General features: G+C 37.6%; 2 long non-coding RNA genes across 2 annotated transcripts; both read right to left on the bottom strand.

Annotated features, from left to right (window-relative positions):
- Positions 1-30,433: 30,433 nt before the first annotated feature.
- LOC114259298 (uncharacterized) lies at positions 30,434-31,550 on the bottom strand. The gene is made up of 2 exons (XR_014341841.1): positions 31,052-31,550; positions 30,434-30,919 (listed from the first exon to the last, which is right to left on the bottom strand). It is a non-coding gene; the product is annotated as an uncharacterized LOC114259298 (long non-coding RNA).
- A 137-nt stretch (positions 31,551-31,687) lies between these two features.
- LOC145801030 (uncharacterized) lies at positions 31,688-57,396 on the bottom strand. Its single transcript, XR_014341848.1, has 3 exons — positions 56,990-57,396; positions 35,011-35,108; positions 31,688-32,410 (listed from the first exon to the last, which is right to left on the bottom strand). It is a non-coding gene; the product is annotated as an uncharacterized LOC145801030 (long non-coding RNA).
- Between the last annotated feature and the right edge of the window lie 14,693 nt (positions 57,397-72,089).

Genomic DNA, 72,089 nt, shown 5'->3' with positions numbered 1-72,089 from the left:
CCCTGGCTCGAGCAAAGGATCTAAAACACAGAGCTCGCTCGAGCGACAAAAGGCTCGCTCGAGCGAAGGACCAAAATTTTGGGCAGCAACCATTTGCTCCCAATCACAACCAACCTGTAACAATCCTGCCCAAAACATCCTATAACTCAAATACAAAGTATTGAAGGATGGAAACAAGATATAAACCACAACCGACATCCACGGAACCAAGTCCGGATACAACAACCAAAGGAAGAAGAACCGGGATCGCTATAACCTCCCCCCCTTAAGGAATTTCGTCCCCGAAATTAAACACAAGTTTTCAAAAACATGTTTTCTTCAATTCTCAACAACATTACAATTCAAAATTCAGCAACTTGACCCATTACCGGTCATTCCATCTCTATTCAAGAGGCATTTCACAATATAACTTTCAACATGTATTACCAACATGTATTCCTTTCAAGTCCAACAATTTCCAATATACAAGGTTCTCAATTCCATATCATAGTCAATGTTCATGATATATTTCCTTTTTTTACAATACATTCAACATATGCAACGTTAATGACATACTTGCATTTCTGCAGCATATTTAACATACACAATGTTAAAATTAACTTCCATTTCAAGGCAAGTTCCGTAATACTTCCATAAACCGAAACATATACAATGTTTTACAACTTAAGACATATTCAATACTCTTAAGGTTTATCAATACAACAAAATATACAACATATGCTCAATACATGTTTTAAACATTAATAAACAAGTCCGGATATTTCTCACGGACTTCCAATTCACGTTCTCAAGTGGCTTCTTCCACTCTGTGATGTTTCCACAAAACTTTCACCAATGGGATGGTCTTGCCTCGCAAGACTTGATCCCGCCTATCCAAGACCCGTACCGGTCTCTCCTCATACGAGGCATCCTCGTTAACCTCTAAGTCGGTCCAATCCAATACATGCGATGGATCTGGCTCATACTTCCGAAGCATGCTAACATGAAACACATCATGAACTCCGGACAACTGTGGCGGCAAAGCTAAACGGTAGGCAACCTCACCAATCCTCTCAAGGATCTCGAAAGGGCCAATAAATCGAGGGGATAACTTCCTTCTCTTACCAAATCTCATCAAACCCCGCCTAGGTGATATTTTTAGGAAAAACATGATCACCCACCTCAAATACCAAAGGCCTCCTCCTACGGTCGGCATAACATTTTTGACGACTCTAGGCTGTAACAAGCCTCCTACGAATAAGCTCAACTTTCTCCGTCGTCTCCCGAACCAATTTCAGGCCCAACAAAGGTGCATCACCCACCTCGGCCTAACAAACTGGAGACCTACAAGGTCGGCCATACAAGGCCTCAAACGATGCCATACCGATACTTGACTGAAAACTGTTGTTGTAGGCAAACTCTACTAAGGGAAAGTGCCTCTCTCACGACCCACTAAAGTCAAGAACACAACCTTGAAGCACATCCTCAAGGATCTGAATAGTACGCTCGGACTGCCTGTCAGTCTGAGGATGATAAGCCGCGCTAAAGGTCAACCCAGTACACAAGGCACTCTGCAAACTCTGCCACAACCTCGCAATAAAACGTGGATCTTTATCTGAGACGATTGACATTGGGACCCCGTGCAACCTCACTATGTCCCGAATATACAAGTCGACAAGATGATCTACCGAATCTCTCACGCGCATAGGAATGAAGTGCGCCGACGTAGTCAACCGGTCTACAACCACCTAAATAGCATCACTACCCCGCTGAGTCCTCGGAAGACCTACAACAAAGTCCATAGTGACATGCTCCCACTTCCACTCGGCAATAGGCAAGGGTTGTAACAAACATGCTGGCCTCTGATGTTCGGCATTCACTTGCTGACAAGTAAGGCACTTGGACACGAAAACTGCCACATTCTTCTTCATACCTCGCCACCAAAACTGGCGACCCAAATCACGATACATTTTAGTGCCTCATAGATGCACCGCAAGGTGTGAGTGGTGAAACTCTCGGAGTACCTCCTCTCGGCAAGACTCCGGTACAAATAGACGGTCTCGGTATCTCACACTCAGGTCAGGATACACAGTCAAACCCTTCTCAACCTTCCCACTGGAGATCTTCTCTCGGAGGGATTCTACCTCAAAGTCACCCCTCTGTGCCTCTAATACTCGAGTCACAAGTGTGGGCTACGCAACTACAGAAAACAAGGCTGCGGCCTCAACAGATTCGCCTAGAAGCAAATCAAACTCGCCAAGTGCACCCAACATCTCCCACTCCCGGATGGCTATACAAGCTACATCATTAATGGATTTCCTGCGAAGGGCATCGACCACAACATTGGCCTTCCCCGGATGATAATGCAACTCGAAGTCGTAATCCTCAATAAATTCCATCCACCTCCTCTGCCTCAAATTCAAGTCCTTCTGCGTAAACAGATATTTCAGACTCTTGTGATCCGAGAACACCTCGAACCTCTCACCATAAAGGTAATGCCTCCAAATCTTCAAGGCAAAAATCACGGCTGCTAACTCTAGGTCATGAGTAAGGTAATTCCTCTCGTGTATTTTCAACTGACGTGAGCCATAGGCCACCACTTTCCCCTCTTGCATCAACACACTACCCAAACCCTCTCGTGAGGCATCACAATAAACAGCATAACCCAAACCTCTCTCCAGAATAATCAACACAGGAGCGGTAGTAAGTCTAACTTTCAGCTCTTGGAACGACTTTTCACAAGTCTCACTCCATACAAACTTGACCCCTTTCTGCGTCAATCTAGTCAATGGTGAAGCTAGCCTAGAGAAATCCTTCACAAACCGGCGATAATACCCAGCTAATCCCAGAAAACTGCGGATCTCAAAAACACTCTTAGGCTGTGCCCAATCTTGCACTGCCTCAATCTTGGATGTATCAAACGACACCCCTTCTCTGGAGACTACATGGCCTAAGAACTTGACTTCTCCTAGCCAGAACTCACACTTCCCAAATTTAGCATACAGCCTATGGGCTATAAGCAACTCAAGCACCACTCTCAAGTGTTCCTCGTGCTCCTCCTCTGAAGGTGAACAAATCAGGATGTCGTCTACGAAAACGACCACAAAATGATCTAAGAATTCCCGGAATATCCGGTTAATCAAATCCATAAATACTACCGGTGCATTGGTGAGCCCAAAAGGCATCACCAGAAACTCATAGTGGCCATACCGCTTACGGAATGCTGTCTTAGGAATATCCTCCTCCCTGACCCTCAACTGATGGTAACTCGATCTCAAGTCTATCTTAGAGAAACAACGGGACCATTTCAACTGGTCAAACAAATCATCAATACAAGGCATAGGGTACTTATTCTTAACCATAGCCCGATTCAATTTCCGGTAATCAATACAAAGTCTCAAGGCACCATCTTTCTTTTTAGCAAAGAGGGCCGGTGCTCCCCACGGCGAAGTACTAGGATGAATAAAGCCCTTATCTAGCAACTCCTGGAGCTAAATCTTCAACTCACTCAACTCGGCTGGGGCAAAACGGTAGGGTGCCATAGAAATCGGCGCTGTGCCGGGCACTAAATCAATAAACAATCTCTCGATGAGGTGGTAAGCTAACAAGGTCCTCGGGAAAAACATCTGAATACTCACAAACCACTCTCGGCAATACAGTATGGGTCTCATCACACTCACTACTCATAAAGCTAGCAAGAAGATCACCAAGCTCACTCCGCCCTCGCGGATCATACACCGGTGGCAAAACACTACCAACCCGATCCCCCAAGAAATGGAAACAATCCCCGCTCAAGGTACATACAGTGACCCTCTGGCGGTAGCAATCAATAACAGCTCAGTATGACAATAACCAGTCCATATCCAAAGTCACATCAAAACCCGACATAGCCATAACCACAAAAGAAAATGGAAGCCGACGATCAGCGACCTCTATATCACAACCTCTACACACCTGCTTTAAAATCAACTCACCCCCAACAGGTGATACAACACAGATAGGAGATGCTAACTGCACCAATCCCAACCCCAAAATATATGCAAATACAGTAGATATAAAAGAATGGGATGCACCCATATTAATCAACACATTAGCAACCGAGTTGCAAAACAAAAAGGTACCTCTCACAACAGATGGAGCCGGTACTAGATCCTGCGCTGTAACAGCATACACACGCCCTGAAGGTCTCTGATCTACCTGCTCACCTCTCGGAGCATAAGACTGTTGCACAGACTGGGACGATGAGGCCCCCTGATTGGCCCTCGAGGCCTGAACTGACTGAGCTGGCCGAAGGCTCTGAGTCTGTCTCAAACCAGATGCACCAGATGTGCCACTCAACTGCGGGCAGAACCTCTTCAAGTGCCCCGCCTGACCACACTGGTAACAAGAGAGCGGCTGGCCTCTACCCTGACTCTGGCTCTGAGGACAAGCCGAAGATGAAGCTGCTTTCTACCCTCCGTCCTTCTGCGGGCAAGCTGGAGACTGGTGGCCCAGCTGACCACATTTGTAACAAGTAATGTCTCCCTGACTGCCTCTCCTAGAACCTGAACTCGGCACTAGAAAGGTAGATCTCACAAAAGCACCCTAAGGCTGCTGAGGATTAGAACCCCTCTGCCTCCTACCCCATCCCCCTGGCCATCCTAACTCCTCCTAGAGCCCATCATCTCCTCCTCCTCCTCCTCCTCCTCCTGCATCATAATCTCCATATGGGCTGCAGCATCCATAAGGCGCCCATAGTCCCGGGTCATGGATCCCCCAACTCTGGTCGTGAGTCCATGTCTCAACTTCTCTTAAATTCCAGACAACGGCGTTCCTCAGATGCCACAAGCTCAGGTGCAAACCTAGATAAACTGGTAAATGCAGCCTCAAACTCGGCCACTGGCATACTCAGCTGCTTGAGTTGACAGAACTAATCTCTCAACTTCTCGCTGACAGTGGGAGACAGAAACTTCTCCTGGAAGACAGCAACGAAAGCCTCCCAAGTACCACCAACACGACCCCTCATGAACTTCCACCACTAACCCGCATCTCCCTTCAACTGGAAAGACGCCAAGGTCACCTTTAATGCCCCGTCTTCAATGCCAAGCATCTCAAATGTCTTAGTCATCTGCTCAAGCCACTCGTCAGCCTTCAGTGGCTCTTTCGGATCACCCACAAACTCGTCCAGATTAGACCGAAAAAACTCCCTCTTCAGAAAAGAAGGCCCTGCATCAACAACTTGGGCCTGGACTTGATTCTCAGCTCTGAGAATGCCCAAGGATTCCCTCAATGCTCTTGCCATCTCGCGGGCTAAGGCGCCCATGGCATGCAGGCCTACTGGCTCAACCAACACCCTCCTGCTGCGCCGGAATGTCATCCGGTATAGGCATCTCCTGCCTCCCACGCCTACCACGTCTACCACCACGTCCTCGTCCTGACATCCTAATAAAGGTAACGAAGACATTAGCACTTTCACAAATGTGCCAAAGCTAACCACTCGCATCCTAATACAATGGACAACAGTAATTCATTCCACGTAAGCACATAATCACATAAGCACCTACGAATTTCATTTCTGGATAATGATAGTCCTGAGGCGTTGCTAGAGTTCCAGTTAGAAACAGCATTGATCAAGTGCTTTTCCAACAGGACTTCCAGAAACCCAAGGATCCAATCAACATCCTAGAAATTAAATCCCATATCCATATAGTCACATAAGCATGTTATCGAATAAACACATACTATCATAAATAAGTCTCTAACAAACGAGACAAACCCACTGTGATACTAATCACTTCCCACGTACGCAAAGTATTCAAACCCGGTACGCTCTGATACCAAGTTGTAACGCCTTCAAAATAATACATAGAAACCCACATTATTGACATGCATTGATATAAGAAAATAAAACATCATTCCATTCATCAGAGTAGTTAAGTACAAAAATATTACATGTTGATAACAAAAGTAAATACCCTATGGGCTTACAACTTTCCAAGCCAACACTTGGTCACAAAAGAGAGTATTAACTCAAATACACTTTAAGCCCTTGGCTTGAATTTACATGTAATATCCAAATAACAAAATAACCAAAAAAAAGAGTCTTCAACTCCAAAACCTTCCAAGCTATGTCCTTGGAGGTAGCATATCACCTGAACCTAAAAATGATGTCCCATATAGGGTGAGCCACAGCCCAGTAGAGATATACTAAACCAAATATAAACAATGACTAAAATAATAGCATTTGATAGATGGTTAACACTTATAGACCAATTATATCACAATACAATTCCATGACAATTATGTCTATGTTACGTTCCACTTTCCTTTACTTATCCAAATCATTTCATATACATAGCTCGGAACCTGGCCAAACAATTCAATGAGACTATAACTCAAATACCAACACTTCCATATTTCATGATAGATACACATATTTGATGCATCATTATCATATTAAGACACTTCCATACTTCACAAATGATACACCGATTTGCTGTATCAATACTTCAATTTAATACACATATTTGCCGTATTAATGGAGTCTATCCCCTATCTCTTCTCACACAATATACATATTCCAAGTATATAAACAATTATCATATACAAGAATAATTCAATACACATATTTGATGTATTATTCCCACCGTCATATTCAACGACATATTTAATGTGATTAGTTTCAGTTTTCCCTAATCAACATACAGTGTCTACAACAATCAAGACTATCCTCCACTGATAGCCCAAAACAGTTATTTCTAAACAGAAAATAAATGCATTAAACAAATCTAATATCAACATTCACGTAGGTGAGTGATAAATTAATCCAACTACACCATTCAATCCCATAACTTCCCGATTTCACAATTTCCAATTCAATTTCATATTTCCCCCAAATTAATTATACCAATTAATTTATCACAAAACTAGGGCATTTTTCCCTAATCCACAATATCAACCCTAAGGTTCATTTTCATCAATAACACAACAATAATTCCATTTCTCAATGTCTTACCTACATATGGGTTTTATTATTTGAAAACCCCTCTTTTATAAATTACACAACCCTAACTTTTCCCAAAATTACCCAACATCACCAATTAATTAAAATGGCCGAAATTTAAGACAAAACTCATATGATGGAATAGGGTATCCCTACCTCGAAATGAAGAGACCAAAGGAGAAGATCGTGAAAATCCAAAGTGCTCCAAATCCACAAATTTTTAGATTAAAGTGTAGCCTATACAACCCTCTATCTTTCTTACAAAGAACTTAGGATAGAAAAACACTAAAAATAAATGAAATCCTAGAGAGAAGGTGTATAGAGAGAGAGAGAGGACGGATCTAGGGTTTTGAAAGGAAAAGAGGATAAAAAGTTAAGTGTTTCCCCGTTGCTGTCTACTAATATAACATAGGCTCGCTCGAGCGAAGGATTGGTCGCTCGAGCGACCAGACACAAGAAACCCTCGCTCGAGCGTAGAAACCCTCGCTCGAGCCAACAATTCGAAGCTTCAGGTCTGCAACCCAAAAGCACGCTCGAGCGAAGAAAAGCTCGCTTGAGCGAAGAACTCCAAAACATAGTTCTCGCTCGCTCGAGCGAAAGAAAGCTCGCTCGAGCGAAAGAAAGCTCGCTCGAGCCAAGAATCAAAACCATCAGGTCAAAAAGAGACATAGACGCAAGCTCGAGCGCAAGACTTCTCGCTTGAGCCACCAGATACAAAACTTAACTCTCACTCGAGCGAAGGAACCTTGGCTCGAGCGAAGGATCTAAAACACAGAGCTCGCTCGAGCGACAAAAGGCTCGCTCGAGCGAAGGACCAAAATTTTGGGCAGCAACCATTTGCTCCCAATCACAACCAACCTATAACAATCCTGCCCAAAACATCCTATAACTCAAATACAAAGTATTGAAGGACGGAAACAAGATATAAACCACAACCAACATCCATGGAACCAAGTCCGGATACAACAACCAAAGGATGAAGAACCGGGATCGCTATAGCCGCTTTGTTTGTTTACTGCATTTCCTGTGCATTTATTGCACAATCTCATCACATATCATGTGCATCTATCGCACAAACTCATCATACTCTGTGCATCTATCGGATCATTTCAGGACCTCTTCTCTTGATTTTAGTGTGGTTTGAGTGTTCATTTCCTCACACGATTTCAGCGTGTTTGGAATTTTTCTCAGGACCTCTTCTCATGATTTTAGCGTGGTTTGAGTGTTCCTTTCATCACACAATTTCAGCATGTTTGGAATTTATCTCAGGACGCGTGGAACGCGACCCTGAGTGGTTTTCTTAGGACCTCTTCTCACGATTTCAGTGTGGTTTGAGTGTTCATTTCCTCACACGATTTCAACATGTTTGGAATTTTTCTTAGGACCTCTTCTCACAATTTCAACGTGGTTTGAGTATTCCTTTCCTTACACTATTTTAGCTGTTTGGAATTTCTCTTAGGACACGTGGAAGGCGACCCTGAACGGTTTTCTCAGGACCTCTTCTTACGATTTCAGCGTGGTTTGAGTGTTCCTTTCTTCACACGATTTCAGCGTGTTTGGAATTTATCTTAGGACGCGTAGAACGTGACCTTGAGTGGTTTTCTCAGGACCTCTTCTCACAATTTTAGCATGGTTTGAGTGTTCTCTCCCTCATACGATTTTAGCATGTTTGGAATTTGTTCTTCCTCCTTTCACGATTCCAGCGTGGTTGGAGTATGTTACCCTATCCATTTTATCCATTGCATCTATTCATCATACCATTTTATCGCTTGCATCCTTTCCATGTTAAGTTTAGTTTGGCATGTTGTGACAACCCTCACCACTGTTTACAGATTAACCACTGATTACTGCTAAACTGAGACTAAACATGTTAATGACTGATTGACTGAAATCTGGAACTGATTGATTGTCTGTATCTGTTTAAGTGCATCTCTATCTGTTCGACTGTTAAACTATATGTTCACATTTTATGTTTAAACTGCAAATTGAAGGCCTTATCGGTTGCTAAATCTGAAATTGATTAGTGATATGTGTTAATCATAATTTATGTGATTTTATGGCATATTTATTTGAAATGTGATTTGGTATGATTAAATAGATTAAAATAAGTTAAATTACACAAGTTGCATTATTTACAACTTTGCCACTTAGTGGCCCACTTCATACCATATGTTGAGCCTTATTACATGCAAGCACAACATTTCTTCAGCCCATTCTTGTGATCACAGTCAACTAGAGAGAAAGAGATAGGAGAGAGCCTGTTTCCATCTCAAATTGGCTTAGAGACTTGGAGAATTGGTAGAAGATTTGCAAAATTGAGCTTCTAGGCTTGGAATTGGGGACCTAAGGTAGAGAATTCAACCTCTCTTTGATGTATTTGTGTGTAGTCTTGCATGATCCACGAGAAATCAGAGATTCTAGCTAAGAGTTGGTTCATAATGTTGAATTGTAGCATATATATCATGCATGCATGTCTACATTGTTGCATTTTGAGGTTGATTACATGGAATTTGGTACATGCATGTTCATATTATTGTTATAGTCCATGTTTTCATCTTGTTTTTGGAAGTTGAGGCTTATTTGAGCAAGTAATTGAAGCTTTGAATTGGTTTAAACTCATGCATGTCATGTTTGAGTTATGTTCTTGAAATTTGGTTCAAAATTGTGTTTAATTGAATTGTCCTTGGGCTTTGATTTCTCAAATTGACCTTTGAAACATGTTATATTATGAGTTTTGAAGAGTTTTCCAGAAAATTGGCCCAAGAGGATCGAATTTGGTGTTTTAAAACTTGGTTTTGAGCTTGAGGTTCGAATCTGGAATTTCCAGATTTTGGACTCACGCTCGATCGGAGTGACTGGCGCTCGAGCGTGAAATTCGTGCATCCAGCACTTTACACTGTTTTACAGTCCGCTCGAGCGGCGTATTGGACGCTTAAGCGAGGACTTGTGTTACACGCTCGAGCGGGTATCGAGCGCCCATCGAGCGTGATTTTCACACATCCAGTGCTTTTGGGCATGTTTTACAGTCCGCTCGAGCGGGGTAACTCGAGCTCAAGCGGAGTATTTTGTTTGCCTGTACGCTCGAGCGGGTAAACCCACGCTCGAGCGGGACCTCTGGTTTCTGAAAATCTTGAAAATGTTTTTAAAGTGCATCATTGCATCCTCATTTCATCCTAGGCATTCTTAGGCCTAGTTTAAGACATCTTAATGAGGATATTGATGTAGGACCACACCGAGTCGAGTTAGGGATTAAGTTACTATTTTCCCAACTGTGTAGCTTAGTGTGTGTTTATTCTGTAACTGTGTAGGGCTGGTTTTCGGAGACGCACTCTAGCTGCTTATAGCCCAGAACTCTGTGAGTAACAATGTTGTAAAGATATGTTCGAAAATGAATATTTTCTGAATGATCAACTGAACTGTTTTCTGAACTGTTTACTGTTAACTGAATGAATGTTTGTCCTTTATTCTGAACTGTATTGTGGCATCCTTAGCAACTACTGTTACTGTTACTGTTACAGAGATCTCTGTCGATTCCTATCTTGGAACTTCCGTTTACGGTTACGATGGCCATCATTGACTGTTCGGTCTTTTAAGACCTGCTGTTTACTGTACTGTTCTGCTAATGGATGTACCACATATGACTGTTATGACTGAATGACTGATATACTGATTCAGTGAACTGTTTTCGTTACTATAAGGACATTCATTCTTCACCTCTTTACACATTATGTTATTCACTGGGTTTTAGCTCACTGTTTATATATAGATATATATATGTAGGTGTTCAGGCACCAGACCGGAGCTAGGAGCGTGGGTTAGACTCCCTTTTGTCAGAGCCAACCACTGTGCCTCACTGCGAGGTTCCGAGCCTGTCAAGCCAGGGCTTTTGGGGTGTTTTAGTTTCCCCCTTCCTGTATTTGTTATGTAATTACTGTATAGACTGGTACGGTACTGTTCTGATAGGGATTAGGTCCCTGTCCTGGATGATTGTACATGTATGTATAGACTGTTCTGTTATGAATGTGCATATGAATGAAAAGTATTTTTGCATATAGACTGTCACAGCTCATTGGACATATTTTATTTACTATTTTGGCTTCCGCCATGCCCCTGTACTCTGTATTATTGTTTGACTATTAAGCAGGCCATCGGTAATCACGGATTACTGGCCGGTTACGGTGCTAAACCCGTAGGGGGGGTTTGGGTTGTGACACATGTGCCCATACCTTTCCCTCATTGAAACATGGTTCTATCATGTGTAAGTACCCATGCTGTGCTGAGGCTAGTATTAAGGGAGTCAACACCTTTTCTGTGTTAGACGTGGTCTATTTTGTGTCCATGCCTTGTTTAGGTAAAATGTGGTTCAGCTTGCGCCCCTTATTCACTGCATCTATTGCATTCATTGCATCGTACCACCCCAATTACTTGTACTCTTTCTCTTTTTGTGAAAAACATAGTTCTGCATGTGCTCACACCCCTTTCACATTGAAACATGGTTTTATTATGTGTAAGCATCCATGTTGCGCTGAGACCAATATTGAGGATGTAGGAACTTAACCTGTGTTAGGCGTCGTTTGGCTGTGCCCACTTCTTTTCTATATAAAACGTAGTTTGATTTGCATTTCCATTCCTTTATGGTATTTGTTTGTTTTGCACTGCTTGTGGTTTGATTATTTCGTTACATTGTATATCATTTACATGATTTCTTTACATTGTATATCATTTTCATGATTTCATTACAATTGTGTATCATTTGCATCATGCGCCTGAATTATGCTAGATTGATTCCTTACAAAGGGATACGTAGGCAACCCTCGGGTTCAACCAATTGTATCTGCATTTTGTTTGTTTTCCCAAGTTTTACGGCCTTGTCAAAATGGGTCATCTTTGGGCTTTAACATTCACCCATGTCATTTCATGACTTCGAACTCTGTCAAAGAGGGGCAACTGTAGACACCCCATTTTTGACCGCCCTTAAGACTTGGGCGCCTTAGGTTGATCACTCGATGATGAAAGTTATGTTGTGTAAACGTTCGATTTCTTTAGCAACAAGAGCTTCTAAATCCCAACCTTACACCCCTATTTTTGCCCAAAACCATTTCCGACCAAAATTATTTTAGACCTTAAAAACCCTCTTTTTCAAAATATTGTTTCAAATGTTTCTACGATGTTCCAAGGCTCGTATTTTATTAAAAATTACACTTTTCAGTAAACCGAGTAAGGAGAAAGTGGAAATAAATAGAAGAGAGGTGAACTCTTTCAAAAATCTTTAAAAACTTTTTATTTAGAGGTTTGGATTTTAAGAAAATAGGAGGGGATGGAAGAAAACTAGTTGAGAAGGAAGTTGGGCATTAATCCGTTATGATAGAAATGAGTACTTTTCACTAAAATAGGCGTGTCTCTTTGCACACTTAGAATTTATATATGAGGCTGCCACCATTGGAAAGTAGACTTCTGGGGCTTCAATTTAGACTCAAGAATGACCTAAAACTGAGTCTAGATAAGGGAGATATGCCCATTTGAAGTCGGGCCAAAAAGCAAATTTTTGCCTGCTGGCCACTAGTGGCCTGCCGGCCAATTTTAGTGGGTTGCCGACCACTAATGGTGGCCTACTGGCCACTTGTTCTTGGGAGCAGATATTTGCAGATATTTGTGCCAGTTGTCCCCCATAAGTGCATACACGCCACCAGCTGTCTCTATATTGATATTTATGAGATAGTAACATGTTTTTCTATATATACTTGACCTTCCCTCTTGGAATTAGGTTATAAAAAATTCCAAAGGCTCAAATTCTTGAAATTCTCTCTCTATCTCTATCCTGCAACACACACACCTTACCCAAACACTTCCTAAACCAAATATTTAGCTCATCTTACTGAGGTTCTTGAGCTAAAATTTCAACCATTGAAAGTGAGAACTTTTGGGTTTGTGAAACAAAGAGTAACCTTGCTTCAAGAGGTATAATTTTGAGCATCCTTACACTACTTCTCTCCTATCTTTTCTTGCTGTTTTTGAATTATTTTTCTACTATTTTTATGGGCTAAAACTTGTGGTTTAAAGCTACCAAAGGTGTGGAGGGAGGGGGGGCAACCACCCTTCTTTAAACCTTGTATCCTAAGCTTTTACCCTTGTGTTTCCCATCTCTTCCTCAAATTGTTTTGGGATTTTTACCACTGAATTTTAGAGTTTTTCAGAGGCTAAAAATATTGTTTTGAGGTTCCAAAAATGGAGGGGTTAGCCACCCCTCCTTTGGCTTGTTTGCTAGCTTAATTTCTTCATTGTTTTGGCTTACTCTTTTAGCTATTTTCACATCAATTCCAGCACTGGTTTAGCTTCATTTAGGACTATTTTGAGGTGTTTATTTCATTTGAGTTTTGTATTGCATGCTTGTAGTGTAATGATCCTCATAGGTTTGGTGATTTAAGCTTTAGCCACCAACCTATTTGAGTTTATAGCACTTATTTATGGCTTTCCATACTTGTGATCACATTTAATCACTTCTGTAATCTCCCTCCTTTCTTGGGTTTTGCTTTGTTTTGAAAGTTGGTTCAAACTAGTTACTTGTTTAAAGCATGAGATCGAGGTCTTGTGCTTAATGGATTAATATCTTTAGGGGTTCATTACCAATGGTATGACACTTCTTTCATGCCTAAAACAACTCTTGGTTTGGTACTCCTTTCCATTAGAGGACTTAAAGCTCACTTTTGGACTTAATTGACTAAGGAATGATTGGCAATTAAAATGGAGTAATAAAATGAGAACTAAAAATGATGCAAGATAATAACTTGGTTAGGGTTCAAATGGACGTTAATTGAACCCTTAAGTCTTGAGTCGTTTCATACTTGTTAGTAATGTAAACGGTTCAAGAGTCAATGTCAACCACTTTCCTTGATTAATCCATGATAGGGAGGAGGTTTGGGAGTCTTTTATTGTTGCATTTATTGAACTTGTACACTTTGGTTCATAGGCCATCGTGCAATGAAATTGCATCGATTGATGGTTTGTGAATCAAATTTACTACTCCTTTGAGCTGTTTGATGATAAGGAGGGGTAAGTTGTACAAACAACCCTTGAGAATACCTTGGTTTTGCTTTGTTTGCTCTCTATTGCAGCAGGAAGAACTAGGACTTTGTGGCCGGCAGGCCACCACTTCTGGACTGCCGGCCACTTTTGTCAAATGGAGCAATTGACTTTTGAAACAGAACAAAGCTGATTTTGAGGTGAAAAACAGTGCAAGTGTTCCAACTGTGCAACAAAGGCTTCCTGGAAATATAACAGTGGCTTTTTCGAGTGGAAATCCGCGCACATGTATGAGTATCCCTCGCTTCCTGGGGCTAATTAGTTAATTTAGTTACTTTATTTTATGTTGTATTCATTAGTTAGCTAAATTAGAATTTTGTAATTAATTAATTAGTGTGATTAATTAGTTCGTTCCAATTTGGAATAATTAGTAGACTAATTAATTAGTTGTGATGTTGTAATAATTAAGCTAGCATAGTTTAAATTCGCTTTGTAATAGTTAGTTAATTTGTAGTAATTAGTTAGCTAGTTAATTTATTCGGACCCTTCTGTGCGAGGGAAAATGTTGTAATAATGTGTATGTCTTCCAACTCCATGTCTTTCTCCCTTTCATTTACTTGCTTGTGATGGTTAGTTTAGGGTATCACGTTTCATTTAGCATCTCTCATGCTTGCATCCATTGTCTTGCAAGCACCGAGGCTTAGCACATCATGTTAACTTGCATTGTTACACTACAAGAATTTACAAAATTGGCGACCACTTTTGCCGACCAAAAAAATTTTTGTCGCAAAAAAATGACATTTGGCGACCAAATATGAATTAGTCGCGAATGATCATTATTTTTGGCGACCAAATATTATTGGTCGCAGAAGGTTATATTTTGGCGACCAAAAAATGAGTTGGTCGCAGAAAGTGGTATACTTTTGCCGACCAACTACAAATTTGGTCGCGGAAGATCACATAGTTTTTGGCGACCAAAACTTTGGTCGCCAAAAACTTATTTTCAGCAACAAAAAAAAATTAGTCGCCAAATCAGTACTTTTAGCGACTAATATTTTAGTCGCCGTTGATTGAGATTTGGCGACTAAAAAATTTTGTCGGCAAAGGTACATTTTCTGTGACTAATATGATTTTTTGGTCGCCAAAAGTTTGGGAGGGAAATTTGATTTTCAGTGGGGCGGGATTTGAATTTTCTTTCTCTCAATCGGTGCCCACTCTCTCTACCAAGCCTCACTGCCAAGTCTCAGCCTTTCTTTCTCTCTTTCTATCTACCTAAGAATCCTCCTCCACATCTTCTCTTTCTCTCTCTCAAAAAACCCCCATATTCAGTTTTGTATGGCAGTTCACTTGCTAGCATACGAGGTAGCTGACATCTGCCTAGGCAAGCCGCCTCTCAGATCTCTCTCAATCTCTGCCACCGTGGCCGATGCCTTGTCCGCCCTCAAATCCTCCTCCGACACCTGCCTCAGCGTATGGACCTGTGACCACTCCAAATCCGCCGCCGAGGAGTGTCGCTATGTCGGAAAAGTCTGCATGGTCGATGTTATTTGCTACCTCTGCAAAGACGAAAACCTCTCTTCTCCTTCCTCTGCTCTCAAATCCCCTATTTCTGTCTTGCTCCCCAAACTTCCTGGTCTCGTCAGGCACATCGAACCCTCTTCCAGGTAACCCATTAACATTTCAATTTTAATCTGTTTTTGTTTGTATTTGCTTTTGTAGATTGCTTGATGATAGGTTTTTCAATGTGTAGAGGGTTTTCTCTAATGTCCTCTACATGTTCGATAAATTGCCTCAAAGAATTGACTCCACAATTCCACCCAAGAATCTATACATGTTTTAGGGCTTCCAATTTTTGTAAATCATGTTAATTATACATACACTTCCCAATTTTTGTAAATCATGTTAGTTATACATACACTTCCCTTTTTTCTGTCTCAATTTGGCCTTTTCTGAAATTTTGCACTTGTTTACAAGTTGATTTTTTTGTGTTTGGGTAAGCATGTTCGTTCTTGGGGATGCATACATTGCATTTGTGTTTTTTTGCCTTAAAAGAGTCTTCCTCGCTTGAGATTCAACAAGGAAGGAAATCTTCTCGCTGTTACTACAGTAGACAATGGAATAAAGATACTCGCTACCACTGCTAGTCTTAGATCTTTAAGAGTAGTTGAAGCCCCGTCCTTTGAAGCATTAAGATCACCTATTGAATCTGCTGCAATTAAGGTCCTTCAATGCTTAAGTTTTCCTAGTACACCAGTGCATGTTTAAGAGGTGCCTGCCCATGAATACTGTTGACTTTTGTCACATGATGAGCATGTTCCATTTTGAATGGAACACAGAGAATGACCAAAATAGAGTGATTCTAAGACTGCCAAGCAACTTTTTATTCTTTTATTTTTTATGTACAATGTCACATTTGTTTCTTTTGGACTGATTATACATTTTGGTTTCCCCTCTAGAATGGAGTTGATCCTATGGCTAGAAACATGGAAAAGCCAAAAACTTTGGATGATGTAACTGATAAAACCAAACCCTGGCAGTTGGCCGAAATTATAGATCCTGCTCAATGCCGGCAGGTTACCATGCCAGACAGCATGGATGGAGTCAACAAGGTGTGTTTCTACTCATTTGTTGCTGCAGAATCTATCTATTGGATTATGCTCGACTGACACATCTACATCCAGGTTGCTCGACTACTCTATACAAATTCCGGTTTTGATGTTTTGGCACTTGGGTCTAATGGGATTCAGAAGTTATGGAAGTGGACACGCAGTGAACAAAATCCAGGTGGAAAGGTAATAGCAAGTTGGGAGTAATTTCATTTGCATGTTTTCCTGTTTCTTTTCTTTTATTAGTCGATATTTGTGGAGGAGAATTCTGAACTCAGTGAGGGTCTAAAGGCACCTGCCAATGTTGTTCCACAGCAATGGCAACCAAACAGTGGTCTTGTTATGACTAATGATGTCACAGGTGTCAACCTTGAGGAAGCAGTGCCTTGCATAGCACTCTCAAAGAATGACTCTTATGTCATGTCAGCCTGTGGCAGCAAGGTTTCTGTTCTTGACTGTGTTTGTAACTTTGTTGCATCTGTATGCATGTCACATTCGTTGTCACTTTTAGAAGGTGTGTCACTGCATTAGAACATAGATAATATTTCATACATATTTCAAACAAATTATTCCCTTGACTGTCTTTGTTTAGGTTTTGAGAAATAGGATCATAACATCGATGATACGTGGAATGGTGCTCTAGATTATTTTTTTTTCCCTGTTACTTTTTCTAAACTACTGATTTAGTTTGCTTCTCATCCAAAAATAAAGGCATTGGTTCAATTAGATTAACAAATTATCGTAGAAAGATTCTTAATGACTAGCAAAAATCTGGGAGCTTAATGGGATTCTAAATATGATTAATTTTGAAGTGCCATTAGAAGAGGATTTGGGTTCTGTGACAGAATCCTTATTTCAAGCGTCCATTTTAATAAAATTATGCTCTCTCATTAGTCTATACATGCATTTGAGTTGTCATGGTAAAAGAAAAAAATGTGAGCAAGCAAATCCATTGAACTCAATTTATGAATACATATATTTAACAATATTAGTTCTGTAAATGTTTCCTTTGACTACATGCATCAGTGTTATCAGGAACAATTGTTGATAAAGTAATTGCGGAGCTTGAGACCTGTGGATTCCAATGTTTGATTGCTGGAATTGGCGGGAACGGTCTTCAGATTTCCTTCCACTCTTCGTCCTGATTTTCTCAGAACATGCACTAATCTCAGTAAGAATTGCTACTCCAATTTGAAATAATGCCTAAGATTTATGCTTCTCTCACCATGTTCTGTCAATAATTGGTGTATGTACATTATTGTTGTTATTGTTATTTTTGTTGCACAAACTAGGCACCTTTTTGTTTCTGTTCTTGTGAAGTACCTGGAATGTAACTGTGGGCTTGAGATCCCGTTTCTTGCTTCCTGTTGTTTGAAATAACTGTGAAATTGTATGGCATCCAGGTTCCAAATAGATGCTAAACCTGTTCGGGTTTTGATTATTTGATGGTGCTTTTTCTTATTTTTAAGAAGCACCAAACAAATTGTTTGGTAATGATAGGAGTGGCTTAAAATTAAGTAGATATCCTGATTATGGAGGTGTTTCTTAGCTTATTTATTAAATATAGTCCATTAAATACAATCAATTATAACAATTTTCAAAATCGCTGCCAAGTAAAAGTGACAATTCCCAGCATTTTACTATTTCAGAAAATTTAAACAACCTTTATCAATAGTCACAGCTTATTTCATTATCACCTTCAGGTAAGCATCTTTTAAACAAGTTTAACCCCAAATGGACCTTAGTTTCATGAATGCGTAATTTGCTGCTGAATAAGTCTTGTTTGGATCAAATTTATTTATTTGTTTCTTTGTTTTTTTTTTTAAAGATGTCGAAGAACTCAGTGAGGAGGTAATTTAATTTCATTGCTGTTCTTTTCAAATTGTTCTTTTCAGAGGCATACAATTCTCAAGTAGCAAGCTTAAATTCTTAATAATAAGTCTTATTTTTTTCATTCTTGACTTAAATGACTATAATGTCTGATATTTTTCACTAGCAAGCTTAAATTCTTAATAATGATTATTGGAGAATTTTGGTGAAAGTAAAATCATCAAAAGTTTTTGACTATTGATCTTTCTCCTCTATAATTGGAGCATTTACATTCTCAAGTAGGAAGGTATTTCAAATAACCTACTCTGATTCTGTTTTGAATTGTCATTTTATATTTTGCATTATATTTAAATGTATTAGAAATGTGTTTCCATTTTACTTTGTCCAACTTTTATGCATATTTGCTGTTCAGCTGCTTCAACAGCAGAGAATTAAGGATCCATGGATACTAATATCTGGCAGCTATATGGAACTCTTATTGATGTACTAGTCATTTGGGTCCTTTTGTACTTGAGAAATTTCCAAGAAAGATGTATTTAGCAACTACATATTTTTTTTCTTCTTTATTTCAAATTGCTGATAGAAAATCCAGTTCGAAGACTAGGTGCAACAGGGGCCAGAGAGGTAAAAGCAATTTTCTACATTTAATCGAGGCTTATTTGCAAGTGATGATGGCAATAGAAACTTCGCAAGGCTGTAAGTTAATTTTTGCAGGTAAAGCAACATTTTTTCTTTAAGGATATCAAGTGGGACACGCTTGCAAGGCAGAAGGTCCTTTGTTTGAATCTTCTTCTTCTTTTTTGTTTTTTTAACAGAAAGCAATCAATTGTTAATGAATTTGCAAACTCACCAATGTTCACTTGTTATGTGCAGGCCATGTTTATACCTTCAGCTGAAGCACTTGACACTAGTTATTTTATGAGCCGCTACGTTCGGAACCCGGAAGATGAAAATGTTGGTGGTGACAGTGACTTCAATGACATGACTGAAACATGTAGTATTTATTATTTTAAATAAAATGTATAAATGTCTATGACGGGTATTTTAATTTTGTTTTCAAGCTTAGTTTATTTATTATTTTAATAAACATCAATTATTAGTTCTTAATAATTGTTTATCATAGGTATTTTTTTTGTTCAACCACATAAAATTAGCACAATTTTTTTTTAAAAAAAGAAGCTATGGCGGCGTTTTCTAAACGTCACTATATCTCAACCCTAACGGCTAAATTTTTAAAATGTATAAATGTCTATGAAGGCGTTTCAAAACGTCGCTAAATATCATAATGTGAAGTCAGAGACTGTTAGTAAGACATTTGGCGGCGTTTTATACATTTGGCAGCATTTTTAAAACGCCGCCAATACTCTTGCAATGACGTTTTTAAAACGCCATAAAGCTATAGCGACGGCCGCGTCCTCGACGTTTGGTGTTAAGCGTCACAAAAAGAATTGGCGGCGTTTTTATCACTTATAGCGGCGTTTTTTAAACACCGCTAAAAATAGATTTTCCAGCAGTGATTTAATTGATTTTTGCAAAGATACAGGTTTGCAATCCAGTGTTGCTGCCACTATCATGCTTCTCTGATAAATTTTCCAATTCTGTTTCTTTATTAGGTGCCTTACATCACTACTGCTTTGATGGATGCGAAGCTAGGCATGGAAGGGCGCAAGGATCTTTTTGATTGGCTATCAAGGCAACTTAGTGGATTAAAACTTCGAATATGAATTATGTATTGTGTCGAATAGTTAATGAATTAAAACTTAGTGGATCTTTTTGATTGGCTATCAAGGCAACTTAATGTATTGTGTCGAATATGAATTGAAAACTTAGAATAGTTGTATTGTGTCGAATGTTAATGAATTATGTATTGTGTCGAATGTTAATGATTCAGTTAATTTGAATGATGATTTAAAATTATAGGTTTATTATGGATTGAATGCATTATTAGGAATTACAGGTGTATTGTTTTCCTGCTTTGGCGACCAATTTATTAGTCGCGACATCAAAAATAATTTTTTTCGCAAAAAATGACAATTGCCGACCAAGAGTTTTGGTCGCAAAAAATATATCTATTGCCGACCAAAACAGCTCTTGGTCGTGGAAACTCACTTTTGCTGACCAAACTTTTTGGTCGCTAAATGTGATAATTGGCGACCAAACTTTTTGGTCGCGAAATGTGACAATTGGCGACTAAGAAATTTGGTCGGGAAAATATCACTTTTCGCGACCAAAGTGTTTTAGCGACAAAATGAATTAGTCGCGGTAATTAAATATTTAGCGACCAAAAATTTAGTCGGCAAATCCAACTTTTGCCGACCAACCAAAATTTTGGTCGCGAATTACTTTTGCCGACCCTCAATTGGCGACCAAAGTAGCGACCAAAAAAATTGGTCGCGGATAACTTTTGCCGACCAAAAATAGACTTTTAGCGACCAATTTTTTTGTTGCGAAAAGTGTTAATTCTTGTAGTGTTAGTTAATTCTTCTTTGAATACGTGTTTAGACCGCATGCTATCAAATTGATTCATATGCCATATTAGTAGCCGAGCCTAATAATCGCATATCGCATGCATTGCATTAGTCATATTGCATAGTTAGGATCATGCATTTTTCTAACACTTTTATCTTTTTGGCTTGTCTTGGAGTACTAGATGAGCTTTTACTTGCTTTAGCATATTGCATTGTATGTTAGTGCTGCCATGTCAAAACATGTTCACAATGAGGCTAAATGCTTAAGTGATAAACTTTTTGAATGCCTGTAGATGAAGGCTAGTTGCTTGAATTGTGATGGTTTGAGTCATGTACATTTAAGCCCACTTTTTCGAGTGGCACATACACAAACTCTTTTCAAAACAAAACATGAGATCAAGTGTTCCAATTCTTGCAAATTAGTCTATACTTGTGTGTGTGCGCATCACATAGTAATTCTAGCCTAATAAACGGAACAAGAGCATATAATATAGATAAGAATCACATCGTGATTAGTAGAGGCCGATCTTTGATCGGGCGAGCGGGGATGCTCAATTCATGACCTTTCCCTCTCGTACCTAAGTTCTCGAGCCAAGACACTCTTGGTGATGACGGATAAGTGGTCTTTGGCACGAGTCTCGGGTTTCCTAAATTTTCTAAAAAATATTTAAGTGGCGACTCTGTATTTGACAAAGTAGTCCATTTTTGACAATTTGATTCAAAATTAATTTTCCAAAAGATTTGCCGGATTTGGACTCTGTGGTGTTTATCTATTTCACATTGTACTTGTGAGATCAGATTCAGAACCGTGGGAGTCCAATACTGTAGGGCTTATTCGTCTTTCGAAAGGAGCACGAAAAGTCGAGCTATACTAGGAAGCCTCCGGTCATTATCATCCTTACAAATTTGGGATTGTCCTAATCTAAGGTGTTTGCCGAATGGACTGCAGGATCAGAATACTCTGAAAAGGCTGTCAATTAGAGAATGTCCACATTTGGAGCGCCGGTGCAAGAAACAGACTGGGAAGGATTGGCTGAAGATAGCTCATATTCCTGAGATTTGGATCAATTGTGAACAAGTACAATCCTTGGATTGTTAATGTGCTATCTTGAAATCGAGATTCACATCCAACAGTGTTTGCAGAACGCTGATTTGAGCAAGTGTGACAACATAGTCCCAAGTTAGTGCAGCAGAATTGAAGACTGGAGTTTTTGATGGAGCGTGCTTGTAGAATTTTGTGGCTGGCCTCAATAGGTTTGCACACTTGTTGAATAATACGTCATAGTTTTCAAGGTTCGTTTTCTTGTTCTTGAATAATAATACATCATAGTCAGAATTGAATTTAATTAACTTGTGAAATTAGAAAATCACTAAATTTTGATTTCTTTGATTTATCTCCCGTATAGGTTGAAGAAATTCGAAATTGTATTTCATAGCAGTGCGGCATGGGTATGGAATGCTCTCATTTCTCTAATTGCTCTGAAAAGCTTTTGTGGAATTAGATTAGATTAGATCATAGATGGCTATGAAGAATTGTAATAATTGGTTGCTGCAAAACATTGCCTTTTTCTTTTGATTTTATGGCCTCGTTTGGATTTTATAAAACCCACTCCAACCAATGATGAGAATCAAAATTTTGATCAAATCATTTTAAAAATACTTAACCTATCACGAAAATCTATCATTTAACCAATTCAGGTGAAAAAATAATAATAATAATCTCCAAACTTTTGTCTTTTAACAATTTAATCAAATTTAAATAGAAAATAGTTGGTGGAAATTTGATGAAATCTAATATCACCCAAACAAGGCCAACCTCGTACAAATGCTCTGAGATGTAAAGAAAATGGAGGGAGGGATAGCTCGCTTACTTGGTGTCCGAAGTGTTTGTGTGGTGTGCCAACAAGTGAAAGTTGGAACTACCAAACGTGGCCTTAATAGTATTTTCTAAATTCATTTAAATTATTCATGTTAATCACATTTGGCTGCCAGTTATCGATCATTTGGCTATATAATTGTTAGTAAAAATTTTGTTGGGGTTAGATCGACAACAATCAAATAATAATTCAAACTGAATAATTTAAATAGGAACAATTAAACAATTGTAGTTTTGGTTCGAATGCCTCCAAAAAATGAGGACTTCTCTGAATCAATGGTAACAAAGTAAACAAGAAGAAATAACACACTTTTTATATCAATTGATGGTAGCAAAGTAGAATTAAATAAACAAAAGTAATTTTAGATTGAAATTATTGAAGTTCACTATAAAAAGTACAAGTTACAATCGAACAAACTACTCCTAAATTATAATTGAAACTACTCCTAAAGCTTCGTTTGGTAACATCACTTTTTAGCCAAAAAGTCATCCAAAAAAAAAAAAATCAAAAAGTCAACAACCTATACAAAAAAGTCAAAGATTCCCTTTTTTATCTACTTTTTGAACATCTTTTCGTAAAAAATTAAAAAGTTATCTCAAACATACTAGTTTTTTTTTTACATCATATTTTAGCCAAAAATAAAAAAAAAATACTAAAAAAGCCAGTTTCCAAACAAGGCCTAAGTCTAAAACTAAGTTGTTGTATTGTTGTAGATGTCCCTTCCCTTTGCAAACTTCTGGCCTTTATAGTTCTTCTTTCTCCTCTTTCCTTGATCCATGATTCCATTTCCCTCGGAAACTAAAGGCTACTCCAATTGTTGCTACAAACTGCTCCATCAATTCCAAGCCTTCAAACTTTAACAATTCTTCATATTTCCTGTCGAAATAACTTTGCTCCATACTGCTACATGCTCCTCATCATTTTGAACACTAAATCAACAGAAAATACCTTTTCTTCATAAACCAATTTTCACACAAATTAGTCTACTAAGCTAACCATTATTAATAACTATTCCATGACTACTTTTAACAATTCATGCACTTAAATAATTCTTTCCTGCCTTATGTCTCTTTGATCAAATGAAAGACTTTTACTTTTGAGTTTATTGCCATGTGTCATCATTCAATTGATCCACCTGTCGATAGGAAATTTACGAAAATGGGTGCAAACAATAATGCATAACAAAAATTCTAAACACGCATAAGTTAGGTCTTATTTGGTAACTTGTTGTCAGCTTTAAGTTTTATGTTTTACAAAAAATATGTATATAAAAATACATAAAAATAAAAATAAAGAAAACATGTTTGATGAGTTGCACAAGATGGTGGTTAACAATGAAGGTTGGATAGATGTGGTAGTCGGAGTGTCATCAGAGATCATGGAGTAGTCGGAAGATCGTCGAAAAAGGCTGGAGCTTGACGACTATTGGCCGGCGGTAGAGGGAGATGAAGGAGAGAGTAAAAACTTATTCTGGAAACAAATAAATTCTATTTTAATATATTTTTTTTTAAATTTTAGAATCAATTTCACTTTCTTAAAATAAAAAACAACATAAAAAATAGGTTTCATTTTCAATTTCTAAGAAAAATGAAAATGAAGTTTTTGTATTACTAATTTAGTTTCAGTTCAATCTTTGGATGCTATGAAACATACTTTTGTTGTGGATTCTAGGGAGCACAAAGTGTTTGCCAAGATTTTATTTATTTATTTTTAAAGATGATAAATTCTAAAGAGAAATGCTTGGTACCTCGAAAAGGAAAGGGATCGAATGGCCCGAATGCTTGGTATCTCTCTCTTTCTCTTTCTCTCTCCTCTCTATCTCTTTCATTCTCCAAAAGCATCCCTCATATCCCTCTTTGCAAATTCGCCTTTCATCTTCAATCTCTCTCTCTCTCTCTCTCTCTCTCTATATATATATAGCTATTTATCTAGGGGTTTAGTTTTGGATTTGGTTTTGATTTTGGGATTTGATTTTGATTTTGAGTTCAAAAAAGAAGAACGAAGAAGAGGAAAGAAATTTGTCGTTGTGGGTTTGATTTTTGGTTTGGTTTTGATTTTGATTCTGAGTTTGGATTCAGAAAAAAATAGAGAAAGAAAAGGAAAGAGAAGGTTTTGAGATTTGCTTGACAGAAGAGGCGTTGTTCTTGGTGGATTTTGGATTTATATGATCTTTCTTTCTTTTTCTCTCCGTGTGATGGGTTGAAGAAATTATGTTGAACAATGAAAGGTGAAGAGAGTTTTGAATGAAGGTTGGGATTAATGGTGGATTTTAGAGCAAACAAACCCAACACCACCCTCCATCTCTCTCTCTCTCTCTCTTTCTGTCCTATCCTTTAGATTAATTGTGGCTTGAATTTTAGAGAGAGAAAGTAGATTTGCTTCAAATTTGTTGCTTTCTCTCGCTAAAAACTGCCAAACCCACTCTGATGGCTTCCCATTCGGCCGGCGAAGCCATATCCGACGTCTGCTCTTCCTCTTCCTCCTATGTTCCTTCTCCTCTCTTTCTCTCGCTATCGCTTGGGTTTTGTTCTCAAACTAGTTTGAGAGAGAAGAGAGGGGGAAGGGAAAAGGGAAGGAAAAAAAAGTGTCGAAACGAAGTCATTTTGACATTTCGAGTCATTCGGGACGGCCAATTTCGAACTACCCAATAGAACTGAATTCTATATAGTTGTAAGGAAGCTATGAAATATACTTTTGTTGTGGATTCTAGGAAGCACAAAGTGTTTGCCAAGATTTTATTTATTTATTTTTAAAGATGATAAATTCTAAATAGTTGTAATCATTTACAAACAAATAACAATGATATGGCTTAAATTTAAGACACATTAGTTAGAGCCGAATATAAAATATTTAAATTTATGACTCATCTTAGAATCCGGTCCCCAAATTGTTAAAATGGATAGTAACAGATTGAGTTTTTTCAAATTTTGCACCAATTTTTAATCTTAAACTTAATTATTTTAATAATATAATTTCATATTTTACCGTTTTCTCTATAATCGAACTTACCCATCAATATAGAATTGAGTCCAAACAAATGCACAATCAAATCAGATAATTTTGTCAGGCAAGTTCTCTCCTTTGCAAGAGTTATTATTTATTATTCTTTCAACCCAAATTTATATTGTGCAGCCAAGCATATGCTGTCTATTGATGACATCTTCAAAGTCCACGCTCTTCAACTACATTGCCGGCCAATTGCCCAATCTCCATTTCTCTTGTAATAAAAAAAATTATAAGTAAATTACAAATACACCCTTGAATCTCGATTAAAAACGAATCACCCCTGTAATTTTAAAAATTACATTTCACCCCATAAGGTTTCTAATTTTATAACAAATTATCCCTTTTATTAATAAATCATGAAGTCAAATAATAGTTTTTAATAATGTTATAAATATGTTTCAATTAATAAATTAGGTAATTTTATTATTGTATTGGAGAGTAATTATGAATTTTATTTTTTTAGTTAATTATGCTAAATAAAAAATTCTGACAAAAGAGTATTTGTAATTTTCGAAATCACGGGGGACAATCTGTATTTTAAGCAAACCTCCGGAGGTGTATTTGGAATTTACCCAAAAATTATGTTCTTTTAAATAAATAAATAATTAATTAAAAATTTATATAAATAGTTCCTATATAGATTTTTTTCTTCCCACTTTGATAGCATAATAAATAACTAGCGGGTGATACACGCGATACGTATATAATTTAGATAACTAATAATAAAAACAAATAATAAAAAATTTAATATCATAATATATATGTTGCCTAAGTGATAAATATGTTCTTAATAAAAACCCAAGGTTTTGAGCTCAAAACTTACTTACATTGTGTATAATAATTTTTTTTTTTTTAATTTTAACATATATAAAGTTGTCACGTGACATGAGGAAAAGAATATTTCACTAAATCAATTTAAACCTTCACTTAATAATAGTATAAATAATTTAAAAAAAAAAAGAAACCTTTAAAGACAAAAATTCAAATAAACTTGGAATGTACTGTGAGCACGTTAGCTATATTTTTGGAGTAAAATACAACAATGCCCCAATATTCCTAGGATAAATTACAAATGCACCTTTTGAAATTTACTTAAAGTACAAATTATTCTTTATGCTTTGAAAAAATACAAATACCTCCTTATTAGAATTTTTTATTTAACAAAATTAACTAAAAAAATAAAATTCATAATTGTTTTCTTATACAATAATAAAATTACATAAATTATTAACTGAAACATATTTCTAACATCATTAAAAACTTTTAATTGACTTGATAATTTATTAATAAAATGGACGATTTGTTATGAAATTAAAAAATCTTTGGAGGTGAAATGTAATTTTCAGAATCACATGAACAATTTGTATTTTAATTAAACCTCTGGAGGTGTATTTATAATTTACCCTATTCCTTATTATATAATATTATGGTTAGATAAAACTGATTTGATCCTCTCTATTAAGGTTATAATCAATGGTTATAAATAATTAAGAGAAATTTTAAATTTTAAATTAACTAATAGATTGTTGATTTTGAATTTTAATAATGAGTTATAACTTTATACATTGAAACGATAAAATACACTAATATGTATTTTATTTTATTTTTTACAGGTGAGATGGGCGTAGGCTACTCGAGTTCAAATTTGATTTGTGTTTAGTTTGTTAAAGAAAAAATTGTTTAAGATTGTCTGATTATGTAAACGAACAAAATAAATTTAAAATTTATTAATCTTTGAAGTTAAATTTAAACGACTTACTACTCGGTTATGTGTTATAAAAAATCAAGCTACTTTGACTTAAAAATATTTAAGATTGACTTGAAGAATAAAATAAATCAATGAATTAGTTAATGTTGAACACATTTTAAAAATTCACTACTTGATTTGCAAACTAAAAAATTGTTTTTAGATGTTTTTTTTTAATCTTAACTTCTTAAGTAAACTCTTTTCATATTTTAATCAAATTCTTATTTACTTATGTTTTTCTAAATTTCTTTATAAATGTTTTATTTTAGGTACATCTAAAAAATAATTTTTTGACTAAATTATGAAAGATTTTTAAAAAGTTAAAAATCAAACAAAATAAATTTTTTAATTTTAAATAAATTTAAGTAACTTATTAGTAAATTATGTTACAATGAAATGGCGGCAATTGCTCTATCAAATCAACCTCTAATCTTCTTACTATCCCAATGAATAATTATATAAGCTATTGAACCAACTGCCTTATACTAAAGAACTTATTACATTTTTTTTTTTTTTTTAATTGAAAGAACTTTTTACTTAATTAGTTTATATGCCAATGATGTATCGGAGTTATTACAAAATAAAAAACAGACATAAACTTTATAGTGTCATTGTTTATAGTGCAACCTGTAATGTTGAAAACGAGATTATTTTAAGGCAAAACTTTAAATATATATATATATATATATATTACATAATCAACCTTTTTTCTCTTAAAATGACATTATTTTCATTTTGAGACACATTAGAGAATGCATTACAAAAATCCGAATCCATTAAAAAGAGCACGGGATGATATTTGATTCAAAATTTTGATCACCTGGCATTATATATAGTTATCATATGAGGCTGGCCCAGAGATTATTAACATATTAATAAATAAATAAATAAATTTGTAAAATAGGAAATTAATTAAAAAAAGTATCTAATTAATTAAATTATTTAATAAATCAGTAAATGATACTACCCGCGGAAATAACAGTACAAACTTGAAACATCCGCCCTACCAACATCCTTCTGCCAGAGGACAGGGAGAAAAAAAATATGTTGTGTTTGACTGGAAAATTTGAAAAGAAATTTAAAAAGAAAAAATTAAAAAGTACATAAAACTGAGTAAAAAAAATATATATATTTTATTCATATTTTACTTACTTTTGGATTTGGGATTTTGTTTTGATGTCTTGGTCTCACACGGGTCGCGTGAAAAATCAATAGAAGAATAGGGGAGCTTTTATTTGCACACACTCATTCCCCTCTTTACACATCTTTTTCAATAAATAATTGGTTCGGAAGTAGAGTTCCGAAAATAAACAATTAGTTCGGAAGTAGCATTCCGAAAATAAACAACTCGTTCGGAAGTAGAGTTCCAAATTTTTTTCATTTGTTCGACATTCAACTTCCGAATGTGTTTATTTAATGTCCATAATAGTAATTTCACTTGAAAATAAAATTATAATAAAAATAATTTTTATTAAGTGTGTGTAAAGAAGGGAATGGAGATGTGCAAATAGAAGCTCCCGAAGAAGAGGGTAGTAATGATTGAAAACAATAACAAATGATCCAAATTTGGGTCCAGCTTCTTCTAAAAACCCATCTATGTCCCAAAACAAACCTAAACAGAAGAGGGTTTATCAAGTCTGGAAGGGAAGCAATGTAAGTTTCTCTCTCTCTGTCTCTTCAGTCGCTCTATTCTATGTGATCGTTTTAATTCATTTGGGAACAATTTGGGTACTTTTCATTTCAATTCATTTTGTTCATCATGTTGGTTTTGCAGGTTTCACATATATAATTTGTTTATTTATTTGTGAAATTGGTTATAACTTATAAGGATTGATTTAGCTACCAAAAATTTATTCTATCAGTGGTCTTAGAGTTGCAACACTTGAAGAGCTAATAAAGTTTGTGAATTTGAAGCTGCTTTTTTTATTTTTTATTTATTTTTATTTTTTTGGCAATCTTGTGATATGATCTTGATTTGTCACCGGCAATGGAAAATTCTGATTTGATTAGTTTTTATTTTGAGATAAATTTTCAAAAAAAAATTTTAAGAGAGTTTAGAATTTTTTTTGATTTGTTTGGTTGTATATTTTGAAAATAATTTTGGAGTTTGGGAGTTTGGAATGATTTGATAGTTTGTTCACTACAAGAATTAACACTTTTGCCGACCAAAAAATTGGTCGCTAAAAGCCCATTTTTGGTCGGCAAAAGTTATCCGCGACCAATTTTTTTGGTCACTACTTTGATCGGCAATTGAGGGTCGCGGAAAGTAATTAGCGACAAAAAAGATTTTTAGTCGGCAAAACGTTCTATTTGGCGACTAATTCGTTAGTCGCTAAACATATAATTATCGCGACTAACCTATTTAGCCGCGAAAAGACTTTTGGTCGGCAAAAATTACATTCAACGACCATACATGTTAGTCGCTAATTTGGTCGGCAAAAATTACTTTCAACGACCAACAAAATTGGTCGGCAAAAATTACATTCCACGACCAAAACTTCTTTGTCGCTAAATAATAATTTCTACGACCAAAAAATTTGGTCGCCAGTTGTTACTTTTCGCGACTAAAACTTTTGGTCGGCAAAAGTGAGATTCCACGACCAACAGCTGTTTTGGTCGGCAATGGATGTATTTTTTGCGACCAAAACACTTGGTCGGCAATTGTCATTTTTTGCGAAAAAAAATTATTTATTTGTCCTAACTAATAAATTGGTTGCCAAAAGCAAGAAAACAATGCACCTGTAATTCCTAATAATGCATTCAATCCATAATAAACCTATAATTTTAAAGCATCATCCATGATGTGAATGACACAATGATTCATCACATCCCTCTAATCTTTGAAATATTTGATAGAAAACAATGCATAATTATCTATTAATAACATTTCTATTCACATTCATCACAGATCAGCTGCATGCCTGCATCACCATCTTCTTTGCCATCTTGTAAACACAAACTAGAAGTACTCAAGTGCTAAATATTGATACAATATAAAATAAACTTTCTATATATACATATGAGAAGGTACCATAGAAACATTGCAAAATCCAAATTCAAGATACACCTTGACTAAAATACAAATAGTCCAAAAAACTACTAGGCTGTGAATAAGCTAGCTATGTTTCTAAGCAACTGCAACTTCCTCCTGATAAGAGTCCGTTTGTGCTTTACTACAAGATTCGAGAGTATCCCATGCTGATTCAATGACAACCTGCCCATTGACATAGTGCTGGCGGCAAACAAGCATATAGACATCAGAACCACCAATCAGCTCAGTCTTTGTCTCATTAGTCTTCCTTAAGGTAAAGAAAGCCCGCTTGCCACAGAGCTGGCACCGAGCTGTCAGTTTGGTTATGGAATCAGCAAGGGGTATTATGTGAAGCACTGAGCCAAAGGTCCATCTGCAATAAACATTTTGATTTCACATTATAAAAAATAAAAAATCAAAACATGGCAAAAAAAAAAAAACAAAAATTAATGCAGCATCAAAATTGAGTAGCAGACAAGGAACTCTACAACAGATGTAAGGTTACCTCAAGTAATCCCCATCCAGGCCAACAACTATAACAATTTTCCCATCACAATCAGCAACCTTGCAGCAGAAATCATAAAGGTCATCAAAGAATTGAGCTTCATCAATGCCAATCACATCCAGTTGTCAGCACATACCACAAATTAGAAGACTGCAAATACTGAACTTAGAACATAATTCATTAAATCCATAATAAACCTATAATTTTAAAGCATCATTCAAATCAATTGAATCATTAACATCAAAGTTCTGATGGCAACAAATCGACCAGACACAGTTTACAATCGGACTTCAGCATCTAAAACAAAAAATAAAATAAAAAAAGAGCAGCTTGAATCATCACTTGTCTAGACACAGTTTACATTGATGTTGTGAAAACAAGATGAAGAATGGTTAATTTGTAAGTAGATCTTACATTTTTATTCTTTTAAGCTATCACAATATTATTAGTAAATACATGAAAATTCTTAGTTATTCAGTCCTTAGGCAGACAAGAAAAGAAAACTACCAATTAGATATACTTAGGGTTTGCCTCTCATAATAGTTTCAAAACCAATCTGATAAATTCCCCCCCCCCCCCCTAAATCAATACACGGAATTTCATCACATTTAAACCAAACCAAACCAAACCAACCAAACCAAGCCTTAAGTCCCATCAATTTCATCATATTTAGATTTAGTTATCATCTGCAAATACAAAATAGAAAATAACAAAAAGTCAAAGCACTACAAAATTTTGGTGGTGAATGGCCTATTCATCAACAATATTAGTAGGACATAACACAATACAATAAGCATTGCACAGAAGCAAAGCCAAAAGGACAAGCTGATGGCCACAAATTTTCCAGAGCAGGAAAAGTTGCAGAGCAAAAGAAATTGAAACATAATTTTAACCACAAAGAAGAAAAAAGTTTTCAAGCAACCCAACTTCAGCTTCATGCTCTCCGCATTATCACCATTGCACCAAGCAATAGTCCCACTTTCCACATAATAAGTGCAGGTTGAAAATCAATAAAGCAGAGGGGGTACAGAACCATAAAGAAGTGAAGCACAAATAGCACTGTCCTACAGGAAATTGAACTATAAACCAGAGGATGGTTTTTCATAACGTTAGATGGAAAGTAGAATGGAAAGAAAAACTAAAGTTCTAAGGGAGAATAATATATAATAGATTGTGGTCATTATAGCTGGCAAACATATAAAGGAAATAAGACATACTTTACAAAGGGCTCTATATTCCTTCTGAAGGTGCTTTACACATGCTTTCTCTGCCATCTAGCAGCTTCCAATGGTAAGAAAACAGCAGATCAATTCCCTAGCTTAAGTCCCCTGGCTGTCCCTTGATTTTGTAATATGTTGACTGGAAAACATAAGAGTCATTCTACAACTTGAGAATTAATGTGTGAACTAAAAATTTCTAGAGCAGAAAAATCAAGTCATGAATCTAATCAATACTTAAACAGGACAGATACTAAAAGGGATAATTTCTATTGCAAATTTCTTTGTAAAACTATATCTTGTATAATGAATTAGATCTCCATTCTCACTAATTTTTTAAAAAAACTTGCATCAAAATGCATCAATGGGCAAAAAGTACATGTTTTTCTAGCTCTAGACTCCCTGTTTTTTTATTATCCTGTGTTGCTTCCTCTCCACCACCTCCACCAGGCCATCTATCAGAGTTCTTCATATCAAAATCTGAATACTAGAAGAATCAAGCCAAATATAAGCATGGTCAAACACATAGACAGTTCTAAGCTTTATTATCCAATTCGAAGAAATTAGAAAAATATTACTTCTTCTAGATCAGTTTTTTAGATAGAAAACTTATCGTAGTCCATCAAAAATTCCAACTCCTTATTCATCCGTCTTCTTTTGTTGAAATATGATTATAGAAATACTCATATAATGAAGCCTTTTCAAAAATTATGGTAGTCAATCAAAAATACAAATAGATGCTTTCTTTCCCTTCCCGTCCAAAAATTTCAAACAAACTTTTAAGGTCTCTTTCACACTTTCAGGACTTTAAAAATCATCCATTAACCAATGACATCAAGATCCATAACCCTCAAAACAATTTTAGGAGAAAGCCATTGCTACGCTATCACGCCTATGGGCTATCCCTTCAACTATACAAATGTGAACAAACTTTATGATCTCTTGGGCTTTCTGAACCACACTTCAAAATGAATGATGCAGCAAATTCTGCAAGTTTGTACTTTTAGAAGAAGCTTTAAGGGCAATGGTTAGTTTAAAAAGGAAATTTAAGCTCCTTTAAGCATAACCCCATCAACCTCCCATCTCCACCTAGATAAAATTAAATGTTTAAACCTTAATGCAGGTGATGGTAATCCTATGATTTAGGGATCTCATGCATATTTTATTTCCTCTCTCTGAAATTGACTTAAAGATTTCTTAAAGCTCCCCATCTTTAAAAAATAAAAATAAAGAAGAAGGAAAAGGACAGTTTAAAGATGAGAGATCATTAGAAACAAGTGTGAGCACTTTTTGGGTTATGAAATTACATGCATTATTCCTTCACTGAAACAATATATACAGTTTTATCAGTTGCGACATGAAATGCCCATGGACTGAAATTCCTGTACAACCACGCATTGTAATGCCATCCAAGAGAACCACCCAAGAAAAACAAAAAATAGAACTTGCATTTCAAATATGTGATGGGAAAACTAAAACTGTGTTGATCTTGCATAAAAGCCCACAGCAAAAAATGCCAACAGCTATATTCTCATAACATTTCAAGTATTTGTACAACCAACATGTATTGCAAGTACTAGAGGAACTAATTCCAAAATTTGATACGGTGCTACAGAGCACATAACTAAGCATGTGGTATTTACAACTAAACATAAAATAATATTTTATGGCATTTATATACAACATTTAATTAAGAATAACATTTTGCCACTATTATTACGATATTCTAAAAAAGATTTCAGAACAATATTCTTAACCAGCTAGAAATTTTAAATATTGAGTTCTACTTGGGATCCTAATTCCTACCCATTCTCCCTGAATCACATGACGCAGTATTTGAATTTCAGAAAACCTGAACTAACTCTGCTATTTATATTTTAAACAAAATGAAGATACAGAACATATATAGCACTGACATAGCATCTATTATCAGAAATACAAAAGAGAATTATTAATATAAAACAAAGATACAACAAGAGAACAAGAAGTCCTCTACAATGAGACAAAACGCCTAGAAAAGGCAAAGGCAAAATAAGCCCTTAAATCACAAATCGCCATTTAATTCTTGTTATGCCATCCCTCTTTAGAAAAAAGCAAAGACCAAAAACAAGAACAACAATAATTCTGCATTCCACTTTGCATGATTAATCATTTATTGTCTATCGAACACGTAATTAGAAATGAAGCAAATATTAAAATCTCTATTTAAAAAAACATGAATAAATAAAACAAGTTTGCACCATCATAACCAAAAGTTGATAAACAGATACAGTACAAATCAACACTATTTAGTTTATCCAATTAGTTCTTCACATAGAACAACCCAAACTGATGAATACTTGTATGTATTATGCATACCAGCTGCTGCCAATGCATAAAAATCGAGAAAGATTTTCTAGGAGAAAATTTAAAACTGTCCAAAAAGTATAAATCTCTTGCATGAAAGATTCATTTCCATAATTACAACATTAAATGCTTGTCATAACAATCCATGGAAAACAACTGTTGTATACAACTAGAAGCAGTATAATAATCATACCCAACGCAATATGCATAACCATAGGCATTTCATAAAATAATGATTGAAATATTTTGAATGATGAATGAAAAAAAAATAAAAATTAAAAAAAAAAACTTAGATGCTTTAACAAAATAACTTATAAAAAAAATGGTTTTAAAAAAAAAATAAAAGAAAAAAAAACAGAAAAAAAGGTAACAAAACAGTATCATTCAAAGCTCTACCTTTCATGCCTTTACTTTGCAGGCATCAATGACCTGAGTGATTTAACCGCTGACTCAACCATATCCATCTCATACTCCATCCTACCATTGGTCCAACACTGCAAACAGTAGAACAAAAGTCAAGCAGGAGCATTAATTGATGTTACTATTTTGTATTCAGAAAGCTTATTACCACCACTAATGATACACAATAAAAATAACGGCAACAGACCCATCATCCAGCCAGTCTTTCGTTTATAGGCCCAAACAAAGAAAGAAAGTGCAAATTAACATGTCAGCTAACAATCAACATGATTTTTCCAAATCGTTAGGACCACCACTCAATCAACTGTGTAGTGTAGAGTATATCTAGGAATAAACATTAAATTCAAATACACTGACCTAGGAAATTTGGCAACATTTGCCTCAATATAGGATAACTCAAAGTGAAAGTCTGCTCAGTGACTTCCATAAGAAAGCACATAACAACATTAAAAAATGAAAAGAATAAACCAAGTACTTGAAACACCAACCAACATTAAATCAAGTCGCACAAAAGCTTCTTTTACTCCAGCTCTTGGAACATCCTACTTAATTAAAAGTTGCCCATGAATGAGAATTTTCTAACAGATCATATGATGAAAACCATTGGCCTAAGGTATAGTGACTCGAAACCTAACTATTTTTCTCTTCTCTCTCTTTTCTGTTATTTTCTTATTGGGTAATTTACAATTAAATTTTTGTTTTCTTACTCTACTCCATCTTCCCCTTTTGTCAATCTATATATAATAATCAACACTCCCATATTTTTATAAAATTTAATTTGAAATCCTTCCATTTGAAATGCATTAATCCAAGCAGAACCTTGGTTTCTCGTAGCATGCTACAATCACTCCACATAATGATTTGCGCCACATATACCGGGTTGGGGGGAGTTCAAACAATGTAAGCACAATATTTATCTTTCTCTTTTCTTTATGGATGACAGGTGCAGAAATAACTCCTTATGCAACTATAAGATCTTTCTTGTAAACTTGGGAAACAAATCCCAAATTCCTATAATGAAGGATATAGTATCTTCCATTGCATTTCACATCAAACAAATCAATTGAATGAACAAATTCAATTGAAAGTATCTTCCAAATATGAACAAAAATGCCTAATGAATGAACAAATTCTCCTAACCCCATTGCATTTCACATCAAACAAATCAATTGAAAGTATCTTCCAAATATCTTCCAGTACTAAGTGAAAATCAATTGAAAGTTTCTTCCAAATATAGCCCACAAAGCTTGATTATTCATAAATTGAAACCCTATGGCCAGTCGGCTCTTCAATTTGACTGATTAGAAGAGGATTTAAGTGTTTTGGATCTGAGATCATTTGCATTGAGTTAGAGAGCCATGAATGAGAGAGCAAGGTTGTTCAAAAAAATAAAAATAAAAGAATAAAAGAATGAGAGCGCAGGGAAGATGGGTTTGTCTTTGGCCATAGTAGAGATGAACCGAATGACCATAGGGTTTAAGATCTGTTCGGATTATAAAACTACATCATTGTTGTTCCAAGGATACACAGTCACATAGAGATATAGAGGAACCAATTCAACCCAGTCGATAGAGGAACCGACTGGAGTGAGAGAGTGGAAAGAAGAGTCAAAAGAATCGTACCGTCTCGCCGCCGAACCAGTCTCGCCGAACTAGTCTCGCCGCTGCTGAAGCCGCTGACTGAAACCCTTCCCCTTCAACCCCAGTCTCTCTTCAAACCCTCTATCTTCTCTCTCTCAGAATAAGGTTTTCACACTATTTTGAAACAGTCTTGTGAAATTAAGGGCTCTACAAAAGGGAGGGAAAAGAAAAGGCAGAGGGAAAAAAGGGGGGAAATAAGTTTGGCGGGCCGTCCGGGTGAGTAAGTGAAACCGGGGGAGGGAGAAATTAGTTTTATTTTTATTTGAATGAATTTTTTTTTATTTGATAGAAATAGAGGTAATATTTTAATGAAAAATATTTTTCGTTAATTTTTTATGTTCGATGAATAATTTTTTTTGTGGCCCATTTTTTTTTTTGCTACTAAAAATCAAGAGCTAATTTTTGTGGTAGAGGAGAGGGAGTGGCAGTAGTGGTGAAGGTGGTGGATAAGACGTGAGGTGGTGGTGGCGGTGGTGGCGGCGAAGGAGATTAGTGGTGAAGTTGTGCTAATGGTAGAGGAGATGGAGTGGCGGTGGTGGAGGAAAGGTAATAGTAGTGGTGGTAGTAATAGTGGTGGTGGTGGTAGCAGTGGTGGTGGTGGTGGTGGTGGTGGTGGTAGTGGTAGCGATGGTGGTAGTAATGATAGTCGTAGAGATGGAGTGGCAACAGTGGTAATAATGGTGGTAGTGGAATGACATTTGCAGTAGTGGTGAAGGTGGTAGCGGAGATGGGTGGTAAGAAAGAGATGAGTGAGAGACAGATAGAGAAGAGAGATAGAGAAAGAGACAGAGTGATGAGTAAGAGAGAAAGAAAGAGAGAAAAAATGGTCGCTAAAAGTACATTTTCTTGTAGTGGAGAGCTCGGTAAATAGAGAAGAGGGGAGGGAGAGAGTGAGCAAGATGAACACAATGTGGGAGAGAGACAGACAAGCGGACAGACACACAGAGAGAAAGAGAGATAAAAAAGTGAGAGACAGCTAGACAGACATAGAGAGAGAAAGAGAGAGAGAGAAGAGTGATAAGTGAGAAAGAGACAGAAAGGGAAAGAGATAGAGAGAGAAAGAGGGACATAGAGAGAAAGAGATAGAGACAGAGATAGAAAGAAAAAAAAAGATGAGTGAGAGATAGACAAAGACAGAAAGAAAAGAGAGTGAAAAGAGATGATCGAGAGAGAAACATAGAAAAAGAGAGAGATAGAGAGAAAAGAAAGATGAGCGAGAGAGACAGAGAGAGAGATAGAGAGAAGAGAGATGACTGGGAAAGATAGGGATAGAGAAAGAAAAAAGATGAGAGAGATAGAGAGAAGAGAGATGAGCGAGAGACAGAGACAAAGACAGACAGATAAGAGTGATGAATGACAGAGAGAAAAAGAGAGAGAGAAAGAGAGACAAAAAGAGAAAGAGATAGAGAGTGAGAGACAGAAAAAGAGACAAAGAGAGAGGAGAGATGAACGAGAAAGACAATGAGAGAGATAGAGAGAAGAGAGATGAGCGAGAGAGACATAGAGAGAAGAGAGATGAACGAGAGAGATAGAGAGAAGAGAGGTGAGCGAGAGAGACATAGAGAAAAGAGATGAGAGAAGAGATAGATAAGTGAGAGACACAGAGAGAGACAGACAGACAGACAGAGAAGAGTGATGAGTAAGAGAGAGAAAGACAAAAGAGAGTGGAAAATGAAAAAATTGGTGAAAAGAGACAGACAAAGAGAGAGAGAGAGAGAAAAAGAGCGAAAAGAGATAAACGAGAGAGAGACAGGGAGAGATGAGCGAGAGAGGGAGAGAGATAAAGAGAAGAGAGAGAGAAGAGAGACAGAGAGAGAAGAGAGATGAGAGAAATAGAGAGAAGAGAGATGAGCGAGAGACACAGAGAGAGAGAGAGAGAGAGAGAGAGAGAGAGACAGACAGACAGACAGACAGAGAAGAGTGATGAGTAAGAGAGAGAAAGAGAAGAGAGACAGAGAAAAAAAACAGAGACACGGAGAGAAAGAGAGTGAGAGACAAACAGACAAATAGAGAAGAGTGATGAGTGAGAGAGAGAGAGAGAGAGAGAGAGAGAGAGAGAGAGAGAGAAAGAGAAGAAAGACAAAGACAGAGACACATAGAGAAAAAAAGAGACAGAAGACAGAAAGAGAGAGAAAGAGTGATGGGTGAAAGATAAAAAATAAATTTTTATTTTACATTCAGCGACTAAATTATTTTAGTTGCCAAAACTATATGTACAGCGACCAAAATATTTTTTAATCGCTGAAATTAAATTTTTGCCAACCAAAATTTTGGTCGCCAAAGACAAAAAATAATTTTTTATTTTTCATTCAGCTACTAAATTATTTTAGTCGCCAAAACTATGTATACCGTGACCAAAATATTTTGTAGTCGCTAAAATTAAAATTTTGCCAACCAAACTTTTGGTCGCCAAAGATAAAAAATAACTTTTTATTTTTTATTCAGCGACTAAATTATTTTAGTCGCCAAAACTACCTATACCGCGACTAACATATTTTTTAGTCGCTGAAATTAAAATTTTGCCGACCAAACTTTTGGTCGCCAAAGATAAAAAATAATTTTTTATTTTTCATTCAGCGACTAAATTATTTTAGTCGCCAAAACTATCTATACCGCGACTAACATATTTTTTAGTCGCTGAAATTAAAATTTTGCCGACCAAACTTTTGGTCGCCAAAGATCAAAAATAAATTTTTATTTTTCCTTTCAGCGACTAAATTATTTTCGTCGCCAAAACTACCTATACCGCGACTAACATATTTTTTAGTCGCTGAAATTAAAATTTTGCCGACCAAACTTTTGGTCGCCAAATATCAAAAATAAATTTTTATTTTTCCTTTCAGCGACTAAATTATTTTAGTCGCCAAAACTATATATACAGCGACCAAAATATTTTTTAGTCGCTGAAATTAAATTTTTGCCGACCAAACTTTTGGTCGCCAAAGATAAAAAATAAATTTTTATTTTTCATTCAGCGACTAAATTATTTTAGTCGCCAAAACTATCTATACCGCGACTAACGTATTTTTTTAGTTGCTGAAATTAAATTTTTGCCGACCAAACTTTTGGTCGCCAAAGATAAAAAATAATTTTTTTTTTCATTCAGCGACTAAATTATTTTAGTCGCCAAAACTATCTATACGGCGACTAACATATTTTTTTAGTCGCCAATTGTGGAAAATTTAGCGACTAAATTTTTTTTAGTCCCCAATTGTGAGATTTTTAGCGACTAAATTTTTTTTTAGTAGCCAAAAATTAATATACCCCGACTAAAAAATTTTAGTAGCTAAATATTGTACTTTTACCGACTAACATAATTTTTGGTCGCCAATTCCACAACTTTTGGCAACCAAAATATTTTTAGTCGGCAAAAGTGGTCGCCAAAGCTGTATTTTCTTGTAGTGGTTGTAATTGAATAGATGTGTGTGAGAGAAAAAATGATTGAGAAGAAGAGATGACAGAGAAAAAATGATTGATTGATGTGTAGGATAGAGAAAGTAATTTTAAATTTTTTTTTTCAAAAAATATATTTTGAGATATAAAACCAAACAAGCCCAAAAGTTTCATACATTCTTCCCGTAATAAGTTGATATAGTCGTTTAGCTTGGGTATGTCCAAATTTTAATAATTTATATATTTATTCTCTCTCTCTTGGCTCCTCGGCGTAGTAAAGTATTGCTTGGTTGCATGTTTTGTGCGCTTTAAACCTTCAAGAGACAAATAGTAAATCAACTCAATCCGAATAAATTTATTCAATGGTCACCGCTAACCGCTTTTGATCCCAAATTTTTGGATTTTTTTTTTTTAAATAAACTTTGGTTCATATTTATTGTGATGCTCATGAATGATTCAGAATATTATAAAGATTTTCATCTTTGGACCGTTGGAGATGGACTTACTTTGATGGTTTGGGCAATGACTTTTGTTTCACTAATTACCGCCATTCTAGATACATCGTAGTTTATTGAGAAAAAAGTTGAGAGATTTAATCAGATAATCTCGTATGACGTTGTTATCTTTTCTTTCATATCTAGTTTTGTTTTTTTTTTTGTTTTTTTTTTTTTTTTGCCAACGTCTCAATAGTAAAATGTGTTGGATTTTGTTTCTGGTTTAAATCATTCTTTATATTTTTGAGCTCTCATGCATTGTGAGTTAAGCCTTTAGAATCTCGATTAGCAAAAAGTTTGAATAAATGAATTAACCTGTATGAAAATGCCCGTTCACGTCCTATATAATGTGGGTGAAGAATAGTTCAACTATCCTAGTCTGTCCTCCCAAGTTTATAATTTGACACGAAACACTTGATGATTGTTGAACCTTATGCAGATGTCATTTGTTGGTTTACAATTGAAATTCTTGAATTGATGCTACTGTGACATTATGAATTTACAAAGCTTTTTCTTTCCTTTCTTTCCCTTCCTTCTATCCATCCACATTTTCCTTTGTTTATTTTATTTTCTTTTTTTGATGTTGCCAGAAATTTCTGTGGGGGAAGATTGATCTTTGGTCCCGATGTAGCGTCTTTGTTTTTGTCCACATTCCTAATTGCAGGCCCTGCAATAGCTTTTTGTATAAAAATCTACTGCAATATCACTGAAAGCAAAGGAAAAGATTGGTATGTCGTGCTGGTTGTGGAATCTATCCTCACTACTTTGGTAAGTAATATAATTTCATTCTGGTTTCCAGCAATTTTAACTATTCGTTACCCCCTAAAAGAAAAATAATGAAGGCAAAACAAAAGATGGTATGCTATGTTGAAGAGTAAAGTCTGTTTTCCAATTGGAAGTAATTTCCATACTTTGAGACCACTATATCATGGTTCTCTTTGGTCTGACCCAATATGAAATTGTCAGACGTTATAAAATTGTTAAAAATCAAGAGGCGTGAATATTGACATTACGTATTACTATGTAGAAAACAACATGTAATGGAATAAATATGAAAGAGATGAGTGGATTACTATGGTGGATGCCACTTAACTGTAACTGGACTGGAAATGAAATGCTTACATTTTGTCCTAAAACAGCATTGCAATTAATTCATCTAACCAAATAATAGAATCCAGGAAAGCATAAATTCGCTTTAGATATTGACCATAGGTGTTCGTGAACATTAGATTTAGAGACCAACCTAGATACTCTAATTGGCCTACAAATTGGCTGTCTATTAGTATACATGTATCATAGGTTGGCAGTCAGAATTCACTGACCTCATGTTTGTATGGTCATTTACATTACAATATTCCTGAAAGTACCTCCACGTGTGTTGACACATGCACACAAACTTGCGAACTAGTCACCTTTGAAGTCTGTTGTGGTATTGGCATTTGTCTAGTTATATAATTTTTAGCTTCTCAACTTATTTTCAGTTCTAATTGAAATCATTCTCTTAATCTCAGGACAAGCCTCAGCAACCAATTGAAGGCCGTCTTCCTGACGCTATAAAGGGTTAGTGTTGTTAACTATGTCCTAGTCACACTATATATATTTATTTCTTAAGGAAAAAAACAAATGAATTTAATTATAAACACCAAATTGTAAAACCGACTTAATTTCTATTCCCTTGATCTTAAAACCCACAGAATTTTCAGAATACACCATCTACTAAATGTAATCTAACATTGGTTTCTGGAAAATTAGGCAGATTATTGGTTTAGACTAAAGTCAATGGAGCAATCCAACATTTAAATATATCTGTTGTGTTCGTGGTCCAAGACAAGACGTGAGCATGTTCCAATTTCGTTTTACAAAATGGGAACAAAGTTACAAGCACTTGGTGGGCAATAATCAAACACTTGGTGAGCATGTTCCAATTGTTTCTGATGAATTTCTCACTTGAACATAGAATCAAACACTTGGTGGGCAGAAATTTTAACAAATGTAAAAAAAGAAGTTCATTCCCAAACACAAATTCATGAACATTTAATTTCAACAAGAAGAAATTAAATTCATGAAGGGGCTAAATGTGAAATGGGCCGGGTTCAAGCCTTGGGCCGGCCCAATTAACCGAAGTGTGAATCCAAGTGGGTTGGATGAGCATATGGGCAAACCAATTAAGCTCAACTTCCTAATCAACAGTCCACCCAAGTCCTCAAGCACTTGGGCCCAACCCGCAGTGGAAAGGCTAGTCCAGCCGTGGTGCTGGGCTGGGCCGAGTTGCGAGACTGAATCTATGGACCGAACAGATGATAGGCCGAGCCCATACAAAGATACCCGAATGGACCAGTCCATCTCCATGAGTGATCCTGTAAAAGGCCGAGACAAGGCACAATGATGCCGAGCTGAGGGACATCGGTACCGAGCTGAAAAAACCTCGCAAGGAAACGTGGAAGTTGTGAATGTGTGCATGTGCAAGTTGCCACCTCAACTAGTCCCCTACACCTAGAATCACGGAAATTGTTGAACCAAAGGAATGTGGTTTGTTATCAGCATGACTACAATGAGTATATGCATTCAATGGCAACTACCAGGTGGTCCCCTACCATGAGCAATGCTAAAAGGACACCTGGCAGCATCCAAGCTCCATGAACTCACCTTGAGAAGCAAGCAAGGAACACTATATGTACAACATGAACTTCACATTGAAGGTAACTGAACAATTCCAAGCAAAAACTACAAACTCAACTCGATATACACCCTCTCCGATCACTAATTCCCACACCGGAGGGGTTATCCGGCCAACCCCGGCCGGGCAGCTCTAACGGTGCTTCTTGTGGCAGGAGCCTCAGTCCCTGGATAGTCCAACCGAGTGCAGGGCCCTGATCCACTTTCATCTAGTGCGGAATCCGGTACGCATAATTGGTGCGGTGAACGTGGATCACTTCATCTCTGAGCTCTGCACTCAGTTCCAACGATGGGGATTGAGGACATTCCGCCTTCGACACATACTCCACAGACGGAGAAAACGAAGGACAAAGGTTTGGCCCTCCCAACAGTCCCGGAGGAACAAACTGGAAACAATAATCGAACCCTTGAATCCGTCGAGCATCGATTACCCTTCGTTGGAGGTTCTTCTCATCACTTTCTTCTGGAAAAGGATTATAGAGATCGAATCATAGACTCCATGGGGATGGAGATACAGGAGTTAAAAGCCCAACTTAAGAGGGTGCTGGGCGATCCGACAGAAAAGAAGACGGAAGCGGAGCCCTCTCGTTTGCAACGGAGGAGCTCATCCAGAGAGCCGCCAGTGAAAAAGTTCCCCAGGAATGAATCTGGGCAACAAAGCTAGCCTATCCCGGTACAGAGTGAGGCAGCAAATAGTCACACCCGTGGGTCACGCCGGAGAAGGGCCAAGAAGCAGAAGACAATTAGCCAACAGACTGAATACCCTCCTCAGGACCTTTGTACTTGGTTTATTGGCAATAGGCAAAACGAACAACATCGGGATCACCTAGACCGTACTGTTCACCAGAGAGAACACCGAGCGCTGGACAGACTCGTCTCTTCGCCATTCTCCCTGGAGATTGAGACCATGAGACCTCCAAAGAAATTCACCCCACCAAAGTTCACTTCATACGACGGGAAGTCGGACCCGCTGACACATATTAGCCACTATAGACAGATGACGTCCTTATGGAACCGAGATGAGACACTGATGTGTAAAGTCTTCCCATCCAGCTTGGGAGAAACTAGACTTCGATGGTTCGATCGTCTCCCTGCTAGATCGATCCATGGTTGAAAGCAGCTCTCCGAAGAGTTCCTAGCCAGGTTCGTCTCCAACATTAAGATCCCGAAGGACCCGGATATACTGTTCGACCTCCGAAAGGAGTAGGAGGAAACGCTGCGCAATTATGCTAGGAGGTACTGGGAAGAGTACAATGACCTGGAGGAAAATGTGTGCAGCGAGCAGATGGCCGTTATGTCTTTCAAACATGGTCTGCGTCCGGAAAGTAAGTTGACACAATCACTTACCAAGCGCCCAGCCACAGCTTTGAAGGACTTGTGTACCAGGATTGAGCAGTACGCTCGCCTCGAAGACGATCGGATCCCTATCGAGGTAGCTTCAGCAGAACTAACAGCTCGGCACAAGAAAAGAACAAATTGAGGAGAACACCAAGGGATTGCAGTGAATGAAGTGGATAAGTCCAAATCCCACGAAGCCGTTGTGACTGTATTCAAAGAGCCAATCTATCGAATCCTAGAAAAGATCAAGAGAGAGCCCTTCTTTGTTTGGCCGCCGAAAATGTTGGAAGATCCAGCTCGGCGCAATCAGAAGCTCAGATGCACCTACCACCGCGACAGGGGGCACATGACTCTGCAGGGCACTGAAGCAATGCTTGGAAGACCTAGTGGTAGCTGGACACCTGAGGGATTACATTGATCAGGATAAGGAAGTGGCCGAGCTGGGGAACCCACTGCCAGAACCAAATATTGAGCATCCACCTCGGCTGATAATAAATGTGATCAACGGGGCAGCGACTCAGGAATCTGAGGAGGCACTGAAGGAAGAGATCGCTAAGGCTGCGCAAATTCAGTGGATTATGTCAGTGGAGCCTGCATCGAAAAAGGTACGTACAGTACCTAAATCCCCCTTGTGCACTATTTCATTTACTAGCAAAGATTTAGAGGGCATACAACACCCATACTGATGCACTGATTATAACTGTGGGAATTGGGAAGCGATTTGATGTAAAACGAGTCTTGGTAGATCAAGGTAGTGCAACAGATATATTTTATTATGATTTGTTCAGAAAGCTTGGTCTCTCCGAGCAGCACCTCACCCCAGCAGCAGCCCTATTGGTCGGTTTCAATTCACAGCCAGAATGGCCGTTTGGCAGAATAGTGTTGCCAGTCGTGGTGGGTACAAAAACCCTCCAGATAGAGTTCTTGGTTATTAATACACCATCCCCTTACAACGCCATACTTGGTCGTCCATGGATTCATCAAATGGAGGTAGTCCTTTCAACCTATCACCAGCTCATCCGTTTCCCAACGGAACACGGAGTAGAGTAGATTTCAAGGGATCAAGTTGCGTCCAAACATTGCTTCATGGCAGCATTAAAGGCAAAACAGCTTTGCAATCGGGTACAGACAGTAGAGGTAGCCGAACAGCCAGTTTTGGAAGATGTAGGGGGAACCCCAGAGGAAAAAATGATAGGGGATTTGGAGAAAGTCTTGGTAAAAGAAGATGACTCAGAAAAGTACTTCCTTATCTGTACCTCGCTAGGCGCTGATGAGAAACTTCAGCTGCTGGAACTGCTGAGGGAAAATATGGAGGTATTCGCATGGTCAGCATATGGGGTTGGACCCAGAATTTGCTTGCCACAAGCTCAACATCAACCCTTCAACTCGGCCCATTGTGCAGAAAAGTTGGAGATCCTCAGTTGAGCACACCGAAGCAGTAATTATTGAAGTCGAAAAACTCCTGGCTTCAGGAGCAATCAGAGAAGTTCAGTACCCGCAATGGCTGTCTAACACAGTTGTAGTCAAGAAGAAGAACGGAAAATGGAGAGTTTGCGTTGACTTCACTTGCTTGAACAAAGCCTGCCCTAAAGATAGCTTTCTGCCGCCTCGCATTGATCAACTAGTAGACTCAACAGCAGGGCATGAGCGCATGAGCTTTCTGGACGCTTATAGCGGTTACCATCAGATGCCACTGTTCGTTCCGGATCAAGAAAAGACAGCGTTTATCAATCCAAGGGGAACTTACTGCTACAAAGTAATGCCATTCGGCCTCAAGAACGCCGGGGCAACCTACCAGCGAATGATCACCCGGATGTTCAAGGACCAACTGGGAAAAACCATGGAAGCGTATATAGATGATATGGTAGTAAAAAGCAAGCTCGCTACAAACCACCTCACAGACTTGAGAGAAGTTTTTGGCATCCTGAAAAACCACCAGCTTCGCCTCAATGCCTAAAAATGCGCTTTCGGGGTAAGAACAGGGAAGTTCTTGGGATACATGGTCACTCACAGAGGAATTGAAACGAACCCGGATCAAATTAGAGCAAAACAGGATCTTGAAGTACCAACAAAGGCTAAAGAGCTGCAGAAACTAGCCGGAATGGCGGCCGCACTGAATCGGTTTATTAGCAAATCCTCAGATCGGATGAAGCCCTTTTTCCAGCTTTTGAGAAAAAAGGCAGCATATGAATGGAATAGCGAATGTATCGAAGCACTGTAAAGTCTCAAAAGATACCTCAGCACACCTCCTCTACTGTCCACTTCAGAACAAGGAGAGGAGCTGTACCTCTATCTGGCAGTCTCAGATCATTTCGTGAGTGCAGTATTAATTCGAGAAGTTAACAAGGAACAGAGGCTTGTATATTATGTTAGCAAGACTTTACTAGATGTCGAGACACGATATCTACCGTTGGAAAAGTTAGCATATGCGCTACTTATCGCCTCAAGAAAGTTGCAGCATTACTTCCAGGGGCATACCATTAACGTCCTCACTGAATTCCCCCTCAGATCTGTATTCAGCCGAGCCGATTTCTCTGGCCGAACAACAAAGTGGGTGGTAGAACTTGGTGAGTTTGACATTCGATATCAACCCAGGACAGCAATCAAGGCCCAGGTCTTAGCAGATTTTGTCGCAGAATTTGCTCCCACCCAGAGTACCGAACTGGGGGATCCGAGTTCGGCACAGGTGCCATGCACCACCGGACAAGGAAAACCCTGCACTTCGGAAGCATGAAAACTCTTTATTGGAAACATCTAGCAGCTCTATGTTGATGGATCGTCCAATAACCGAGGCTCAAGGGTAGGAGTAGTACTTATTTCGCCAGAAGGATTTATTTGGGAACAGGCTCTCAGGCTCGGTTGGAAGGCTTCAAACAACGAGGCTAAGTACGAAGCGTTATTGGCTGGCTTGCGTAGCGCTGAACACTTCAGTGCAGAACAGCTTCTTGTTTTTAGCGATTCACAACTTGTGGTAAACTAGCTTTCTGGGGTCTATGAAACACGAAATGAAAGAATGGCTACGTACGCAGGCAAAGCCAAGGACCTACTCAGAAAATTTCAATCCATACGAGTGGAACGAATCAGTCGGGATAAAAACAGCCACGCTGATGCTCTGGCATGCCTCGGCTCATCAGTGGATACAAAGGATGCCAGAAAAATTTGGGTTGAGTTTGTGCCAGAACCATGTATTGCATCTCCAGTCCTCTGTAACAACTTAGAGCCGAGCTAGATGGATCCAATATTTGCTTTTCTGAAATCTGGTACACTCCCCGAAGACAAAAGGGAAGCCAACAAGGTTAGACATAAGTCAGCTCGGTTCTGGATCTCACCATCTGGGAAGCTTCACAGACGCTCCTATCTTGGCCCCTACCTCCTATGTGTACATCCAAATCTCGTCGAGAATGTTCTCTACGAAATTCACGATGGAATTTGTAGATGCCACGTTGGCGGAAGGTCACTGGCACACCGAGCCCTCACTCACGGGTACTGGTGGCCACGGATGCAACAAGATGCGCAGCAGTACATACAGAAGTGTGACAAATGTCAGAGGTTTGCTCCACTCATTCATCAGCCAGCCAAAACTCTTACACCACTCACCAGCCCATGGCCCTTTGCGCAATGGGGTCTAGATGTTGTCGAACCATTGGCGCGAGGCACTGGAAACAAGCGATTCTACATTGCTGCAACCGACTATTTTACCAAGTGGGTTAAAGTCGAGGCGCTGGCAAGTATCAAAGAGGCAGACACGAAGTGATTTGTTTTGAGGAATGTGGTGGTGCGTTTTGGCATTCCGCAGGTACTGATTACGGATAATGGAACACAGTTCGATGGTAAGGTCTTCAGAAAGTTTTGTGCCGACCTCAAAATCGAGTATAAGAACTCTTCTCCAGGGTACCCACAGAGTAATGGACAGGCAGAAGTATCAAACAAAACCATCATCAACGGAATAAAGAAGCGGCTTGAACATGCAAAACGCAAATGGGTTGAAGAGTTACCTCACGTATTATGGGCCTACCGAACCACGACACGACGTTCAACGGGGGAAACACTATACTCCCTAACTTATGGAATGGAGGCTATCATCCCACTCGAAGTAGGTCTCCCAACCCTTCGATCTGAATTATTTGAAAGCTCTAGTAACGAGGAAGCTATTGCACAAGCACTGGATATGGCAAAGGGCTGAAGAGAAACAGCGCTGATCAAACTTAAAGTGTATCAGCAGCAGCTCATCAGAAGTTTCAATCAAAAAGTTTTCCCAAGGCAATTTACACCTGGAGAACTGGTTTTGAGGAAAGTTATGGATCACAAAAGGGTGCCTGGCGAGGGCAAACTTGGGCCTAACTAGGAAGGTCCCTACAAAGTCACAATTGTTGTTAGAAATGGAGCTTACTACCTAGAGGATCTGAATGGCAGAGCTATACCTCAGCCCTGGAACGTAGCAAATCTCAAGAAATACTATCAATAGAATTATCCTCCAACTTCTCTATCAGAATGTAAAGGCATTTATCTGCTGACCAATGCAAATGCTTCCCCACTTTTCTCAAATTTATCAAATTCTTGTAATTAGCTTTGATGTTTATCAAATGGAATTAGCTTTGGTTCTTACCAAACGGAATTAGCTTTGGTTCTTACCAAACGAAATTAGCTTTGATGTTTATCAAACGGAATTAGCTTTGGTTCTTGCCAAACGGAATTAGCTTTGATGTTTATCAAACGGAATTAACTTTAGTTCCTACCAAACGGAATTAGCTTTGATGTTTATCAAACAAAATTAGCTTTGGTCCTCACCAAACGGCATTAACTTTGATGTTTATCAAACGGAATTAACTTTGGCCTTTGCCTAAATGGACTTAGTTTCAGAACGACTGGACGGAATATAAATATGGTTAGCACTCAAACATGCTCAGTGGTATTGCTTGGTGGAATAATGTTTGGCAACTGAATTGGACTTTAGCCAAGTGGAATTGCTTGGTGGAAACCACACAAACATATCTTAAGTAAATGTCTTTGAATCCACAGAATTCCTTAAGTACTAACACGTCGACACTTCAGTACTGACTCAAACAAGCAGAGTTGGAACAAGCATGACCAGGTTCTATTAGGAGTAAACTTCCAGCATTAGTCTTACTCAACTCTAGGTGTGGGCAAACAATTGTTTTTCAAAACCAACCTGGACCTGAGTAAGACACCTCTTCATGCCTTTATCGCATTCAAATGCCCTTATGCTATCAAAGTTGCAATAGACTTAAGCAGCTCTACCTAAAGAGCACAATCTTCAGTGCCGATCTTACTTAGCTCCAGGTGGGGGCAAACAATTGTTTTTCAAAACCAACCTGGACCTAAGTAAGACCCACTTACGAACTCAATCATAGCCATACCACATATCCGTTAGCCACACCGAGCATCAGTACGGCCCCGAGGCCCCAACAGTGCTCAGCCAGGGAAAAACGGTACAAAGCCACACCGAGCAATAGTTCAACCCCGAGGCCCCAACAATGCTCGGCCGAGGGCAAGCAGTACAGTGCCAGACTGAGCTCTATTCGGCACGAGGTCCCAATAGTGCTCAGTCGAGGGCAGGCAGTATAGAAAACATTCAGACATAAAAGCCAAAACAGCATCAGATTTGCAAGTTCAAAGAGAAAATCCTATCATCCAACAAAAGGCACAGATGACCTCATAACCAGCAACAAAGAAAAGAAAAGAGAAAATAAAAATTGTCTTGGCAAGTGCAGAAAGAAAGCTCGTCATGGAGATCGAGCCACAATACATCAAAATAGAAAAGCAAAAAAGTTCAAATCCTTTCAACATCAATTTTCATTAACAGAGGGCAACTCAAGAGCAGCATCAAGAATTTTGTCTAGGCGGTCTGCGGGAGGAAAAGTACAGGCAGCTCCAACTTCCTGAGAAGTAGAAGCCTCCTTAACCACGTCCCCCACGATTTCGGTCTCTAGGATTTCAATCCCTTCAACATCCACCGTTTTAGCGGCAACATTATTGTCCTATGTCTTGCTTGCAGAATCAGCTTCTGGGGAAACTTCGACTGGGAGAACAACAGGGATGGAAATAGTCTTCAAACCCAAGGATCTCGAAGGAACGAGGACATCCTGAAACAGGGAAGAGCCTTCAGGAACCAGCGCAGGAGCCAAAGCACTCGTCCAACCCTTTAGAAAGAGCTTATCTCGCAGCACTAGCACCTCTTCCTTATAGGCGGCCCCAGCTTCATCCTAGCCCTATTGCCAGTGTTTGGCTTCCAGCGCAGAATAGTCGGTGGCCAGTACGGCAATAACGGCCTCCAGTTCGGCCACTTTCCCCTCAAGTTCAGCCTAGGTCCCAATAGCAGCCTCCTTCGATTTTTCAGCTGAAGCGACAATCTTGTTCAAACGAAATGCTTCCTTCTCTGCGGTTCGGCGTCCCTCATTCTCTGTCTACAAGCTTACCGTCAGTCTTTCAGCGTTCATTGCGACCTCCAGCACGGCCCTTTCTAGCTCTTCAACACGAGTAATTGACAGATGCATTCTTTGGATACACTGCAAAGGACAACGAGGAATTAAAAGAAAATGAGACAGCGACGCAATAATAAAAACAAGTAAAACGAGGAAACACTTACAGCAGTCATCATCTGAAGGGTCCCCTTCAGGATAGGAATATTACGGGGCCCATTGTGGTCAGCCATGTCAACCGGTAACAACAAAAACTTAGTCAAATCAAAGGCAAAATCTGGTGAAGCAACAACTGAATCAGAAGTGGAAATGGGCCTGCCCTCATGCGACATTGGCGGCTCTCATTTCTCAAAAGCCTCACCCTAAGCAGGATCCTCAGAAGCTTCCCCTACCACTGCTTTGCCAGCCTCTCTTCCTCTCTTTTTTGCTCGCGCAGCGACTGAAGCTGAGGGCTCGCTAGCAGTCGCAGGGGTCCCAGAATCTCCCACCTCCAACTTCACTTCCATGAGGCTCTTCGCCTCGGTCTTTTCCATAGGGGTTTCCAAAGCATCGGAGGCTCCGAAAGCCTCGGCCTCTAAGTCCACCAACACCCTTCTCTTCGCCACAGACCCGCCCCCTACGAAACTGGGGGCAGGAGAGGGCGCTCTCTCAGAAAGTGCACCCTAACTCCTGCGACGGCTCGTGACCAAAGGAGTCAGAAACGTGTCAGTCTCGGTATCAGAGTCCAGAAGGGCAGCAGCGAGCCTTGCTTTCTTTGGAATAATGGAGCGGTAAGTAGGCTGGTAGTCCAATAACTCGGGTACAGATCTGTTTTTATACCCCAGGGATCACTCATGGAGATGGACTGGTCCATTCAGGTATCTTTGTATGGGCTCGGCCTATCATCTGTTCGGCTCATAGATTCAGTCTCGCAGCTCGGCCCAGCCCAGCACCACGGCTGGACTAGCTTTTCCACTATAGGTTAGGCCCAAGTGCTTGAGGACTTGGGTGGACTGTTAATCATGAAGTTGGGCTTAATTGGTCTGCCCATATGCTCATCCAGCCCACTTGGATTCGGACTTCAGTGGATTGGGCTGGCCCAAGGCTTGGACCCGACCCATTTCACATTTAGCCCCTTCATTTGCCCCCTAGCTCGCGCTAAGGTTCCCCTTGGAAGGAGCTATTGTTCTGCTTCCCAAGCGTCGCGTTGTTTCGATTTTTCCCCAGTTCGGCCTTGGTGATGGTTCAATCCTGACACACAATCCCTACATGCGTCCTTTCATGGTGACACGTGGCGATGTGAGATAGGTGTGCAGAGATAGTGCGTCGATTCCATACTGAAGGTCGTGCTCCATGTACCTGCGCACCGGCTAGTGCAATTAATGCTCTGGCTGTTAATACAAATCCCTTCATCTGCTTTTTCATTCCTCTAGAGAGTTTCAAAGAGAGAGAAAGAACTCCTCTCATTCCTCTAAACCAGTCTCATTGGTGTCCTGCTCAGACTTTTTCGCCGCTGATCTTGCTCTGCTACCACTGTTCTAATCTCTGTAAGTCCTCTTGTGACTCTTCTTCTCTTGCCTCTTTTTGTCTTAATCATCTTGTTTGGCTCACTCGCTGTCTGTGTTCCATACTCTGTTATTTGAGTCCCACCTCTGTCCCGTTAGGTTTGTTAAATGGGGAAGTTCCGTTCACTAGTTGATACCCCCGAGGCCATGGCTATGTTTCGTCTGGACTATAATATTCCCAATGACGTTACCCTTTCGTTGGCGAAAGTAGACGCCAAGCGTATGGGCATGAGGAATATCGTTGCTTTTCCCATCGCGGCCATAGTCGAGGGAGGGGTTCAGTTCCCTCTTGACCCGTTGGTACGCTGGTTTCTGTATCAAGTCCAGTTAACCCCAATGCAAGTATTTGTGAACCTTTTCCGTGTTGTTTGCGGCGTATCTGCCCTCAATAGATGATTGGGTTAGAACCTTGACATATGGGATATCTTAGGTTGTTATACTTTTTCTCATGACAAAGACCACAGCACGTATTACTTGCGTGTTTGCTCGTTTGATTGCCATTTGGTTACTGGGTTGCCCGATTCAGATAAACACAGTGACGATTTCTTACAAGTTGGTAGAAACTGGGAGTTCCCCGCCAGAACTGAGTTTCAGTCTAAGAGGATGCCCCAGAAAGACGGCTACCCAGGTTCGGGCCTCCTCTTCTAATGCCTTTTGTATTTCTTACTTTATTTTGGATATTTCTCTAATGGGTCACTTCTTTTCTGCAGAGGCCTCTCATTTCCAACGGAGACCGAATCGAGAGAATGCTGAAGCTATAAAAGCTGCCCTGAGGTATAAAAATAGATCTGCACCCGAGTTATTGGACTACCAGTCTACTTACCACTCCATTATTCCAAAGAAAGCAAGGCTCGCTGCTGCCCTTCTGGACTCTGATACCGAGACTGACACGTCTCTCACTCCTTTGGTCACGAGCCGTCGCAGGAGTCAGGGTGCACTTTCTGAGAGAGCGCCCTCCCCTGCCCCCAGTTTCGCAGGGGGCGGGTCTGTGGCGAAGAGAAGGGTGTTGGTGGACTTAGAGGCCGAGGCTTTCGGAGCCTTCGATGCTTTGGAAACCCCTTTGGAAAAGATCGAGGCAAAGAGCCTCATGGAAGTGAAGATGGAGGTGGGAGCTTCTGGGACCCCTGCGACTGCTGCTGAGCCCTTAACTTCGGTCGCTACGCGAGCAAAAAAGAGAAGAAGAGAGGCTAGCAAAGCAGTGGTGGGGGAAGCTTCTGAGGATCCTGCTGAGGGTGAGGCTTTTGAGAAATGGGAGCCGCCAATGTCGTATGAAGGCAGGCCCATTTCCACTTCTGATTCAGTTGTTGCTTTACAAGATTTTGCCTTTGATTTGACTAAGTTTTTGTTGTTGTCGGTTGACATGGCTGACTACAATGGGTCCCATGATATTCCTATCCTGAAGGGGACCCTTCAGATGATGACTGCTGTAAGTGTTTCCTCGCTTTACTTGTTTTTATTGTTGAGTCGATGTCTCCTTTTCTCTTAATTCCTTGTTGTCCTTTGCAGTGTATCCAAAGAATGCATCTGTCAATTACCCGTGCTAAAGAGCTAGAAAGGGCCGTGCTGGAGGCCGCAATGAATGCTGAAAGACTGACGGTAAGTTTGGAGACAAAGAATGAGGGACGCCAAACCGCGGAGAGGAAAGCATTTCGTTTGAACAAGATTGTCGCTTCAGCTGAAAAATCAAAAGAGGCTGCTATTGGGACCCAGGCTCAACTTGAGGGGAAAGTAGCCGAACTGGAGGCCGTTATTGCCGTACTGGCTGCTGAGCGTTCTGCGCTGGAAGCCAAACACTGGCAACATGGCTGGGATAAAGCTGGGGCCGCCTATAAGGAAGAGGTGCTAGTGCTGCGAGGTAAGCTCTTTCTAAAGGGTTGGACGAGTGCTTTGGCTGCTGCACTGGTTCGTGAAGGCTCTTCCCTGTTTCAGGATGTCCCCGTTCCTTCGAGATCCTTGGGTTCGAAGACTATTTCCATCCCTGCTGTTCTTCCAGCCGAAGTTTCCCCAGAAGCTGATTCTGCAAGCAAGACCCAGGACAGTAATGTTGCCGCTGAAATTGTGGATGTTGAAGGGATTGAAATCCCGGAGACCGAAGCCGTGGGGGACATGGTTAAGGAGGCTTCTACTTCTCAGAAAGTTAGAGCTGCCTCTACTTTTCCTCCCGCAGATAGCCTGGACAAAATTGTTGATGCTGCTTTTGAGTTGCCCTCTGTTAATGAAAATTGATGTTGAAAGGATTTGAACTTTTTTGCTTTTCTGTTTTGATGTATTGTGGCTCGGTCTCCATGACGAGCTTTCTTTCTGCACTTGCCAAGACAATTTTTCTTTTCTCTTTTCTTTTCTTTGCTGCTGGTTATGAGGCCATCTATGCCTTTTGTTAGATGATAGAATTTTCTCTTTGAACTTGCAAATCTGATGCTGTTTTGGATTTTATGTCTGAATGTTTTCTATACTGCCTGCCCCCGGTCGAGCACTATTGGGACCTTGGGGCCGAATAGAGCTCAGTCTCGCTCTGTACTGCTTGCCCCCGGCTGGGCATTGTTGGGTCCTCAGGGCCGAACTGATGCTCGGTGCGGCTTTGTACCATTTGCCCCCGGCCGAGCACTGTTGGGGCCTCGGGGCCGTACTGATGCTCGATGTGGCTAACGAATATGTGGTATGGCTATGCTTGAGTTCGTAAGTAGGTCTTACTTAGGTCCAAGTTGGTTTTGAAAAACAATTGTTTGCCCCCACCTGGAGCTAAGTAAGATCGGCACTGAAGATTGTGCTCTTTAGATAGAGCTGCTTAAGTCTATTACAACTTTGATAGCGTAAGGGCATTTGAATGCGATAAAAGCATGAAGAGGTGTCTTACTCAGGTCCAAGTTGGTTTTGAAAAACAATTGTTTGCCTCCACCTTGAGTTGAGTAAGACTAATGCTGGAAGTTTACTCCTGATAGAACCTGGTCATGCTTGTTCCAACTCTGCTTGTTTGAGTCAGTACTGAAGTGTCGACGTGTTGGTACTTAAGGAATTCTGTGGATTCAAAGACGTTTACTTAAGATATGTTTGTGTGGTTTCCACCAAGCAATTCCACTTGGCTAAAGTCCAATGCAGTTGCCAAACATTATTCCACCAAGCAATACCACTTAGCATGTTTGAGTGCTAACCAAATTTATATTCCGTCCAGTCGTTCTGAAACTAAGTCCATTTGGGCAAAGGCCAAAGTTAATTCTGTTTGATAAACATCAAAGCTAATGTCGTTTGGTGAGGACCAAAGCTAATTCCATTTGGTAGGAACCAAAGTTAATTCCGTTTGATAAACATCAAAGCTAATTTCGTTTGGCAATAACCAAAGCTAATTCCGTTTGATAAACATCAAAGCTAATTCCGTTTGGTAAGAACCAAAGCTAATTTCGTTTGGTAAGAACCAAAGCTAATTCCGTTTGATAAACATCAAAGCTAATTACAAGAATTTGATAAATTTGAGAAAAGTGGGGAAGCATTTGCATTGGTCAGCAGATAAATGCCTTTACATTCTGATAGAGAAGTTGGGAGATAATTCTATTGATTGTATTTCTTGAGATTTGCTACGTTCCAGGGCCGAGGTATAGCTTTGCCATTCAGATCCTCTAGGTAGTAAGCTCCATTTCCAACAACAAACTTGCGAACTAGTCACCTTTGAAGTTTGTTGTGGTATTGGCATTTGTCTAGTTATATAATTTTTAGCTTCTTAACTTATTTTCATTTCTAATTGAAATCCTTCTCTTAATCTTAGGACAAGCCTCAGCAACCAATTGAAGGCCGTCTTCCTGACGCTATAAAGGGTTAGTGTTGTGAACTATGTCCTAGTCACACTATATATATTTATTTCTTAAGGAAAAAAACAAATGAATTTAATTATAAACACCAAATTGTAAAACCGACTTAATTTCTATTCCCTTGATCTTAAAACCCACAGAATTTTCAGAATACGCCATCTACTAAATGTAATTGATTTCTGGAAAATTAGGCAGATTATTGGTTTAGACTAAAGTCAATGGAGCAATCCAACGTTTCAATATATCTGTTGTGTTCGTGGTCCAAGACAAGACGTGAGCATGTTCCAATTTCGTTTTACAAAATGGGAACAAAGTTACAAGCACTTGGTGGGCAATAATCAAACACTTGGTGAGCATATTCCAATTGTTTCTGATGAATTTCTCACTTGAACATAGAATCAAACACTTGGTGGGCAGAAATTTTAACAAATGTAAAAACATAAGTTCATCCCCAAACACAAATTCATGAACATTTAATTTCAACAAGTAGAAATTCAATTCAATATAGGCACTAACCAAGCTCATAAACAGATATCTAAAAAACAATTTTCAATGAAGCAAACATATGACAATGGAAGAAAGAATTGGATTTCACAGCAACTGAAAAATGGAAATTGAAGAATGTCATACCTCTTCTGTTTCGTTGACAAAACGCAGATTATTTTGCACCAACGCAATGAAACACTCAACACCTCTCAACATCGCAGAACTTGTGTAACAAGCCTGGGCGAAAAGCTGCAGCAACACAGGTGGCAAGAGGTGATGCATAGCTTGCTAGAGAAGCTGCAATTGACCATTTCAACCAAAAACACATAACTTGTTCAAAAAAAAAAAAAAACCAAAAATACAACAAAACTTGTTTGGTATAAAAATAAATAAAATATGTTTGATGAGTCGCATAAGGTAGTGATTAATAGTAGAGGGTAGGTAGATGTAGTGGCTGAAGTGTCATGAACTGGCTAGAGCTCGATGACAGTTGGCCGGTGGTGGTGGGAAAGTGAGGAGACAGAAAAAATTGTTTCGAAAACAATTAAAATTTTCTTTAATTTTTTAATTAAAAAATTCAAAAATTTAGAATCAATTTCACTTTCTTAAAAACAAAAAGGCAAATAGATACAATCCTTTAGGTTTATTTAAAATACAAATTATTTCTTGTGCTTCTAAAAATTACATCATGCCCCTTGAAGTTTTTAATTTCATAACATATGTCGAATTTTTAAAATAAATCATCAAGTTAATTATTGTTTTTAATGATGTCAAAAATTTATTTCAATTAATAATTCAGTGGTTTTATTATTATATAAGAGAATAGTTAAAAATTTTATTTTATTAATTAATTTTGTTAAATAAAAAATTTGATAAAAAAGTGTCAATCATGTTGTTTAATTTTAATGATGTCTAGAATATTAATTGAAAATTTGTAAGTAATATACATATTTTATATTATTTGACACAAAATATTATTTATTTAAAATATATATTGTATGATACATTTGTTATAAATATTATTTAAATAAAAATATTTTGAAAATTTTACTATTCATGTTTAGAATAATTCAGTTGATCACTATTCATCTTTTAACAAATTTGATGTGATTGTCTCTTTTGAGTAAAATTGTATTATATCTTTTTGATACATATTGCACCAAATTCAAAATTATTTTGCATCTTTTTGTATGTAGGACATACCCACATAATGAGTATTATGTGCAATTATTTTACATATTTTAAATATATTATGTAAATATATAATATAATATAAAGTTAGCAAAGTTGGGAATTGCATCTTATATAAAATATAAAGTGGCATGGCGGAACGGTGTTGTATATTTTTTTACATCCTTTGCTTATATAAATATATTAATATAATATAAAAAGAAAGGGTTGAAAAGTTATAACGAATTTCACATGTTGTAGTTTGAAATTGAAATGCTGAAACTATATCTTCTGTATAAATTACTTTAATAAAAAGGAAAATGTGGACCTTGCAAGCACATTATTTTTACCTCAATTCTTTATATATATATATATATATATATACAATGGTCAAAATCCACATGTTAGTAAGTTTGTTCAAATATCTAACCACAATTTTTGACAAAAGAAAAGGGTGCCACATGATGTATTTATTGAAAACAAAATAGATGTCTTTTGTTCTATCAAGGAGCGTACCCACGTAATCCATGACATCAGCAAGGTGCGTCCTACCTCTAACGAGTATATTTTTGTGTATAAATAGAAGTGTTTTGTGTGGAGAAAAATCAAGAACTTAAAGAGAAAAAAATATGTGTGCTCCAAAAATTTTGAGTGTATTGTATTCTACTCTTTCACTTTCAAATCTAAGTGCAGTCTTTGTTCTTATACTTTTATATCTACTCTTTGTGAGAAAATTATTTTAAAAAAGGGTTAAAGTACCTCTTATTTTTATTCATTGTTTTGTGAGAGATTTTTGTAAGGGTAATGCATTTATTGTTGAGTGAGGCTCAATAGATAAAAGTAAGACCTATATAAAATCCACGAGCTTGGTGAAGCCTTGGTGGTGTATTGATTCATTTAAAGAAATTCTCAAGGAGGTTCCTTGGGGAGTGGACGTAGGCCTAGCGTGCCAAATCATTATAAATCTCAGTGTTTGATTTTCTCTCCCTATCTCTCTTACTTTTATATTGATAATTATTGTTTTTGTTTTTTATTTTTGAATTTTGTGTTTATTATTTTTTTAATATTGTAAATTATTTTTTAATAACCCAATTCACCCCCCTCTTGGGTTGCCTAACTGCGATAACAATTGGTATCAGAGTTTAGACTCTAGTTTGTGTGACTTAACCATCTTATAGTAGATCATGGCAACCCCTAGTTATTCCTTACCTGAGGGACAAGCATCCAATAGGCCACCATTGTTTAGCAGCACAAATTTTAGCTATTGGAAAACTAAGATGACCATACATGTTCAATCTAATGATTATGAATGCTGAAAAATTATATGCAATGGTCCAAAAATTCCTATCAAAACCGTAGATGGCCTTAATATACCAAAACTTGAAGATGAGTGGAATAAATCAGATACTAGAATAGCCCAAATAAATATTAAAGTCACAAACATGTTGTACTGCACCTTAGATGCTAACGAGTTCAATAGAATTTCCACATGTAAAACCGCAAAAGAAATTTGAGATAAGCTTATAGTGACTCATGAGGGAAGCGAACAAGTTAAAAAATCTAGAGTCAGTTTGCTAGTCCATAATTATGAACTCTTTAAAATGAAGCCTGATGAAACTATTCCTCAAATGTTTACTCGCTTTACTGATATTATTAATGGTTTAACTTCTCTTGGCAAAATATACACTAATGCTGAAATTGTAAGAAAAGTGATTAGGTCATTGCCAAAGAGTTGAGAGACAAAAGTCATTACCATTACCGAAGCTAAGGATTTATCAAAGCTAAGTCTAGATGAGTTAATGGGATCTCTCTTAACTCATGAGCTCATAATGCAAGAAGGAAAGGAAGAGGACGACAACAACAAGAAGAAAGGAATAGCCTTCAAATCCACCTCAAAACATCAAGAGGATAAGGAACATGATTCAGATGATGGTGAGGAAATGACATTCATCACTAGGAAGTTCAAAAGGTTTGTAAGAAAGAAACAAGGCATGCAAAAACATTTAAGAAAAGATTTCGACAATAGGGATTTTCAAACTGGAGAAAATCATAAAAAATCTGAAGTTACCTACTACAAATGCAACAAACCTGGACATTACAAATCAGAATGTCTGGAACTTAAGATACAATTCAAGAAAGACAAGAAGAAAGCCATGATTGCAACATGGAGAAAAGATAGCGATGAAAGCGACTCAGAAACTGAAGTTTGCAAAAATGAGGTTGCTAACCTATGCTTAATCGTACTTGGAAACGAAGACGAGGTAAATGAAGAATTTTTTACGTGTGATGAATTACAATCAACTTTTGATGAATTACATGCTGAATTTATGAAACTTAGTTTGAAAAGTAACTGTAAAAAAAAAAAAGTGATTTCAAATTTATCAAAAAAAATGAATCCTTAACTTCCAAGATAAATGCTTTAGAAAATGAAGCCATGAAAATGAAAAAGGAAAATGATATTTTAACTCAAAAAGAGTCTTCAATTTCTGAGAATTGGAAGAAGAAAATGAGTCTTTAAAAAATGAGTAAATTGTTTTGAAAGAAAATATTGAAGACTTGAAAAATAATCTTTCCAAATTCACTCAAGATAGAGAGATTTTAGATCAAATTCTTAAAAATCAAAATCGTACTTTTGGTAGAGCCAGAATTGGATATAAACCTTTTTTCAAAAGTAAAAACTGCCAAAAATGGTTTTGTGCATGCATCTTCTAGTCACTGTCATCTCACGTCATTTTTGTGGTACAAAAAGTCATATTTCACCTTCATGTCCTGTTAAAAGAAATCCTTTTGCTAAAATAAAAAAGATGTGGGTCCCTAAGAACATTTCAAGAGTGTCAAATTTTAACTTTTATGGACATAAGCAAATATGGATACCAATAGAAAAATTAAATTTTTGTAGGTATGCTTCAAGATAAAATCCAGTAACGATAGATGGTATCTCGATAGTGCATGTTCGAAGCACATGACCGGAAATAAAACTATGTTCGCCACACTCCAACCAAAGAATGGCAGATATGTGACTTTTGGCGACAATAGCAAGGGAAAGATCATTGGTGTAGGTAGTATTGGTAAAAATTCCTCTCCTATTATAGAAAATGTTTTACTTGTTAAGGTTTAAAACATAGCTTGCTTAGCATTAATCCATTATGTGATAAAGGTAATAGAGTAATTTTTGAAAAAACTCACTGCACAATTGAAAACACTGAAGATAATAAAACATTGTTTGTAGGACATAGATATGAGAATGTATATGTGTTTGATTTGCATAACTTGTCTTCTTATTTTGATGTTAAATGGTTATCTACAATAAATGAAATTGGTTAGTTATGGCATAGAAGATTAGGACATGCTCATTTTGATTTAATTTCAAAACTTTCAAAAAATGAGTTAGTCATTGGTTTGCCTAAAATTGGTTTTGAAAAAGACAAACTTTGTGATGCATGTCAACTTGGAAAACAAACTAGAATTTCTTTTAAATCCAAAAATATCATTTCAACTACTAGACCGCTTCAACTCTTGCATATTGATTTATTCGAACCATCTAGAACATTAAGTTTAGGAGAAAAATCATATGCTCTTGTTTGTGTTGATGATTATCTAGAAATACATGGGTATTATTTTTAGCACACAAAAATGAAGCTTTTTATAATTTCTCAAAGTTGTGTAAAAGAATTCAAAATGAAAAAAGTCTTAATATTTGTAGTATTAGAAGTGATCATGGTAGAGAATTTGAAAATTATGATTTTATTATGTTTTGTGATGACTTAGGAATAGATCATAATTTTTCAGCCCCTAGAACTCCTCAACAAAATGGTGTGGTTGAAAGAAAAAATAGAATTCTTGAAGAAATGGCTCGTACTATGCTTTGTGAGAATAATTTACCTAGATATTTTTGGACTAAAGCCGTTTTCACTACATATTATGTTGTAAACTGTGCCATGATTAGACATATTGTTACGAAAATCCCTTATGAACTTTGAAAAAGTAGAAAGCCTAATATTAGCCACTTGCGTGCTTTTGGTTGTAAATGCTTTGTATTAAATAACAATAAAGACAACTTAGGAAAATTTGATGCTAAATTGATGAAGTTGTATTTCTTGGTTATTCGAATTCTAGTAAAGCTTATAGAGTATTCAATAAAAGAACTTTACTTGTTGAAGAATCTGTACACATTGCCTTTGATGAATCTGACAACGTTGTTTCCAAGAATTTTGTAAGTGATGACACTGCATAAACACATTCAAGAATAGAGAGCATTTACATAACAAATCAAGAAAATCCATCTCCTGAACAAAAAGAAGAAATCACAATAAAAAATCTTCAAGAAGAATATGCTCGTCCAGAAAAGAAATCAAATCTACCAAAGGATTGGAAATATGCTCATGGCCACCCTAAAGATCTTATCATAGGTGATGCAGCGGAAGGTATAAAAACTCGTTCTTCTATTAGAAATGTTTGTGGTAACTTAGCATTTGTTTCACAAATTGAACCAAAATCGTTTTTAGATGCTAAAAAAGATGAAAATTGGATTTTAGCAATGCAAGAAGAATTAAATCAATTTAAAAGAAATGAAGTCTGGGTTTTGACCCCTCGACCTAAGGATCATCCAGTTATTGGAACAAAATGAATTTTTCGAAACAAAATGGATGAATACGAAGTTGTTACTGGAAATAACGCTAGATTGGTAGCCCAATGTTATAATAAAAAATAAGGCATTGATTTTGATGAAACTTTTGCACCGGTTGCTAGACTTAAAGTTATTAGAATGTTACTTGCTTTTGCAAATTTTAAAGATTTCAAATTGTATCAAATGGATGTTAAAAGTGCTTTCTTAAATGGGTACATTTCAAAGGAAGTTTATGTTAAACAACCTCCCGATTTTGAAAATCATAAATACCCGAATCATGTTTTTAAACTTTCAAAACCCCTATATGGTTTAAAACAAGCTCCTAGAGCATGGTATGAAAGATTAAGTAATTTTCTACTTGACAAAAATTTTCTAGAGGAAAAACTGATACAACACTTTTTATAAAAACCAAAAAGGAGGATATGCTAATTTTTTAAATTTATGTTGATGATATTATTTTTGGTGCCACTAATGAAAATTTGTACAAAGAGTTTGCTAAATAAATGCAAGATGAATTTGAAATGAGTATGATGGGGGAGTTAAATTACTTTCTTGGTCTACAAATTAAACAAACTAATGATTGAATCCATTTAAATCAAACGAAATATATCAAGGACCTACTCAAAAGGTTTGAAATGAAATCATCAAAGGCTACAGCAACTCCAATGAGCACATCAATAAAAATCAACAAAGATAAGCATGGTAAACCTGCAGATGAAAAGAAATATTTAGGTATGATTGGTTCCTTACTCTATCTTATTGTAAGTAGGCTTGATATAATGTTTAGTGTTTGTATGTGTGCACTTTTTCAGTCCGTACCTAAAAAATCGCACATCACCGCAGTCAAACGTATTTTTAGATATCTTGTTGGCACTCTAAATTTGGGATTATGGTATCCTAAGGGAATCACTTTTGAACTTTTTGATTACTCGAATGCCGACTTTGCAAGATGTAGACTTAATTGGAAAAGCACAAGTGGTACTTGTCACTTTCTTGGACACTCACTCACTTCTTGGTTTTGCGAAAAACAAAACTTAGTGGCTCTGTCAACTGCTGAAGCAGAATTCATTGCCGCTGCTGGGTGTTGTGCACAATTGATTTGGATGAAACAACAACTTCAAGATTTTGGAATTCACTATGATCATATTCCTATAAAATGTGACAACACAAGTGTCATTAACCTTTCAAAAAATCATATTCAGCACTCACGCACTAAACACATTAAAATAAGACATCATTTTCTAAGAGATCATGTACTCAAATGTGACATTGAACTCGAATTTGTGCCTACAAATCGTCAATTAGCTGACATATTTACCAAGCCTCTTAATAAAGAACAATTTTGTTATATTAGAATTGAACTTGTTATGATGAATACTCCTATATGATGTTTATTCTTTTAAATATAAAAAAATAAAAAAATAATATATATTCTCTCTCTCTCTCTCTCTAGCTCTGATTCTCTCTTTCTCTCGCTATCGCTTTTTTCCTCTCATCCTCAAACACCATCTTCATCCTCACCATCGTCCACCACCAGCTCCCTCATCACCATCGTCCACCACCAACTCTATCACCACCATCATCTATCACTTTCATCACTACCATCATCTACCCAAATCCCTTACCGATCTACCAAGATCTATCACTGCTCTCCACAAAAAACTTCATCACCGATCTTCGACATCATTTCCGATTCCTCAAGTTTCATTACCGATCCATCAAGATCCGTAACTGATCCACTAAGATCCATCATCGATCTACAAAAATTCATCCCCGATCTTCTCCATTATTTCCGATCATCAACATCGTCGCCGATTAACATGTTAAAATTAGTTTTGCACTGTGTTATATTTTTTATATAGTTGTATGTGCTCCAAACTCCCTTGGATTTAATAACATTTGTTTCTACCTAGTATAAAGAAATTGTTTTTATTGGTATTTTCTCTTTTTATGCCAGTGCACTCAGTGCAGTTGTTTTTGGCCGGATCTTAATGGCCATTGGTTTTGGTAATTTGTTTCTTACAATTTGTGTAATTTTTAGTGCATCAATTTAGGGAGAGACTCGTATTATGTATTATTTTGAGCTTAAAAATAAATCAATAAAATAAAATAAAATACAATGAATCTTAAAAGGGTGTTTGTATGTTCTGTGCATAATTTTAGGGGGAGTATAAATAAAAATTTTTTACTCCTTATCTGCACCAACAATTTTTTTTGCAAAGACAAAAAATTTTTAAAAGAGAAATGCTTGCAATTTTATTTCAAAAGGAGAAAATATTACTTGATTCCATGTAAGTTTTCAGAAGGCTTCACAGATTTTTTTCGTTTCACTTCTCTCAACAAATTTTCATGAGCCTCATTTACATGCCTCTCTCTATTTTTGACTTCTGTTAGTCTTGGCATTATAACCGTTGCATAATATTGCACCGCATTTTCCAACTACGAATTTTTCCTTTCTAGCTCTCTCTTCTCCTGACAAATATTTGCCAGTTGTTGTTTTAACAAGCATATCTCGTCTCTTCATTGCTGATTTTCTTGTATTTTTACTTGTAGTCGTCGAGCCATATTGGAAACTGCAGTCATTGCCTGTGTACTAAGAGCCACAGTGTTATTAATAGCATCGATATCATTTCGAGTACCAACAATACTAGGACTCTCATTTACAAGAATAATGTGTGACTACACCATTGGTAACCTCTTATTTGCTTGCATTACAGGCACCTTATGCATGTCAGAACCATTGATGGCTAAAGTAAGGAATGACATGATTACACAACAAGGTAAAACAATTTTTTCTCTAACAACATTTGACGATTTCGTATCTCTGCCTATCATCTTTGCCATTTTTTATACACTCTACCGATCCAATACTCGATGCATATCTGCTCAAAATCTCTTGTTTGTCAACATTTCGGGAACCAGAGATGCTCCAAAATCCCCACAATGATCATGACAAGACCTGAGGACCATTATTATATTTTTGGTATCTCAGATTATTTTATCAAATGCGTTTGTTTCCTATCTTCATATTTTGATGATGTCAATGGGAGAGAAAAAAAAATATGACTTTGAATTGTTGTGCATGCATGTGCTTTAATTATATGTTGTAGAATTATCAAATATTTTGTTGCTTTTAATTTTGTGTCAAATACATACATGTATTGCCATCATCAAAAAGGTTACAGTCCTCTGAAGCTAGCAAAAGACTTGTGGGATTCTTTGGAGAAGAAATACAAGACAGAGGATGCCGGCACGAAGAAATTTGTTGTCGGTAAATTTCTGAACTTTGTTATGGTAGACTCCCAAACGGTAATTTCTCAAGTTCAAAATTTTCAAATAATTTTGCATGATATTCATTCAAAAGGTATGTCTCTTAGCGAGTCTTTCCAAGTCGCTGCTTTAGTGGAAAAGTTACCACCGGCTTAGAAAGATTTCAAAAATTATTTAAAACATAAACACAAGGAGATGAACATGGATGAATTGATTGTAAGATTGAGAATTGAGGAAGATAACCGAAAGGATAAAAAGAGGAATGAGAAAAATCCCATTGAGTCCAAGGCTAATGTGGTTGAACAAGTTCACAAACCACATAACAAAAAAAGGAAGTTTACTGGAGATGGTCCTAAACAAGGCGACATAAATGGCAACAAGAAGTTCAAAGGAAAATGCTATAACTGTGGCAAGACTGGACATCGAGCTTCTGACTGCCGCCGCTCTAAGAAGGATCGTGGAAGTACAAGCAAGAAGACTACCAATTAGGCCAATGTAACTGAACTACATTATATCTCTGTAATAACCCCGACCTCTGATTAATGTTAATTCGCACTTAATTATGCCTAACTGTAATTTAGAAGGAATCTGGGATTAATTTTCATATGTATTACATGAATTCTGTGTTTCTATCAGTTTGCTATAAAGTGATCTGTTTATGTGTTGACTTTGAACTGCGAATTGAAAGCCTTATCGGCGACTGATTCAGAAATTGATTAGTGTGTTATACTAGTTAGATTTTATGTGATTTTATGGTAGGCTTAATTAAAATTTGATTTGGAATGTGTAAATTAGATTAAATAATGTTGAATTGCATTAGTTTGATTAATTACATAAATGCCACTTAGTGGCTTGATTGAGACCAACCTATTACACTTAGAAGCATCTCTCCTCAGCCATTTTTTTTCTTGACCAAACCGTAGGAGAGAGAGGGAGTAGGAGAACAAGATTGAGTTCATCTAGAATTTTGCTTGAACTTAGAAGAATTGAAGGCAACTTGGAAGATTAGGCTACTAAGCTTGAAATTGAAGACCTAAAGGTAGAGAATTCATCCTTTTAATTATGAATGTGAGTTGTTCTTGCTAGGTTCATGGTAAAATTGGTATTTAAAGTCAAGATTTAGCTCAAAGTGTGGCTTTGAGAGTCTATCCATGCATGCATGCATAAATTTCCATGCTTTGAGTTTGAATTCTAAGATTTCTTCCATGCATGTGTTAATTTCACTCACATTGTGGTCATTCATCTTGTTGTCCATCAAATTATCAAGTTTGATCATGTTTTAGAGGGTTTGGATTCAATGAGATTCTTGCATGTTGTATTAATGGCATGTTCTTAGAGTTCATGTTGATTTTGCACAAATTGGGTTGCTCTTGGGCCATGATTTCTTGAAATGATTTTTAATACATGTTGTTTTATGAGTTATTTTATGCTTCCCCAAATATTGGCCCAGAAAAATGAGTTTTGAAGGCTTAAGGGTAGAGTTTCATGCTTGGAGGTCAATCTGGATTTTCCAGAAATTTGACCCACGCTCGAGCGGGTACTTTCACGCTCGAGCGTGAATCCTGAGTACATGCACTTCCGCTCGAGCGTCGATAGTTACGCTCGAGCGTGAAATGCGTATACCCAGAAGTTTGTGTGGTTTGCAGTCCGCTCGAGCGAGGAAACCCACGCTCGAGCGAGACTCTGAGTCTCACGCTCGAGCAAGGGTCGAGCGCCCGTCGAGCGTGAAAATCTTGCATCCAGTACTTTTGTCGATTTTACAGTTCGCTCGAGCGAGAAAGTTCACGCTCGAGCAGAGCTTCAATATCTGCATGTCCACTCGAGCGGGGTAATACACGCTCGAGCATGGACCTTATCTTTAGCAAAATTTAGGAAATGGTTTTCAAGGCATTTTTGCATCCTCATTCCATCCTAGGCATTCCTAGGCCATGTTTAAGGCCCTTTAACGAGAATTAAAGGTTAGAAACACACTAAAAGCCAACGACGTAAGTTTTGTACAATTAGAACGTGTGTTTCAAGTGTATATCTGTTATGTGTTATGTAGGTCATGTGTTGTGTTCTGTCTAACTAATCTGCTCCGTCTGTTTGTCTCAAGGCCAACTGTAAGTAATAACTTAGTAAAGTTATATTCAACTGTATCTATTTTCTGTGTGATAAAATAAAATCTGTTTTCTGAAATGATATGTTCTGTACAATGAATGATTGTTCAATTTTTGATATGTATTCGTGACATCCTTAGCATCATGTGATATCTATTGGCTGTTACCCGATATCGGAGGTTCCTTTATGGATCTTATATCCGTCTGCACTCTGTTACCCGTACCAGAGGCCCCGTAATGGGGGCTCAGCTTCTGTTCTGTTACCCGGATCTGGAGGTTCCTTTAAGGAACTAGTTACTTGTAACCCTCACGTGTCTGCCTTTGTTCTGTATGTGCTCTGTTATTGCTAATGGATAAACTCAAGCATGACCTATTATTTCTGTATATGATATGGACCAATTATGGATTTAATATGAAACTGAATTATGATTTCTGAATCTGTACAGACTCATTCATTGAAACCCCTTTACTCTGTTATTATTCACTGGGCTTTCGCTCACAGTTTATATTATGTATGTAGGTGAGCCGGCATGTGACCAGGGCCAGAGTTAACGGCCTTCTGTTCTGTTTTTGTCAGCCAACCGTTGTGCCTCCCGAGGAGGTTCTGATCGAAGTCTATTGCCATGGCTATTTTTGTATTCATGCTAGTCTCTGTGACTGTTTTGTAAAGTCAGGTCTTGGGATATACACTTCTGTAAATACTTTGTAAGTATTGGCGTCCTTTGACTGGCATGCTCATTTATATATATCTAAGTTTTGAAATCTACTGTCTCATGTACGTTATCACAGCTCATTGGACCTTGTCTATTTTATATATTTGCTTCCGCAGCCCCTTATTATATGCTTATCTGTTCAGAGGCCTTTGGTAATCCACGAATTATTGGCCGGTTACGATGCCTGACCTACAGGGGCAAGTTTGGGTCGTGACAATCTCTGACGGAGTGAATGACATCAACCTCTCTACTGTGGTATCTGAGGCTAATTTGGTTGGAAATCCCAAGGAATGATGGGTTGACACTGGGGCAACTCGTCATATTTGTGCGGACAAGAAGATGTTCACTACCTACAATGAGGCTGCAAATGGTGAACAACTTTTCATGAAAATTTCTTCTACTTCTACTGTGGCTGGACAAAGGAAAGTGATCTTGAAGATGACATCAGGGAAAGAACTGACCCTTAACAATGTACTGCATGTACCTGACATTTGGAAGAATTTGGTTTACGGCTCTTTGTTAAGTAAAAATGATTTTAGGCTTATGTTTGAGTCTGATAAATTTGTATTATCAAAGAGTGGTATGTATGTTGGTAAGGGATACATGAGTGATGGTCTCTTCAAATTAAATGTAATGACAGTTGTATCAAAAGTTGCTACGAATAAGAATAACACATCTTTTGCTTATATTCTTGAGTCAAATTTATGGCATTGTAGATTAGGACATGTGAATTTTGATGCTTTGCATAGATTAATTGGTTTGGATTATACACCAAAGTTTGAAATTGATCCTAATCATAAATGTGAAATTTGTGTAGAAGCAAAACTAACTAAGGCTCTATCTAAATCGGTTGAAGGGAAAACCGAACCTCTAGAAATAATTCATACAGATGTATGTGATCTTAAATTTGTTCAAACTAGAGGAGGCAAAAAGTATTTCATAACATTTATCGATGATTGCACAAGATATTGTTATTGTTATGTTTATTTACTTAGAAGTAAAGATGAAGCCTTAGAAATGTTTAAACTCTACAAAACAGAAGTTGAAAATCAACTTGGAAAAACCATTAAAATGGTTAGAAGTGATAGAAGTGGTGAATATGATGCACCATTAAATGAATTTTGTGCACAACATGACATTATTTATCAAACTACAGCACCCTATTCTCCTTAGCAAAATGGAATTGCTAAAACGAAAAATAGAACCCTAAAAGAAATGATGAATGCCATGTTACTAAGTTCAGGATTACCACAGAACTTGTAGGGGGAAGCAATATTGTCTGCTAATTATATTCTTAACAAATTACCCCACAAGAAAACCAACAGCATTCCTTGTGAGTTATGAAAAGGTCAACCGCCTTCCTACAAATACTTAAAAGTGTGGGGGTGTTTGGCAAAAGTTGAAGTTCCTGTTCCTAAAAAGACTAAGATTGGACCAAAAACAGTAGATTGTGTGTTTATTGGTTATGCTCAGAATAGTAGTGCCTATCGATTTCTGACTTATAAATTAGAAATACCTGATATAAATGTGAACACTGTTATAGAGTCAAGGAATGCTGTGTTTTTTGAACATGTCTTTTCTTACAAGAAAGGACAGGAATTAAGTTCACAGAAAAGAACTTATGATTATACACAAAGTCAAGAGACTAATGACAATCAAACACAAGAGACTAGTAATGGTCTCAACCAACAGGATTTAACTGATGATGAACCAAGACGAAGTAAGAAAGCGAGAACATCAAAATCCTTTGGTCCAAATTTTCTGACATACTTGTTAGAAAATGAACCTCAAAGCTTTAAGGAAGCAATGACAGGTCCTGAAGCACCTTTGTGGAAAGAGGTTGTTAATAATGAAATTGAATCCATTATGCAAAATCATACTTGCGAATTAGTGGATCTTCCACCTGGTTCTAAACCTCTTCGATATAAATAGATATTCAAGAGAAAAATGAAAGCAGATGGTTCAATAGACAAGTATAAAGCAAGACTTGTAGTAAAAGGTTACAGACAAAGAGAAGATCTGGACTATTTTGACACATATTCCCTTGTGACAAAAATAACATCCATTCGCATGCTTATTGCTATAGCAGCGTTGTTTAATTTAGAGATACATCAAATGGATGTTAAGACATCTTTCTTAAACGGTGAACTAAATGAAGAGATCTATATGGAGCAACATGAAGGGTTTTTAGTGCCGAGGCAAGAAAAGAAAGTTTGTCGGCTTGTAAAATCTCTTTATGGATTAAAACAAGCACCTAAGCAATGGCATGAAAAATTTGATCATGCAATGCTTACTAATGGGTTTAAGATAAACGAATGTGACAAGTGCGTCTATGTTAAAAACACTGACCAAGGATATGTCATAGTTTGTCTTTATGTGGATGACATGCTTATCATTGGAAGCAGTCAAAACATGATCAAATCAACTAAGCAAATCCTTAACAAAAGATTTGATATGAAAGATATGGGGGTTGTTGATGTTATATTAGGAATGAAAATTACTAAAACATCTGATGGATATGCATTATCTCAATCTCATTATATTGAGAAAATTCTTGATAAATTTATCAAGGATGATTTGAATGTAGCTAGAACACCTGTAGACATCGGTCTTTATTTATCGAAAAATAAATGTGATGTAGTGTCTCAGTTAAAATACTCTCAAATCATTGGAAGCCTAATGTACCTAATGAATTGTACTCGTCCTGACATAGCTTATGCAGTCAGTAAATTCAGTAGGTACACTAGTAATCCCGGAGAAGACCATTGGAAAGCGATCATTTGGGTTCTTAGATATCTAAGATTTACTCGTGATCATGGTTTGAACTTTACTCGATATCCAGCAGTACTCGAAGGTTATTGTGATGCCAATTGGATATCGGCTACTAAAGATTCAAAATCCACTAGTGGATATGTCTTTACTCTGGAAAGCGCTACTATTTCTTGGAAATCCACGAAACAAACATGCATTGGACAATCCACAATGGAATCTGAGTTCATTGCTTTAGACAAACCAAGAGAAGAAGCAGAATGGATTCGTCACTTCTTAGAAGACATTCCAATGTGGCCAAAACCTATGTCAACTATTTGCATTCATTGTGATAGTCAATCTGTAATAGGCAGGGCACAAAATCATATGTATAACGGTAAGTCACGACATATTCGTCATCGACATAATACTGTAAGGCAATTGTTGTCAAATGGAATAATCTGAATAAATTATATAAAATCTAAAGAGAATATTGCGGATCCGTTAACAAAAGGTTTGACAAAAGAGCTAGTGTATAGTTCATCGAATGGGATGAGATTAAAGCCTATTACATAAGAGTTATCATAATGGTAACCCTACTTATATGACTGGAAATC

The sequence above is a fragment of the Camellia sinensis genome, chromosome 10, assembly GCF_055761805.1.
Source record: "Camellia sinensis isolate YWXY chromosome 10, ASM5576180v1, whole genome shotgun sequence".
Taxonomy (NCBI): Eukaryota; Viridiplantae; Streptophyta; class Magnoliopsida; order Ericales; family Theaceae; genus Camellia; species Camellia sinensis.
The sequence above is the reverse complement of the archived record's forward strand: the minus strand, read 5'-3'. Positions and strand labels throughout refer to the sequence as shown.